General features: G+C 42.2%; 2 protein-coding genes across 2 annotated transcripts in view; one reads left to right on the top strand and one right to left on the bottom strand.

The window, feature by feature from the left end:
- LOC118563049 (serine/arginine repetitive matrix protein 1-like) overlaps positions 1 to 7,227 on the bottom strand; it is a 7,425-nt gene extending 198 nt beyond the window's left edge. The window contains exons 1-4 of the mRNA XM_036136644.1: positions 7,023 to 7,227; positions 5,259 to 5,339; positions 4,618 to 4,788; positions 650 to 2,069 (exon numbers count right to left, since the gene is read on the bottom strand). Of these exons, the coding sequence (XP_035992537.1) occupies positions 650 to 2,069; positions 4,618 to 4,788; positions 5,259 to 5,339; positions 7,023 to 7,118 (1,768 nt within the window). The 5' untranslated portion in view covers positions 7,119 to 7,227. The remainder of the gene's footprint in view (positions 1 to 649; positions 2,070 to 4,617; positions 4,789 to 5,258; positions 5,340 to 7,022) is intronic.
- Positions 7,228 to 38,129: 30,902 nt separating this feature from the next.
- Positions 38,130 to 68,217, top strand: ldb1b (LIM-domain binding 1b). Its single transcript, XM_036137264.1, has 11 exons — positions 38,130 to 38,217; positions 49,947 to 50,049; positions 51,817 to 51,861; positions 52,094 to 52,169; positions 52,277 to 52,379; positions 56,232 to 56,404; positions 56,481 to 56,603; positions 57,466 to 57,549; positions 61,654 to 61,777; positions 61,856 to 62,004; positions 66,010 to 68,217. The coding sequence occupies exons 1-11, from the start codon at positions 38,184 to 38,186 to the stop codon at positions 66,238 to 66,240; spliced, it is 1,245 nt and encodes a 414-aa protein (XP_035993157.1). The 5' UTR covers positions 38,130 to 38,183; the 3' UTR covers positions 66,241 to 68,217.
- Positions 68,218 to 72,089: the final 3,872 nt, after the last annotated feature.

Raw genomic sequence — 72,089 nt, 5'->3', positions numbered from 1 at the left:
TAATCATCATCGCATTAAATTATGTTTAAGGTCTGATGTGCAGCAATAAGCTTCAGAGAAGTTGTGGGTGGGTGAGTTGAACTGTTCCCTCTTTATTAATGTGGCACATTAATGTGGTTATTGCACATTAATGTGCAATAACCAAGGTGCAATAATCTATTTAATACACTGTCCTACAACCCGTGCAATAATCCTGATGTAGTGACTTCTGCTGCTATCAACACCTGAACATAAGTCAGTACACATGTATGTATGTATGTACAAATGTATACAATGTATATGCACATATATACACGTGTAGGTACGTATGTATGTCGGCGCATAGATATATGTATATATTTAAGTATATAGATATGTTTATATATATATATATATATATATATATATAGACTGTAAAAAGAATGTAAATAAGACATCATATGCCCATTCCTATTTCTCTTTGTATTTTTTTGTATCTTTTTTGATCCATTGTATATATGAAGATTCACTGTATATAACTGAATGCACCTGTCCTACTCTGCACATTCTTGTATGAACCGATGTGACGAGTGAATTTCTCCATTGTGAGATCAATAAAGCCTATCTTATCTTATCTTATCAGCAGTCTGTAAAATAAAACCTCAAGTGATGCATCTTCTATGAAGTCTACCTGATCCAGAAGCAGCACGGTCCTCCCGGCAGCGGGACTGAGGAGGTTCTGGTTCCTCAGGACGTCGTGTGGAGTCTGGAGACTCCTCCTTTGGCATCATGTGAGCCTCTGTGGGAGACGGAGGCTGGCTGAGGGGCGGTGTTAGGGAGCGGCTCTCTACACGCCTCCCTGGATCCGGACCAGAGGACTGCTCTGCCGCCTCTGTTCGGCCCAGCCCACATCCCCGAGGAGATTCAGAGGAGACGTGTGGAGCCAGCTCAGCCTGCTTGGCCTTTATATCCCTAACGTCCTTTTCTAGAGGGGAGGCTCGAGGCTTTGGTTCTGAGGATCTCACAGGAGGTGCAGCGGAGGATTTATTCAGGATGTCCTGTGGGTGTCTGCTGCTGTGCAGGCCGACAGGCTCTGAGGGGGGTGAGAGCGTCTGAGGAGCCGGCAGGGGGACGAGGACCGGGTTCGGAGGATCGCTACTCAGACGCTGCGGCCTCTTCGCTGGACTTTTCCCGCTCTCCGGGTTACCGGCGCCGCGTTTGGAGGCGGCGTCAGGCAGCGGAGCGGCGGGGGAGGTTCTGGGTTCAGGTGCTGGACCACGCCGGACCACAGGTGCTGCGTTTGGTCCGCAGAGGATCAGGATGGGGGGCAGCTCTTTGGGCAGCTCGGACAGGCGCGGCCACCTGGTGCTGTAGTTCCCCTGTCTCTCCACCGGGGGTCCTCTGGTAAACCGAATTTGCCTGTACTCCTGCAGGCTCAGCGACTTTGGTTTTTTCTCCCCTTTCTTCTCCTGGGCGACGCCCTCCCTTCTTTCTGAGGGCGGAGCTGAAGGTGGAGGTGCTGAACCCGATGGATCATCCTGGGTTGGAACGCTTTCGCTTGAGTTTAGGTTTCCCCCCTTAAAGTCGTCCTCCTCTGATTCGTCGAACGAAGCCACGTGAACCGGACCAAAGCTCACCCTCTTCTTCTCTCTGGAAGGTTTTCCATTCAGCAGCACGCTCTTCAGCGGCGAGCCGCTCCCTCTTCCTCCACCCTCCTCCTCCTCCTCCTCCTGTGTCCCTTTCACAGGCGCCTCGTCCTCAGACACGACGTTTATCTCTTCGTCGCTCTCCTCGGAGGGCCGTTCATACCGCCACACCTCCTCCTGGGCGAACGGGGACTTGTTCCCCCGCGGCTCGTCCTCCTTCCCCACGCGCAGCTTCAGGCAATAGGGATGCATGAGTTTCACCAAGCTGACGAGGGACGTGGAGGTGAAAACCTGCACATCGGCCTTCGGCCTCGTGGTTTTGGAACACGACGACGTCTGGTTGTGTTTCTTAAACGTGTGGGGGGGACCGCGCCTCGCTGCTTTCTGTTTCCCATCTGGACGGGTCGTCGCGGTTTCGTTCGGCGGCTTGGGCCTCGGTCGAAGTCTGTGAGCAGGCGAAGGTTCCTGAAGAGGAGAGCGACAGGAGTTATGGGTCGAAAATGATTCCTAGGGCTGGTAGAAAAAAAAAAAAAACTACGCATGGAGGAACCTGTCTGCATCATGAGGAGGGACTGGGGGTCGCACTTTGACGTCTAAAGGTGCTTTCGAAGAACATCTTTGCTGCACAAATAAAGCCAAGCGCTCATGAAGGGACGGGTCCATTTTTGAGCTTTTACTGATTCAGTCATTTTTCCACCATTGCATGACTGCAGGAACTTTGACTTTTAGGTGATTTCTGCTCACGCGCACAGGTGCCAAACTACACACAGGCTCACATAAATGGAGGAACCGTCACTGATGTTTGGGTAAGCGTCCCTTAGGAAGCTACGGAGAAACGAAGGGCCTTTTTAAAGCCATCACCATGGTCACAAGAAGGGCTGGGTATCATCAAGGATGAGCCGATGCGATACGATTCTCGGTATAGCTCAGCTTGATTTGACTTCAATAACTAAATTTATTTATTTTTAATTAATGCTCAGAGTCATTCAATCACCAAAACCAGCCAAATATTATATTTATGTTCAATTTATTGAACACTATAGCGTAGAGCTTCCTGTGGCTCTACGCTGTTCCAGGAGTAAAGGCTGCTTGTCAAGACTTGATGCAATCAACTGGTTTCCTTATATAGGACATTTTTGACCAATCTGTATAATCTGATTGATTTTGACTTTGGAAAGTGCCTCGAGATGACATGTTTCATGAATTGGCGCTATATAAATAAAATTGAATTGAATTAATATATTAATAGGAAAATAAAGTGCATTTGGTTCAATGCATTTAACGTATAACAGAACCCAAAAATGTGCCCAAACGTCTGATTTTAGGGACGAAGGCGCTTCTAAAATCCTGTCGGCCATTCAGCAAATTCGTCTCACTTGCACTTCCTTTCTGTGAAAAAGTAATGGCGCACTGTAATAACGCCCCCTAGGGGTTGGGAGGTATATCGATATTAAAAGCCAGAATATTGATAATAAATAATTTTTAAAAACATTGATATTAATCTTTGTACACTATCAGCTACTAGGAAATTATGCGCTGAAATATTTTACATGTTATTCATATTAAATATATATATATATATATATATATATATATATATATATATATATATATATATATATATATATATATATATATATATATATATATATATATAAATAAAATGCAAAATGTTTCAGCACATGACTTTCTCAGTACTTGATAGTTTTAGAACATAGCATAAAAGTATACGGCATTTGACATTTTAAAAGTTCTAAGCCCCCCCCCCCCCCCCCGAACATGAGAAAATCCTTGTTATTCGATGCTGTAGCGCACATATTCCCTAGTTACAGGAGGAAAATAGGGAGTACCAATATGGCGGCTGGTGGCTTTAAAGCGACTCGTTCTAACAGCGGGCGATTAGCACTCCAGTGTATTATATAGCTCAGTGGGTAGAACCTGCTATTTTACCCTGGCCATTTCCTGAGCGCATCTCCGCCGTGGGCTCCAGGTCAGTGCTGCTTGTGTACATTACCCTGACAATAAGAAGCTGCTTCCACCTGCTGCAGGAGCGTCGGCTGAAGTCTCCGTCTTAATAAAAGCTAAAGCTTATCATGTTGTCATGATAAGTGACTTTATCAGAACTTTGACAGGAGACTGCTTCGTCTGGTTTAAAACCTCGGTTCTACATCAAAAAATGTGTGATTCCACAGCGGTGACCCTGTGAAGCTGATCTATAAGCATCAGAGCCAGAGGACGGTAGTAACAGTCACAGGGGGAATAAAAATCAAAGCCTCATTCGTTCAAAATCTGCCAACGAGCCAGAGCGTCTGTGGTTGTTTTCCTTTGTTCCTTTAGAACGTTGGCAATGAGAAATATTTCACCTTACATGGCTCGAAATGCTAACATTTAACTTTGAGGAGAGGATGTAATGCTCCTTTCAGCTCTGGAGGCTGAATGATTTCATATCTACTACGTTTAAATGTGTGCTTCTGTGCTTTTTTGTCTCTCTTGTTGTGTCTCTGCTCTGTCTTCTCTAACCCCCAGGTGGTCGAGGCAGATGACCGTTCATACTGAGCCTGGTTCTACTGGAGGTTTTTCCTTCCTGCTAATTGGTGTTTTTTCTTCCCACTGTCGCTTCATGCTTGCTCAGTATGAGGGATTGCTGCAAAGCCATGGACAATGCAGATGACTCTCCCTGTAGCTCTACGCTTCTCCAGGAGTGAATGCTGCTTGTCAGGACTTTGAAGCAATCAACTGGTTCCCTCATATAGGAATTATTTTGACCAATCTGTATAATATGATTGAATTTGACTTTGTAAAGTGCCTTGAGATGGCATGTTTCATGAATTGGCGCTATATAAATAAAATTTTATTGAATTGAATTGAATTTAAACGGGAAATATTAATAGACTTCAATAATTCACAGCGGTTATTTGTTGTGCCAGCATTTCAAGAAACTTTAAGATGAATCATCAAAAAGGTCAAAAGGAATAAGACATTAATGCTAAAAATTGTTCGGTTCCCTCCCCACCTGAAGGCGCGGCTCGTCTTTGTGCTCGGCGTGGCGCAGCAGGTCAGTGTTCGGCAGGACGTCGAACGGGGAGAAGATCTCATCAGCGTCTCCATCCTGCCCCACTCTGTCCAGCATCTCGGTCAGGGCGCGCAGCAGGCTCTCACTTCCCTCCTCTGCAGCATTAGTGCTCTGCAAAAGACAGGCAGCAGCCACATTTATCCGTCTAACCTTGTCAGCACGACGGGAGCGCTGATTTGTGACTTCGTGGACCTTCATTAAAAGGTCCACGAAATTAAGGGGAAAGGCCTTCTGGGTCACATTATCATCACCTGACCCTTTAGAGAGGTTCCGTACGGAAAAGTGGCCCAAAATCCGCCCTAAGATGTGAGCAAAGCTGCTGAACCGACTAAAACAAACCCTGTGCTTTGCTACTGATAAAGCTCCACCAAATTCTACTTCATAATTATGCAGTCAAACACTTTCTTCTCTCAGTGACAGAAATATAAACCTTTATGCAACTTGCTTTCATCTGGATTTAGAGGATAATATCCTGTCTCAAAAAAATATGTCCTTTTTTTTTAACTGTGAAAAAATAGCGGTGGGACAAATTAATTATGGCGCCATGGTGACAATTTTTTATTATAAGCTTGAACTCAGACCTCTGACGACACCGTGGCGTCTTCAAAGATGGCCAAGATGGAGCGCTCCACGCTTTCCCCGTGACTTCTGCTCAGGACCAACTGCAGGCACACAAAAGAAAAAAAACAGACCCAAAGGTAAACAATCGACAAACAGCACACTCTTTTCACAAAATGAATCCCAGGAGGGCAAAAAAAAAAAACTAAACTCATATTTAAGCCTTAACAGTAAAAACTCTACCCAGGACGGTTTTAATAAGAGGCAGGAAAACAGCAAACTCCTGATGTGGCTCACTTTGCAGCTATGAGAACACATGTACTTCTGATTTATTAGTAGGAAACCAGCTGAAGAGTTTTAAGCAGCGCCTTAGAGATGCAGCGAAATGTCAGAAAATAAGATACAAATAACCATGCTTATTCTGATTTCTTTTGTTAACAATTCTAAACTTATGGTAGAAAATGACAGAAACTGATGCCAATAGGGGACAACATTATACTTTTATATAAACTCAAATTACAGTTCTTTATTGAAATGCAGTGCTCTAACTGTTTCCTTGCTTGTCTCTGCTTTTATAAGCTGCCTTTCTGTGGTTAGAATGTCAGTTTAATTGACTTGTAGTCATTTTACTAACCAAAAGATCCCACTTGCAACAGCAAGGTCCACTTTCACAATGTAAAAAACACTGACACAGAACTTGTCTTTAGGCAAACAAATTCTGCTTGCATTTCTTTTATATATTAAATTCACCAATTAAATTAACAGATCAACCAACATTATTTCTTATCAAATCTGGACTTAGTGTAGGGTTGATCAAGCATCAGTTTTGGAAAAAAAAAAAACAGTCAAGCAACAATTAAAAACATGAACTACTGGACTATTTGGTTGATCCATCCAAGGAGGAGTGAATTTCCTTGAATGGGAAACCTTTTTACCAGTGTGCCTGAATAACTATAGACTTGACTGTAAAGTGCCTGGAGACGACGTGTGTTGGGTCTATCTAAATAAACTGTTTGAATTAAAATGTATGTGTTTTTTTACTCATCCTGCGGTAAATTGTTAAACCATCAACTTGTGTAATAGAGTTTAATACTAAAGGCATCATCGTGGCAGAAAAGTCCCAATCAGGAAGGAGAGGGGGAGCTAAACTCGTTAAAAATCATGAAGGAAGGAGCTCCATGCCTGCAGTGGTACAGTCATTAATCACAAACTAGTCAGGATGATGGGCATTTCATTACTATCCAAAGAAACTGTTTAAACTTGTAAATAATAACAGGAAAACTGTATTTTCCTTTGGGGCTCATTATGGTAGGAAAATCAGCACATCCACCCTGAAAGTGTAGCCACCATCAAGACCCCAGTACGCCGGATATACATGAGGCACAATGTTGAACGCTTCAAAGTCTAATCTTGCTTCAAATACTTTAATAATAATTACAGATGGCCGGAAGCAGCCTCATTGGAACATCCTGTCCTTTGGCTGTACAAGCGTTTAATGTGCGTATGAAAATAAATCAACTTGGTCACAAACATAAAGGATGTCTTGGGGCAAAAATGAATGCCAGTACAGCTGATTAACCCCCCCTAGTAAGGCGTCGCCTTGGCCACAAAGTCAGGTTAGTGGATCGTCTTCCTGATCTCTGCCTCGGTAGTACTACGGCCACGTGTCGCCATGCGCGCATGTGGCCTCGCGGACCGGCGGAGGAAACGCGCCTAAACACGGCGACCAAAAACGCCCCTGCGCGCTCCATCTGATGGCGGTCTATCTCAGGTGAGGGCACCGGTACCTCATTGAGGGGGCCGCGGGCCGGACATCCGCTGTTGCCGGTAGTTAAATCGCTCCATTCGCCCCTCTCCGGCGCCGCCATGTTGCTCCGCCACATGGGTCCCGCTGGCAGCAGCAGGCCGGACGGAGACACGTGGTCAGCCGGCGGGAAGGCGCGAGCTGCCGCGGCTGATCTCGGATCAGATCCCAACCAGCACCGCGTTCACGGCGAAGAGCGAGGCGGCAGATGGGAGACTGACTCTGGGTCAGCTGCCTGGCTTCTTCCGCACTGCTCTACGGTGTCGGTTAGATCTGCTAAAGTAGAAACACGTTTTTCTCTCTTGTGACCATTAATAGACCACAGATCCAGATTTTTACTCAGGACATCTGACCATTTATTAGATAATAAAAAAACAACACACATGACAGTCACGGATAAAGCAATTAACGTGTATCTTATAATTTTTTTAAACATTGTATGACTTTCCTGATTTTTTTTCTTTCGTTTTATTTGTAGCTCAAAAGCGCCCCCTTGCGTGAAGAGTACATTATGGAAAATGTCCCTCTCATATAGTAGATGTACTATCAATTTAATCTAAATACATGGTGTATAATTTATGGCTTGTCCTGTTTTAGCATTTTTTTCCTCAATCTCATGTAACTGAGACCTTATTCAGATTCTCATTATTTATTGTCTAAAGATGTGCAAGCATCCCAATGACTTAGACTTAGACAACTTTATTTGTCATTTTGTATGCACAGAGTGCGTACAGAACGAAATTTCGTTGCATACAGCTTGTAGATTGCAGTAAAAATTAAATTACAATTTAAATGTAGACAATGCAGGAGAAGTCACAGTGTACAGGTGAGTATTTTCTAAAAAAAAAAACATTTGTATGTGCAGAACTGATTGTGCAAAGGCATTTGTGCAAGAATACAGATTGTAATTTACAATAGATTTAAAATACAGTATAAGGTGCAGCACTGAATTTAAAAGTAAAGCAATTGAAATGTAAACAATGCAGGAGAAAGTCACAGTGTACAGGTGAGTATTTAAAAAGCAGCCTCCACACCACACAGGGAGACAGCTGGTCAGAATGCTCTCTATGGTGCTTCTGTAGAGGGTCGTGAGGATGGGCTGGGGCAGGTGGGCTCTGCCCCCCGCCCATGTATGAGACATACCATAATGACTCAGTCAGTCACTGTAATGGTTTTAATCAAAAATAAACTCACTGTTATTGCTGGGAATGATGCAGTCAGCACAGGACTTAACTCCATGCAACAATGCCCCAGATTCATTGGCATATATGGTGGATGTGGTCTCTGCACTTATCGTCTCCATGTATATTTGCCAGCCAGTTCACTGTGGCGGCCTCATCCTGTCATATGCTCTGGTGGAGCAGCAGGTGTGGCAGAGAAGACATCGTATCTAACAGGGAGCTAGTCACACACACACAGAAGACCAGCATACACGTCCTCTCCCTAAATTAGTAACTGTAAATAATAAGACTTGTCAATAAAAAGCATTGATAAGAGTGAAGATGAGAGAATGACCACATGATGAAGGGCAACAAGTCTGCATATGATCCTGAACAGCTAGAACTGCAGCTGGCAGGGAAAACCAGAGCCAAACAGACTTGAATCTTTGGAAGTGACAGCGGACTTCATTACCAGCACTTTGGGCACCGCTACAGGGAGAAGAAAACCGAGTAAACAGCAGAGTTACATTCCCTGCGACAGCTCCAAGTCCTCTCATCTGTTCGCTGCTCAACCCTCAGTGATGCGCAGAAAAGGAAAAGACCACAAGCAGACAGTGAAGTACTGCAAAGCGGAGCTTTGCTGCTGGCCTGTCAACTGTTTACCTCGTTCACTCTCTTTGCCACGATAAAACACTGGAAATAGCCCAGTTAAACATGTCACCTTCTTTAAATACACAGCTTATACTGTAACAATCCCAGGCTGCATAAAGCACTGTTGATTCCATATGTGTAACATTTTCTGTTCAAAAGTACAGACTGTAATTATCTCCGTTTTGCAGCAGAGCATGTCGGATTAAAGATCGATTTCCCTGAATATTTAAACTGACATGACCATTTTTTGTTGAGCTGTTTAGACAAAGCTGGTGGTCTAAATGTTCCACAAAGCGAGCTGGAAGATGATGTTCCTATTTATTGGTGGATCAGACCTCTGAGCCTGCCATGGAGAGTTTATTCCCAGAAAGGAGGCTCTGACCAATTGGTGAACTTTGGATTGAGGGGGACAAGAGTGCCAGGAAGCATTGGATTGGGTCTTTTCACTTGCAGAATTCGTTGAGCAGTCCACAACCTTACAGCTGTTTCTGACTGAATTGTTAGACCCCAGATGCAAGGCGTTGAAATGAGCTTCGTCAGAAAGGAGACTGGGTTCTGCCTCATAGAAAGGTTGAGGAGTGCTGTTATTCCGGGCTCAGAGTAGACCCGGCACTTCTCCACAGCTATCCTGAGGTAGTTTGAGCATGTGACCAGGATGCCTCCTGGGTAGCGCCCTCTGAAAGGTCTCTGGGATCATAAATACCTTCTGGCTTCAAAATCCCCTCGGGATCATCTAGAGAACGATAGTCCCCAATTCTGGTCCTTGAGGGCCAGTATCCTGCAGCTTTTAGATGTGTCCCTGAGCCAACACAGCCGATTCAAATGGCTGAATTACCCCCTCCATATGATATCCATCCATTTTCCAACATGCTCATCCCTGCTGGGGTCGCGGGGGGTGCTGGTGCCGATCTCCACCATTCAATGGGCGAGAGGCGGGGTACACCCTGGACAGGTCACCAGTCTACCGCAGGGCTCCATATGATATATATTCAAATAAAAGTTGTAGGACACCGGCCCTCGAGGACCGGAACTGAGGACCACTGACCCAGAATAATCTACAGATGGTTGAGAGGGATGTTTGGGGTCTCACGCTGGACATGTCACCTCTATAACCCAAGCAAAGATGAGCGGAAGACGATGAATGAATTGAATGAATAACACAATGAAACCTGCCCAGTCAATCCTAAAAAATTTAAAGGGATAAAGTACATTACAATTCATATTTCATAGTTAGAAAAATATTACATCCCCATCCAGAAATCTTTTCAAGTAAAAAGTACATACAAAAAACAAACAAACAAAAAAAAAAACCAGAAAATTTAGTTCCAAAGCTTCTCTGGAGGGAAAGCTTAAATACCAACCCCACATATGTGGTGCATAAGTTATGTAATATGTATTTTATACAACTGCTATATCATACAGCCCACAGAGACACTTTCTTTCCTCAGGCATGTCTCTCCGAAAAACACTAAACAGTCAGCGGGCCGAGATCAATACCATAATTTAACCCTGTCTTCTTCTTTTGTAAAAACACTATATATACACATTAAGGTTAAACATATTCTTCACCAAATGTCATATATTTATGTTTAAAGTGATTGTAAATTCAGAGCAAAGTGGAACCAAAGTTAAATTCCTTGTTTGTGCGCACAAATTAGGCCAATAAAGCTGACTCTGATTCAAATGAATCAGTCACAGTAGACAGCTGCTTGCTGTGAGCCTGGCTCTGCTGGAGGGGAGTTTTCCTTTCCACTGTCGCCTCATGCCTGCTCAGTGTCAGCTGCTGTAATGCTGATGACTTGGTGAAATCAGATGTCCTCGGCTTTGCAACGCGCTCGCTCAGGAGAAGGGATTGCTGCGAATTCGTGTAAATAAACTGGCCTGGATCTCTTTAGATAGAAAACTTTCTAACAAAGTGCATCGTTTTTATAACCAGGGTTAATTTGGAATATGTGGGATCGACTCTGAATCTGTTTACATGATTGGATTAAACAGAATGTATTTTTTGCATACAAACGCAATCTGTTTGTTTTGGATGGTTTGTTGTGAATCAGCGCCATAAACAAACTGAACTGTACTGAATTGAAACTCGCAGAACTTGTAAAACCTCCTGTTGGTCGCTCTGACCACTAGATGGCGGCAATACACAACACGGATTCTGATGCCATGTTTGCTGTTTACCACACAAAGTTGCAAATGATTGTGAAACCTTGATTGACACACATCCCTACATACTCATCACTGCCCCAGGTAATAAAGACCCGGCGTACACCGAACTCATGCCCACACTCTTTGTGTCAGCTTGTGATCTTTCTCTTCGTCCTCCTGCTGGAAGCTGTAATTTTGTCCCACCTGTTCTCTTGTGCGTACTCTGAGCAGTTGACCTTTTTGTTAAAAAGGCACGGCGGAGTCAATGGCTGCACTAGACTAGCGGGGACAGAAATGTAGTCACAAGCTTTTAAAAGGTTAGAAGGTCGTCCTTTTATTTGATCCGCAGATCTTCCAGGTGTTTTCCAGCTTCCCCAGCCTATTTTAGACACAGCGGCTTGCAAAAGTATTCATACACCTTGAACTTTCCCACATTTTGTCAGTGTACAACCAAAAACATCAATCTGTTTTTATTGGAATCTTATGTGAAACGCCAACACAAAGTGGTATCCAGTGGAAAGAAGATTTTGCATGATTTTTAAAAAAAAATAAAAATAAAAAAACTGAAAAGTGTGGCCTCCGAGGTTGTTTAAGAGAGTATTGGGGTGCAAACAGCATCATGAAGTCCAAAGAACACATCAGACAGTTCAGGGGTAAAGTTGTGGAAACGTTTAAAGCAGCCTTGGGCTATAAAAAGATGTCCCAAGCTTTGAACATGCAACAGTGCACTGTTCAACCAGTCGTCCAGAAATGGAAAGAGTACGACACAACTGTAAACCTACCAAGACAAGATCATCCACCTAGACTTACAGGCCCAACAAGGAGAGCACCGATCAGGGATGCAGCCGAGAGGCCCATGGTGACTCTGGATGAACTGCAGAGATCCATAGTTCAGGCAGGGGAATATGTCCACAGGACAACTATTAGTTGTGTTACTGCACAAATGTGGTCTTTCAATTCAATATAATTGTATTTATATAGCGCCAATTCATGAAACATGCCATCTCAAGGCACTTTCCAAAGTCAAATTCAATCAGATTATACAGATTGGTCCAAAAAAATTTCCTATCTAAGGGAACCCAGTTGGTTTCATCAAGTCTTGACAAGCAGCCTTCACTCCTCCTGAAGAAGCGTAGAGCCACAGGGAGAGTCGTCTGCAACGTCCATGGCTTTGCAGCAATCCCTCATAGTTAGGAGCTTTATCGAAGAGTGGCGAGAAGAAAGCCATTGTTAAAAGCCAACCAGAAGATGTCCTGTTTGCAGTTTGCCAGCAGCCATGTTGGGGACACAGCAAACATGTGAAAGAAGGTGCTTTGGTCAAACCAGACCAGACCAGATTTAAACGTTTTGGCCAAAATGCAAAACGTTACGAGTGGCGGAGAACACTACACATCACTCTGGACGCACCATCACCCACTGTCAGACATGGTGGTGGCAGCGTCATGCTCTGGGGCTGCTTCTCTTCAGCAGGGACAGGGAAGATGGTCAGAGTTGATGGGAAGATGGTCGGAGCTAAATACAAGGCCATCTTGGAAGAAAACCTGGGAGTCTGCAAAAGACTTAAGTCCAGGGGGGGCGAAGGTTCACCTTCCAGCAGGACAACAATCCTAAACATAAAGCCAGGTTTACAATAGAATGGTCTTAAACGAAACATATCCACGTGTTAGAATGGCCTAGTCAAAGTCCAGCTCTAAACCCAATCGAGAATCTGTGGCAAGATCTGAAAACGGCTGTTCACAAGCTGATCTGACCGAGCTTGGGCTGTTTTGCGAAGAAGAACGGGCAAAAAGTTTCAGTCACTAGATGGGCAAAGCTGGTTGAGACATACACCGAAGAACTTGCAGCTGGAACGGCAGCAAACCATGGTTCCACAAAGTATTGGCTCGGGGGGGCTGTCAGTCTTTTGTTTGTAAAAAGAAAAAAAAATGAAATCACGTCTAATTTTCTTCCTACCTTACACTTGTATTACAACTTTGTGTTGATCTTAAATAAAATCTATTTATGTTTGTGGTTGTGATGTGACAAAATGTGGAAAAAAAAAAAAGTCGAAGGGGTGTGAATAATACCTTTTCCAGCTCCCACATCCGTCTTCATCCCTGCTGCACACAAACCACCTCCTGCCTTTTGGAGCACATTTACTGTCTGAAACGGGGCCAAAACATCCTCCGGTCTCCAGCGGGTGAGGTGCCGTGCGTTCAGGAGTGAGCATGCATGAGCATCTGTGTGTATGTGTAGGGGAGGAGGGGGGGTGGATCAGTGTAAGTAGGTTATCTCAGTGCAGCTCCTAGCACTCAACCACCATGTCAGTACATGGCCCCCCCACCATGCACAAATACATTTAACCGACTCTGCCGCCCCTGTCCCATTTTTCCATCCCTTTTTTTTTTTTTCCACAGGAAATGTAAAAATTCACCCACTCAGTGCCATTAAGCTCCAGAAAGCAGAGTGCCATCTTGGTGCGTTTGTGGGGGAGGAAGAAGCTTTAAAACAAAGCGAAACCATTCCTCTCCTGGCTCCTGCGCGGCTCATCCCTTTTCTCACTCTTGACCCCCAGAAGGACTCTTACGGCGCTCTTTTGGCACGTCTGAATTTTTTAAGAACCCCTGAGCTCGGAGGAGTGAGGTTTATGTTTTCCTCTCTCAGTCTCACTCACACTTGGCTGCATTTGCGAGTTTTTTTTTTTCTTTTCCTCCTCTTTTTTGCCTTCTAGTCATCTTGGCTGCTCAGTCATGCAAGGTTTTGTGTGTGCACTTTTGTGACCTTTCTAATATTGTGGGAGCGCTGTGTTTAAAAATAAAAATATATATATAAAAGAGGCAAAAGCACTCTGATCTTTTACTCCACACCAGGGGAAATAAACTCGGGACTCACAGGGCTGACTCCAGGTCTGCTTAGTGAGTTGCTTTTATCGGTGTCTGATTTTTCTTTACTCCAAGCGAGTGGTCTTCTTCCATGGCTAAGAGGAGGGAATATCCTCCCAGAGGGCTCAGAGGACATGTCAGTGGGAAGTGACAGCGTGAGAGAGATGGAAGAGGAGGAGCACAGGGACATCTTGTCACGTTACAACCACAAACGGCGTCTTGTTTCGTGTGGGATTTAACGTGATCCACCAGCACAAAGTAAAGCGTCGCAGTGAAGTTGAAGGAAAAGGATTGCGTGCTTTTAAAACATCTCGAGAAACACAGATATCTGAATTTACTCTGGTGCACATAGATCCTAGAGAGCGAGGAGGAGGGTTGCTGGCACCAGTTTTCAAAAAAAAAACAACAAAAAAAAAACAAGGGAGGTGTGCAGAGTTGTGGCAACTAGAAGGGAGTAAAGTTGATGAGTCACACCGCGAAGTTATGGGAAAGAGTGGTGACAGCTCAGAAGTGAGTATCTGTGACCAGCGGTGTGGTTTCGTGCCAAGGAAAAGTACTACAGAGGCAGGATGGTGAAGAACAGAGAGGGTCAGAGGGAGCTGCATTGTGTTTTTCTAGATCTAGACAAAGCATATGGCAGAGAGAGGAGCTGTGGAGGTGTATGACGGAGCCTGGAGTAGCAGGAGAAGGATGTTAGAGTGGTGGAGGACAGGAAGGCTGTTAGACAGTGGTGAGGTGTGCTGTAGGCGTGATGGAGGAGTTCAGGGAGGAAGTGTATGGAAAAGAGGTGAAGACGCGTGTCCGTGCAGGTTGGAACGGGTGAAGAAAAGTGTTAGATGTGTTTTGTGATAAAAGAGTATCAGCATGATGTCTGGTTCAGAGACAGCGGCACTGAGGGTGAGACAGGAGGCGGAGCTGGAGGTAGCAGAGATGGAGATGTTGAGGTTCTCTGTGGGAGCGAAGAGGATGGATAAGATCGGGAACGAGTTCATCAGAGGTTCTAGAAGAAGACCAAAGAGGAGATTTATGGAGGATATGAAGGTATCTGGTGTGAGAGAAGAAGATGTAGAAGATAGAGTTGGATGGAGACAGAGGACTCACTGAGGCGACCCCTGAAAGGGAGAAGCTGGAAGAGGGAGACCTAAATAAAATCCAGTTTATCCACCAGTTCAGCTGCAGAGGCATGCACAGAGTAATTCAAGGTTTAAGCAAAATTTTCCAAATAAAAATCACAAAAATTAGAAGAAGTAAAAAAAAAAAAAAAAAAAAAAAAAATTATATGTTGTCACATTACAAAGAGAAATGTTAGTGTTTTTATTTGGCTTTTGGTGTAACAGACCAAATCAAAGTGGCACACAATTGTGAAGTAGGAGAAAAAAAATTCCTGCATTTATTTTCTGGACCTTTGCTTTTGAGTTAAGCTTTATTTTGGTACTTCATATGTATTTATATTCTGTTCCCTCTGCGTTTTTTCAGCCATTGTTCAGTCATTCAGCTCTCGGCCCTTTCATGGTCCTCTCAGGGTTTACTATTTTGGATCCTCTGGACTTTACTGTAAGGTTTGGAATTTCCTTCTTTTTAAGTTAAATCATTTATTTTGATCCGCCTGGCTTGTAGATCCTCCTTGCATTTGGGCCCTGCTCTGCACAATACACTGTTTTTATTATAAAAAAAAAAAAAAAATCTGAATGGTGGGTCATGCATTTATATTCAGCTTCCTGAATCAATACTTTGAACCACGTCTCACAGCAATCACCGCACAAGGTCAGGTATGTCGCTGTACACACATTGAGACGGAAATCTTTGTCCCCCTTTCTTTGAAAAACAGCTCAAACTCGGTCAGATTGATGTGAAGATATATTTAAATTTCTGGTCACTTATCATTAGGATTTAGACCTGGACTTTGACTGGGCCGTTCTAACACATATATGCATTGATCTGAACCACTCCATAGTCACTGTAATATTAGGAATTAGTAGAAAACATGTTTGTTTTTGTTTTTACCCGAAAGAAATTCGAAATTCGAAATATTTCACTTAATAAATATTGGGCAAAATACCCAAAGCTAGTTTAACTAAAAAAATGTATAATTCCTCCTCTGTAGTGGGAGCTGGTGGTAAAGTCCAATTATCCCTCCAGGTATTCAGCTGGCTACTATTTTTGTCTGGTCAAACACCAAGAGAGCATGAAAGCAAGGAACCAATACGAGAAACAAGTAATAATCACAAACCAACGGTGGGAAATTAATTGAATAGAGTACGTAACGTAAACTTGTTAAGTCATTTTGTTTGCCTTTATTTTTGTCTAAATCAACTAATTGCTGTATTATTTTGCTTTCTGAAAAACCTGAAAAAAATGACATGGGCCATTACTTTAGGAAGGTGAGGATAAGTAAACTAAATCTATCTAAATCAGACAAAAAAAAACCTCTATTACAAAACAAAATTTAATTATCATTGTGTTTGCATGTTTACAGAATAAGCATTTAAGTACAAACTATAATAAATGAAAGTGCATGAGGGATGCCAACTTTAATGCAGTGTGGCCATGTTTGGGGTCGTCGTCCTTCTGGAAGGTGAACCACTTCCCCGATTTACAGAACAAAGGGTTTGTTCACAACAAAGGGTTTGCTAACACTCCCAGCTTGGAGTGTTAGCAGGTCTTCCCCCGTGCATGAGTGGGTTCTCTCAGGGTACTCCCACTTCCTCCCACAGCTTTTCTGTTGGGTTGATTGTTCTCTGTAAATTGGCCTTAGGTATGAATGTGTGTGCATGGTTATTTGTCCTGTGTGTCTGTGTAACCCTGCGATGGACTGGCGACCTGCCCAGGGTGATCCCCGCCTCCCACCCGCTGAAGAAACTCCAACCCCGACCCCAAAGAGAAGGAGGTATAGACAATGGATAGATGTTTTATATTTTACTATTAGCTTTATTAGAGTATGGCATGTGGAAAAGGTACTCTCTAAATATTTAATGAAAAGACTTTATTGGCGTTGCAAAAACCAAATCTTGACTATGAATGGTGACCGGCTTTATGCATGTTACCACTAGTATTGTCCTGATTTATCTTCAGGGATGAGCTCCAAGTTTGTGATGTTGGAAGGCCTCCTTAGGGTCAACCTGATCTTTAGCTCCCTCCACAGGTTCTCCGTCAGATTTAAACAAGGACAGTGGCTGCTCCAAAATGCTAATATTTCTTCCAAATCTGAAGAGGGAACATGTTCAATTCACTTCAATTTTATTTATATAGCGCCAAATCATGAAACATGTCATCTCACGGCACTTTACAAAGTCAAATTCAATCAGATTATACAGATTGGTCAAAATTGTCCTATATAAGGAAACCAGTTGATTGCATCAAAGTCCCGACAAGCAGCATTCACTCCTGAAGAAGCGTAGAGCTACAGGGAGAGTCGTCTGTATTGTACATGGCTTTGCTGCAATCCCTTATACTGAGCAAGCATGAAGCGACAGTGGGAAGAAAAACCTCCAGCAGAACCGGGCTCAGTATGAACGGTCATCTGCCTCGACCTGTTACAGGTCTGCTCTGTTACAGAAGACAGAGCAGAGACACAACAAGAGAGACAAAAAAGCACAGAAGCACACATTGATACAATAATCTGTTCTACATTAGATGGTAATAGCGGGTAAGCCGTCTTCTCTGGATGATGTCACAGTTAACAGAACGCCAGACCAGGTGTACCTACTATGAAGATAAGAGAGAGAGAACAGAAAGTTAAAGCAGAAATGACGACACATAATGCATAATTGAAGAACAGTAGAACTCAATAGAGTGAGAAAATTAGATCCTGATATCCTCCAGTAGCCTAAGCCTATAGCAGTAAAACTATAGAGATAGCTCAGGGTAACATGAGTCACACTAGTTATAAGTTTTGTCAAAAAGGAAAGTTTTAAGATTAGTCTTAAAAGTAGACAGGGTGTCTGCCTCATGTTGGAAAAATTAACGATGTTGTGAACTGAACTGTGACCAAGTCTTTTTTGTGGCTTTCAAGGCACTTTAACCACCTCATAATCCATGTTTTTGATTGGTAGACAATTTGAATGTTCCTCAATATGAGATTTCTTTCAGCCACCAAGGTTCCAGATATCTTCAGCGAAGTGTATCAGGGAAACAAGTTTGCAAACTCACCTTGTTTGAACTCACCATAGAGTTTCAGTCTGCCACCTGCTGTTATTTGCGGGTTTGATCTGTTCTAAGACGCTTGCTGCGCACCAACCAAGTGATCGCAGCTTGGAAAAGAGGACTCGTGAGTGGACGAAACACAGTTTAGCCGGACAATTACTGTGTGGGAAGAAGGTTACTCAAGGTGGTGCTGTGGTCGAATTCAGGGTGCAGCCCTAACAACATTACCTCTGAAAGAAGACTGTAACATAAATGAAGTGTTTTTCACACTGATTATTTAGAAAAGAAAGCACTGGATTAGTTTAGTCATTAGCAAAAGGGCAGCTCTGTCCTGGGATGCCCCCCTTTGACCCAGTGCAGGGGATGCCCGACAGAAGGACTCTGGCGAAAATAGCAATCACTGTTGGACAGTGTCTCCAATCTCGTGCCTGAAGTGCATGAAGCTGCTGAAGAGATGGAGAGCTCTTTCAGAGACAGACTGCTGCATCCCAAACGCACAAAGGAGCGTTATCACAGATCACAGATACGGTCAATTGGCCCATAAATCTAACAAGCATAGGCAGGAATCGCGGGGGGAATCCATCCCTTGTGTACGGCCCGCTCATCCGTGCAGCGTCGAACGGCATATTTATGAAATGCTGAGTTAGTTTGTGCGCCAGACACAAACCTCACAAAAGTGTGTCTCATCAGTCACCAGAATATTTTAACTCAAGTCCTGGAGATCATGAAGTTGTTTTTGGGCAAATGTGAGAAAAGGGAGATGACCAAACATGGCGTCTCCCACTGATGTCATTTTGCGCTCAAGGACAATGACTGAAACAAGTGAGGCCTTCAGTTCATTGTCTACTTTTTTACTACAGTTCATGTGATGTTATAGTTTTTCTTTTCTTTATTTGTGACCTCCTGGATGAGTTGTCAATGTGTCCTTGGAATAACTTTGGTAGACCTGCCACTCCTGGGAAAGTTCACCACAGTTCCTTATTTTCTCCACTTTGGGATAGTGGATGCCAATGTGAGTCACTGGCGCTCCAAAGTCTTAGAAATTGCTCTGTTACCCTCTGCAGACCAATAGGTGTCAATCTGTTGGTAAACGTCTTTCGATCGGGGCTTTACGAGAGCTTGTAGCCTGCCTCACGTTATCAGACAGTGGTTTGTTGACTCTACAAATCAAGCAGTAATCATACTTGCTATGGCCAGTGAAACACAGCCTAAAGAACGTGATTAATCACAGCTAATTTGTCATTTAACAAGAGCCGGTGGGTGGTGGAGGCTTTATTTTTCTACATAGAGCGAGCTTGGTTAAAATAGAAAATATCTTTTCCCCAACTACAACGGCTTTCCCCCCTTTTTGTACTTCCATCCATCCATTTTCCGTCACGCTTGTCCCTTGTGGGGTCTCGAGGGGTTGCTGGTGCTTATCTCCAGCATTCAATGGGCGAGAGGCAGCGTACACCCTGGACCTCCCAGCTTTTTTTTTTTTTTTTACTTATCTCTCATTAAAATTAGTTTCATTACCTGAAACATTAAAATGAGACCAAAAAAAACAACAACAAAACAAGTAAAAACAGAAGACATTTGTAAGGGTCAGTGTATATAATCAACTCAGTCCTATCCAATAAAATGCTACAAATTCAGCTTATAAGAAAAACTGCACTGCAAAAACATGACTACAAATAAGTAAAGTTTTCTTGAAATGAGTGTATTTGTCCTTGATTTGAGCAGCAAGTTTAAATGATCTGCCAGTGGAATACGATGTTTGCTCTTAAAATAGGAGCAACTCATCACCATCATCCTATTTCAAGTGTATTTTATCTAATTATCTTATTTTAGGTGTAGAAATACTCATTCCATTGGCATATCATCTTATTTACCTGTTCAAATCAAGGACAAATACACTAATTTCAAGAACATTTTACTTATTTTTAATTCAGTTTTTGCAGTGTGGCAAAAGGTTGCCTAAGTCAATTTGAACAGGGGGCTGACTTTACAGCAATTCCTTGTTACGGCTGGTGGAATAAACTGTCCTTGGTTTAACTTTTGCAGCTTTATAGTCTGGTAAAGTAGAAAGAAATATTAAAAAGTCCAGCTGAGGCCGGCGTGATACTTGATTGCTGCTCCTGTGTTTACGCCCTGCCCTTTGTGCAGTTATCTCTGCTTGCGGCTTCTTTGATTCAGTCATTTTGTCTGTGTTTACAGCCTTTGATTTTTCTGCTAACAGACTGTTAAGGTGTGCCTGTCTGCGTGCGTGTGTGTAAATCAATAATTATGGTAAGGTGCTAGACAGCTTGCAGTGTGTGCACACATTAATCCGAAAGTATGAAGTTGTTTCCACGAAGCTGCTAATGTGGCCACATGCATGTGTGAACCACAGCTTTCATTTATAACAAAAATGGGAGTGCGAGTTGAAGCTCATCACGCTCGTGCTATCCTTTTTCTGCCACATTGCCATGGTGACAGTTCCCTCCCGGGGTAATGGGGACGAGTGCGCGCCAGAGCTATTTATTCTCTCTTTCTCCCTCTCTCCTTCCACCGTTCTTTCCATCCACCCGTGGCCTTCTCTCCCTTCGTTTTCTTCCACCTCTCTCCATCTTCCTTTGCCCTCTTCCTCCCGCAGCTTCACCGTCTTTCCATCTCCCTCCTTCCTTCCTCCGCTCCGTCTTCCCCTCTCTGATTGGCTTAACGCTCTCCTCCTCAAAATGAGATAGTGCTTAATGAGACAGAGGGTGAGGATGGAGAAGGAGGGGGTGACAAAGAGCAAGTGGTTTTTTTTTTTTCATGAGAAAACGGGGGAAGGAGAAATTTGTGGAGGAGGAGATTAATGCAGATTTGTGTTCCTTGTTTCAAGGTAAAAAAAAAAAAGAAGAAAACACGATGCTCACCTTGTTCTTGGGTATTTTTGATTCAGATATTTTGCTTTTTCTGTTTTATAGTAAGACGTTTGCTTCTGAACATCTGCATACGAAGTGAAGAGTAACTTTTTCTTTACTTTCACGCTTCTTAAAGACTTTCAGAGCAACCATCGACACTCGCTGTTTTGGCTCAAACTATGGGAAGGTCCTGAATCAGCCGAAAAACGGCAACACGTCGAACCTTTTCCCCTTTTTCCGATGCCACAGCCACAAACTCCAACGTATTTTGGGAGGAGTTTATGTGATAATTGAGACACAAAGTAGTGACCAGTTGTGAAGTGAAATGAATGAGAGCTATCTTTTTAGGTAGGAAAAAAAACCCTGAAAAGTGTTGCGTGTGTTTCAATTCAACCCCCGTTACTCTAAAACCCCTAAATAAAATCGAACTGATTTCAGAAGTCACCTAATTACGAAACAGGGTCCACCTGTATGTAATCTAGTCTCATTATAAATCCAGCTGTTCCCAGGAAGCCTCGGAGGATTGTTAGAGAAGATTACAGAACAAACAGCATCATGTAGACCAGGGGTTCCCAAACCTTTCAGCCTGTGACCCCCAAAATAACCAGGAACTGGCCCCATTTTTTTTTTTTTTTTTTTTTTTTTATTATTGGAAACTATGTAAAATGTAAATGTAAAATGACCAGAAAAAAAGTATGATTTTTTTACAAAAAAGTGCATCCTACCCACTCCATTAAAATGAGGAATGTGGAGAATCCTTTAAAGATATACTTTGATATATCGGTTTCACAAATAAGAAAGTGCTAAATATTTTTAGCACATCAGCATCAAATCACCTCGTGACCCCCGAAGACCAAAGGCCAACCCCCCCCCCCACCCCCCAATTCCCTGATGTAGACTAAAGAACTCAGCAGACAGGTCTGGGAGAAATTTTAAAGTATATGAAATATCTTGGAATATCAAACAGAGCTTTGTTCAATCCATCATCCAAAAACAGAAAAAAGTGTGAAACTTAGTAACGCGTATAAATTTAGACCAAAATCTCACTTTTTCATATATACACGTGCCACATGTGGCACCCTGAACACACCCTCTCCACCATGAAACACAGCAGTGGCAGCATCATGCTGTGGGGACGGTTTCCATCGGCAGGGAAGCTGCTCAGAGCTCCTCTCCTACACCACTTCACAAATATGGGCCAGTTTGTGTCGGTCTGTCCCATAAAACCAGAATGACACACCTGAAGGATGCCGATGTTAGGCGACAGCATGTAAGAAAGTGGGTATGGGGCTTTTAAAGTGGGGAACCTTTTAACTTTCTCTCAAAGTGGCCAACCAATCAATTTCTCCGAAACATTAGGAACAATTAAAAATGTCCCGCTGTGGCACCAGATCCCCTCCACAAGTCTCACCTCTGTCTTTATGTGCTACGCGTCTGAGCAGGGAGGGACGAATGAGATGGTGATGGAGGGAAGATTAGAGGAGGGGGGGGGGGAGGATGGAGACAGTGGGAGGGAAAGGTGGAGCGGAAGAAAGAGTAATAATACGGGAGGACGAGGAGGGAGGCAGAGGGGGAGGAGGTGGGAGGAAGGAGATAAATGGCTGAGGAGACGGGCGAGATGAGTGGAGTCAGAGCGCAACACTGTGTGACACACTGCAGACGGGAAGACTAACGGAGCGAGAGCAGCGGAGGGGTGAGCAGGAGAGAGGAGGCACGTCAGATGCCACCCCCTCCCTCCCTCCCTCCCTCTGCTTCCTCCCCTGCCTCCCCCGCTGTGTAGCAGACCTTTGCTGGATGGTAACAAGCCACTCAGACGGCTGCAGCACTCTCTCTCTCTCTCTCTCTCTCTCTCTCTCTCTCTATTTCTCTCTCTCTCTCACACATAAAGCCAGATTTCCTGAGGATTATGTCATGCGTGCACGTCCATGAGTGTGTGCGTGCTGAAAAAAACAACCCAACATTCTCCACATATTTTAAAGGTACAACAACAGCAACATTAATAATAATAATAATATTTAAAAAAAAGGTTGTTCTCTCTGAAATCTGCCTTTGGGTCACTTTGACAGTCCACTCTCTTTCTTTCTTTCTTTCTTTCTCTGACACACTCTCTCTCTCTTTCTCTCTCTCTCTCAATCTCTCCTTCCCTCTCCTCCCACCTGAGCTGTAATTTGCAGGGCTGATGAGGGTGAGGGCAGGAGCAGAACTCACTCCCAGACACACCAACACACACTCTCTCTCTCTCTCTCTCTCTCTCTCTCTCTCTCTCTCTCTCTCTCTCTCTCACACACACACACACTCACACTTACAGACAAGCTGCACCGTTTACAGCTACAACTGTGGGAGAATCTGATCCTTTTGTGTGTGTCTGTTTGCTCTTTCCTAACCTCAGCCTTTTCCCTCTTCTTTTTTTTTGCTCTCTCTCTCTCTCTCTCTCTCTCTCTCTCTCTCTCTCTCTACCCCACCTCCCCTCCCACTACCCTCTCTGCTCCCTGTTGGTGTGTCAGTGTGTGTGTGTGTGTCTGTGTGAAACGTGGGGATAACAGACGCTCATGTGAGCAGCCTCAGTGGCTGGCTGGCTGGCGAGAAAGAGGACAGGACGGGGATAACAGGAGCCACCGCCATCATTCTGATCGGATTCACACCAGACATGTGAGAAGATGTCCGTGGGCGGCTGCGCGTGTCCCGGTGAGTACAGGCTACACCGCCGCGCGCGCGCGCCGCTGCCGCCTGTCGCCGACTTTTTCCTCTGCTTCTTGTTGTTGTTGTTGTTGTTGCTGTTGTGTGTTTTGGTTGGCAAGTGCGACCGCTGCCGTGGCAGGAGGGAAATGAAAAATAAGAAAGAGAGGCAGGGGGGCAGGAGGAGGAGGGGGGGATAAAAAAGAAAGGTGCCCCCTGGGGCCTCTTGGAGTCCTGTTTGCAAAGACTCATGGGAGGTTGACCTCTGTGATGGCTGAGAGGTTGAAGAGCCAAGGCAAAAAAAAAAAAAAAAAAAAAATTTGACAATAATAAATAAATAAAAGGAGCAACATGTTGTCTGGCTTCAGTGTGTGAGAGTGAAATGAGATGGAGACCTTTGTTGGCGCTGCCCACATCTGAGCGCGAAGTTTCTGTTGCCATGGAGCCACAAATGCAACTTCTTTTCTCTTTATCATTTTATTATTACTATTATTATTTATTTTATTTGCTTCTGCAGGTGAGGTTGCCACTCCTCCCTTGGTTTGTGGAGAGAGATAACAATCAAAGTGTGACATTTGCAGGGCAAAGCTCAGTGGCACGGATCAGAGGCGTGCATGATTGATTGTTGCACCTTCCCCCCCCCAACCCCCCGCCGAGGAGCTATTAATGAATGTTTGATGTGTCACAGCGCACGCGGGAGTTTGTCATTTAGGGTCCGCGAAGAAGCTGATGAGCAGGAAGCGGTCAGAAAGGCAGATTGAATTAGAGGAAGTGTCAAACACATGAAGCTCTGCTACCTGTGTTTGTGTCTAATGAGCTTTAGGGTCTGTAACGATGCAGGATTTTAAAACGCTTCCAGAACTGTTGACACCTCTTTTGGTTTCTCCTCATTTGGTCCCTTGACAATCATAATTTTCCACGTGTTTTATCTGTGCTTTGTGTTATAGACCCATAGAAAGTGGGGCCAAATTGTAAAGAGAAAGGAAAAATGATATTTATAATGTTTTACAAATGAAAATCTTTAAGTCGGGATGTGGAACCACATACTATTGCATTTATGATCTGCAAGTGTTTTGTAGTGCGTCTCCACCACCTTTGCACGTCTAAAGACTGAGATTTTTGTTCAGCCTTCTTTGCAAAAGTGCTCAATCTCAGTCAGTTTGGATGCAAAGCATCTGTCAATATTCAAACCGTGCCATTGCAGCTCCTGGTGCATGTTTCAGGCCGTTGTCCTGCGAACCAGTCTCAAGACTTTTTTAAAGGTTTTCTTCAGGTCGGACCAGCTTCCCTGTCCCTGTCATGAAGAAAAACCTTCCCACAGCATGGTGCGGCCACCACCTCGCTTCATTCATATTTCAGCAAAACATTTTCCATCCCTCATAACATTTTGCACGAGGGTCAGAAGGTTCACTTTTGGCCTAACCTGACCCTGGCCTTTTCTCCACTACATATCTTTCAACAATTGCTTTCTTCTTGACACTCACCACAAAGTCCAGAGTTATGGAGTGAACAGATAATAGTTGCAGATAGCTGTCAACACGTTCTTCCAACTGAGCTGTGGATCGCTGCAGCTCAGAGTTCCCTGCTTGTTTAAGTCTTGGTCTTGTTGCCCGACTAGTCAATTTAGCTGTGCCTGTATCTTTTGGTTGGTTCGCAGTTGTGCCACGCTCTTCCCCAGCATTGAGATCTATGAAATGTTCAAAGCTAGGGACATTGTTTTATAACCCAATTCTGCTTTAAGCTCCTCCTCAACTTTCTTCCTGATTTACAAACGTTGTTTACAAATGTTGTTTACGCTGGGTTTCATTTAGGGTAACCAGAGCGACTTCATAATCACGCACTCCTTTGTGTTGACCCATCTCAGAAACTCCCAGTGAAACACATTCAGTTTGTGTTTTGTCATGTGACAAAATGTGAAAACGTTTCATTTTGATATATACAGTTTAATAGCACTGTTTATAGGTAGCCCTCCTCTACTTTAAATTGCATAAAGGATAACTTTGTGCACAAGATATTACGATTACCCATAGCAGTATTTGCTGTTAGGCATCCACATCGCTCTGGTCTCTGTCTAGTTGCCCCTTTATTCCAAAGAATAAATTGTCTTAATTCTTTGGACATATTTTTAGATGCAATGGCATCTTTGAACAATTTCAGTCTGGCTTTAGATCAGGATATGGTAAAGAGATCGTTTAATTAAAAATACATAATTCTATAGCTATGATTGTTGATCAAAAGTCTCCAGTGGTGCTGGTGTTGTTGGCCCTCACGGCTTTTGACACCGTGGATTACTTTGTTCTCTTGTTCCAATTCATAGGTTTATCTCTTCTAGTGCTCCTCTTTCATGTGGGATCCCACAAGGCTCCGTTCTTGGCCCTCTTCTATTTTCAGTTTATAAGCTGCAGCTTGGAGCTATTATAACTCTGCACAAGTTCTCCTTTCACTTTCTAGAGATCTACTGATCTCTGTAGCCAGGTTGGAATAATGATCTCAATTCTCTACTGCATGACTGCTGTCAAATGGTTGGTAGGCCAGAATGTTTTGTTTTTAAATCAACAAAAGATTGAATGTATTTTATTTGGTGGCAAGGCCACTGCAGGTGTCAGTGCTTTGACTTTCAGTTTAAAGAACAATGTTCAAAGTTTAAGGGTGATATCTAATAGGGATTTATTCACTCTATGGTCAAGATGAGATTTTTCAGCTGCATCTTTTGTCCAAAGGTGAGCCTTTTTTTTTAAATCATTCTGATCTGGAGACGGCCCTTGATGCCTTTATTAGCTCCAGACTCATCTATTGTAATGCTCTCGATGTCGGTGTCTCCCAGTCGAGGCTAAATGTCCTTCAGCTTGTCCAGAAAGCAGCCTCCTGTCTTCCCAACTTACACACATCACCCTTGCTTCATATTCTTTGTGCTGACTTCCTGCTCGTGTCAGCATTGATTTTTTAACTTTTGTTAGTTTTTAAATCACAGCTTTGCACCTTCTTATCTATCTGAACTTTTAAGTGTTGTGTGCGTGGCAGGTCCTTGAGGTCATCCAATCAGCTTTTATTAGATCAGGGCAAGGCTTTAAATGCTGGGGTGGTTGGAGGTTTTTCAGTCGTGGCCCCCAGGCTCTGGAACCAGTTTCCTTTGGATCTTCACACCATCACATAATCGGGCCATTTTAAAAGCAAATTAAAAACTCGTTTTTATTTTTTCAGAAAGGCTTTTAATGTTTCTTAGCACACTCTTTTTTAACTGAATTATTTTGTCTTCTGCGCTCTTTTTAAGTGTTTTTACGACTTTATTGCTATGCGCTTTACTTTCCTTATTTGGATGTTTTTAAAGCGCTTTATAAATCAACAAATACATCAAAAAAAATAAAATTATAAAAGGACAAATCTGTATTCTGAGCAGTGCTGCCACGGGGAGCTGAGAGGACCCTAAATCCATCATATCTCACCACACTGATGACTTCTGAAGAGCCAAAGTTGTGTTTGGGTGACAGCAAACAGATGATCCTTCTCATCGTATTAACTTTATTCAGTCTGAGGAGAACAGAAACAAGAAGAATTGAGGTCTAGAAATAAACCCCGGCGCTTCTGAGCCGGAGGCAGTCTATTATTAAGTGTTACAACGATTTATGTAGCACCCCTGATAGGAGGTGCAGGATGTTGAAATATAATCCCGACGCTGAAAATCTATTCATAATCATGACAGATGTGCCTTCGTGTCTTCTGTAATATTTAGCAGCGGGAGAGGAGAAAGTAAAGCATGGTGGAAGTTGTGTGGAGGTGGCCTCCCCCTCTTCTCTTCTCCTCTCCATCCAGGACCACAGCAGCCGCAGCGGTCAAACCTCAAACAGCCGGGCTTGTGGATGAGGGACTGTATCCAACCGCTCATCTGGGATCAAGTTTCCCAACTTTAGAAAGAAGTAATCCCTAACCGGTTCCATGTTCCTGAGGTTTCGGAAACTCTTTAGCTGGCAGATTATTTCAAAACGGAAAGTTAAGAGGGGAGCAGACGGGGAAGCGGTGCCAGATTCTCCTTTTTTTTCGTGCCGCTGGTAGACCGATGTTGAGGCCCGGGCGATGCGGCAAAGTGTTGACACTGCGATCAAAACAGACAAGGATGCATTCTCCAGATATATATACACACACACACACACACAGGGGGAAACATATCTTGCATCAGTGTGGCTGCACGCACGCAGCAGCCTTCGCGCAGACGTGCCTTTTCAATCTCTGTGCAGCGCCCTGTGCTAAGAAGGCAAACGCTGCCACCTCAGCCGTTAAACGAGCCTGTGCAGCAGAGGCGGGAGCGTTTGTTTAGAACCAAGCCTCCTCCTCGGCTATCTTGCGGTCGGATTGCATACTTAATCAACGTGGTCATGGAAATTTCCAAAAAGGACATGACTGCGCTCCCCTCTCGCTCTCAGGTTGTTCGCGCTGGTGTTCCCCTTTTTCTTTTGTTGCCTCAGACTTTTATCCTTTGCTTTTTCTCCCTTCGAGGTTCGTGTTTCGGTTTCAGACAGAAAGGAGCTGTTTTTCAGACACTTACAAATAAATGAGAGAACTTTAATTGGGGAATGACAAACTGGGAATGAAAAAAAAAAAAAATGGTGTTTGGAGTTTTAAAACCTCACCTGCTCTCAGTCGCTCGCACACACCGAGGTAACTGAAAACCAATGTAAACACGACCTCCGAATACAGGACAATCATCTCCATTCATTCATGTTAACTCCAGATGAACCCCAGGCTTGACCCAACACAGGCGGTGGTTTAATTTGCACATTTACAGCCACGTCAGTGCTCCCTCTCTGCCTTTTTATAACAGCGAAAACAAATCACGGTGGTACAGTGCCTTCCAAAAAACCACCTTTTTTAAACATGCAGTCACTCTACAGATGCAAACTTGAAAAAGTATTTCATTGGGATGCATGACTTAGAACAACACAAGTAGGAAGTTTGGAGTAGAAAGAAAGCCCATCCATCAATGTTTTTTTTTTTTTTTTTGTTACCAATAAAACCCTTAAAACATTGGGAGGCGATTGATTCAACACTTTGCAGAGCTTATGCTGCATTACTAGCTGCAAGTGGGTTTGTCTCTACATGATTTGCTTCTCTAGAGGCTGAAGTTTTTGCCCATTTTTCTTTGCTGAGCTTAAGCTCAGTCTGATTGGAGAGCATCTGTGAACATCAATTTTCAAGTCTTGCCACAGACTCAGAAAAGTTTATATCTGGACTTTGGTACATTCTAACGTATAAATACACTTCTAAACCATTCTATTGTAGCGCTGACTGCATGTTTAGAGTTGTCCTGCAGGAAGGTGAACCTGCACCTCAGTCTCAATTCCTTTGCAGCATCTAACAAAGGACGGGCCTACAATTGGCCCATTCCATATTTCCGTTAACTAATCAAGGCAAGGCAAGGCAAATTTATTTATATAGCTGCAGCACAATTCAGTACAGAAACAACGCAAAGTGCTTTACATGATTAAAATATAGGAAAATAAAACAGAATAAAAGCAAGAAGGAGTAAGATGTAGAAACAAAAAAGAACATTTAAAACAGTTTAACTAGAACAGTCAAAGGCAATCCTAAACAAATGTGTTTTTAATCTCGATTTAAAGGAACTCAGGCTTTCAGCACTTTTACAGTTTTCTGGAAGTTTGTTCCAGATAAGAGGATAAGGAGCATAGGAACTAAATGCTGCTTCTCCTTGTTTAGTTCTGGTTCTAGGTATGCAGAGTAGGCTGGAGCCAGAAGAGCTGAGTGGTCTGGAGGGTTGATACACTGATAACAAGTCTGTGATGTATTTAGGTGCTAAGCCATTCAGGGATTTATAGACTAACAGAAGTATTTTAAAGTCTATTCTGTGAGATACACGGAGCCAGTGTAATCAGCTTCCCTGTCCCTGAAGAAAAACCTTCCCACAGCATAATGCCGCCACTGTCATAGTTCGTCTTGTATGAAAGTGTTTAGTTCTGTCTCCTCTGATCAGAGAAGCTTCTTCCACAAAGTTGGTGTGTAACCTAGATTTGGACAAACTGCCAACAGAACCTATTTCAACAATTACGTTCTTCTTCCATAAAGACCAGTGTCCGCATTCAAAGAACCCCAGAACTAAAAGTACCTCTTAGTGACGTCATTTTAGGAAAAAATATCTTGGAGTTTCTAAATTCTAAGGTTTTTCTAAGAATTTTACCTCGGTAAGCTAAAGGTTATTCACAAAGCCTCTTGGGCCTTTATAGACACTAAAGTGAAAAAAATGTTAGGGGTAGTGAGGAGGCCTTTTAGCCAGCCTACGAGTGTCTTAAGCAGGGAAGATGGTGGAAACCAATTGGCCAAACAGTGGAGGAAATGAGCACATAAACTTCTTTGACAGTGATACAATTATTAATATGTAGATATGATCAGCTTTATCATCCCAATAGGGGAAAATTAATTAATTTCAGCTGCCTGATGGGCTAAAGGTGCGGCAACATACTAGTAACATACTTTTTTTTGAGGATAAATAAATAGGAAAAATATTGAATAATCATGAATAAAAAGTGGAGACATGTACAAAAGCTACACAGGGATTTTATATTATTTACAGACTGTAAAGATTTGTCAATAATAAACATTTTAGAAGAATTGGAAAAAGCCGCAGAAAAACGTATATACATAAATACACACTCTAGACAAGAGAAAAGAGGCGAGAAAGTATTTTCTTTAGGATGTCATCTAGAAATTCGCTTGTCTGATGCCATTTCCTCTCTGGCTTTTTGATTGCTGCATGGAGCATTTCTCACTTTCCAGGCTGGTGAGTAAAAGCACCAAGACGTGCAGCGGAAAAAGATGCATTGATCTGCAGCAATGTGCTTCAAAGTCCGCCTGTTTGCGGCGTGATCCACGGACCAATTGACCTTTCGACACTCCTCTGTTCTCCTCCCCAGAGCAGTGCGGACAGAGGCGCTGCTCCTCCATCCATTTCAGTTTCCTTAATCTTTTTATTGTCCGCTTTATGTCGGTCGTTTTGCCAAATGCAGCCGCTGTATACAAGCAGACAATCGCAGCAAATTGCTGACAAGTTAGTCTATCTATCAAATAGATGGAGTAGTAAAATGAGCAGTATGGCGAGTAAACATAAACGAATCAAAACGGTGATGAGGACGTAAATAAGGTGCGTTTCATCTGTATGACACGCATTTTCTAATCTAGTTAACATCTGTTCACTTCTTTCCTGTGTGTTTTTTATTATTTACTGATCACAGGTCTTAGAGGACAGTGTCCACCACACTTGCTCACTAAGAGAAAAACGTCGTCTCGCTACTGAGAGTCGCTCTCAGCAGCGATCTGAATCACGCTTGAGCAAAAACTCCTTGGTGGGATTTTTTTAGGCTAAGACTGGAGCTCTCAGAGAGGACTCGGAGAATCTCTGTGAATACGGGAACTGATTTCTGGTGTGCACCATAAGCCCCGTCAATAAATTATCCCACCTGAGCCGTGGGCCTCTGCAGCTCCTCCAGAGTTTCCATGGGCCTCTTGGCTGCTTCTCTGATTTCTGCTCTCATTTTGAAGGTTGTAGGTTTAGCTGGGAGACCGAGTCTTGGTAGGTCTGCAGTTGTGCAACCCTCTTTCCGTTTTCCGGCGATGGATATATTGAGCAGTGCTTCTGGGAGATGTTCAAAGCGTTGGGATATCGGTCTATCGCCTAACCTTGCTTCACACTTCTCCACACCCTCATCCCTGACCTGTCTGCTGTGCTCCTCGGTCTTCACAATGCTGTTTGTCCTCTATGTTTGCTCTGTAATTTGTTTTTTTTTTCTTCCGAACGCTAACGGTAGCACTGGATTTTATCTGGGGCTGTCAGAATAAAGGGGCTGATAAATGCACACCTCCACATTACTCCAGACTTTTTGAATTGAGAAAGCTTCCTGGAGAGGAAGCGAAACGTCTTCAACTACGGAAAACAGGTCCAGTTGCTTTGTTGTTTTTTTTTTTACCTTTTTTTGGAATGACCATGACCTGGATGACTGAGAATCTTCACCAGCATAAATGCACACCTCACGTTCCATACTTCTACTTGTACAAAAAAAGCAGGCAAAATCATATATTCCTTTCCTGCCATTTGGCACTTATACTCTACTTTGTGTTGCCTTTTACAGCAAGCAATCCCAATAAAATCCATTGAAATTTTAACATGTGGTTTTAACATGACAAAATGTAAAAAAAAAAAAACCCACAAAAACAAACAGGTATGGACATTTTTTCAACGCCACGTAGGAGAGAGGCTGTTGTGGAGGAGCATGACGGGGAACACTGCATACAAAATGATAAAACCCGTCTTCAGTCGCTCTTGTTCCCCCTCTTGTTTACATTCCTGAGCAGTGTTCGACTCGGCAGGATCCTCCCCCTTCTTGTGTGGGCTCAGATGGGTTTGTGTGTGTGTGTGTGTGTGTGTGTGTGTGTGTGTGTGTGTAGACGCAGCATGTGCCCCGACATGTGGGTGACATAAACAGTGGAGAGAGTGTGTGTGGGAATAACTCCACTCAATGATGTTATTGTACAGTCTTCCCCATGTCGCTGCAGATGTTTTGTACGCCGAGGTCAATCTAAGTCTTCGTTGACCTTCTAGGACCCCCCCCCCAGACCTTTGCAGCACAGCCAGCCTCCTCCTCTGCTCCTCTGCAGTGTGCATTAACCTCCATCTTTTCTTCCCCTTCGCTCCCTCTTTTCTTTCTCCTTTGACTTCCCTGATTGCTAGCGTATGTTGGCTGGATGGCTGACTGGCTGGATGAGGGGAGGAGAGAGGATGGGGGGGTGGAGGGGTGGAGGGGTAGTGAAGGGAGGAGGGAAGAGACTGTGCCCTCTCATGCAGAGAGTCACATGGTGTCCCTGATTGGAGGAAAATGAGTAAAGACTGCAGCTCTGGCTGAAATGGCAACAGACAAAAAAGCACAAAGGCTGAGCTGTTTAAAAACGGGTTGCACAACAAGAGAGCCTGAAGAGGAGGAGGAGGAGGAGGGTGTGACAGAGGGGAGGAGAGAGGGAGAGAGCAGACACCGAGGAAAAGATGTGGATTAAAAGAGGAAGAGGAGGGAGGGAGGGAGGGAGGGGGGAGGAAAGGTGACGGAGAGGGAGAGAAAGGCAGCAGGCGGAAGACACAAGTGGGAGATGAGCGCTGTAGGGGTGCGGGAGGAGTGGGTGAGACGGGGGAGCGAGGAAGAGATCAGACTGTGTTTCTATGTTTTCTGCAAGGCTGAGCGCTGACGTGATTGGCTGAATGGGGGGGGGGGGGTGGTGGTGGTGTTGGATGGGTGGATGGATGGAGGGGGGCAGGGAGAGAGAGAGCAGACCTGACTCTGAGATCAGAGACAGACAAAATGGCTCCCAGAGAACAGAGAAGGCAGCATCAGGGCACTGTCATCTCCGCTCACACAGCTGTCAGCTGACGCCGGCTCACATCTGTCACACAGACACCGGCTGCTGGGAGGAGAGGCTGAGATGATGAGGATCACCACCGGGTTCCTGCAGCGGATCCGTGCACGTTTTTACCGTTTAATTCGTTTAACACCGAGCTAAAATACTCTTAACGCTCAAACCCTCTCACGGCTTGACCACTGACCCTTTAACCTCCCTCCCCTCGGCGGGGCGGCCAGCTGTGACTTGATGCTGGACCTGCCCCGCTGCAGAGCGTCCGTGCTGGCCTGCCGGAGAAAAAACCCCGGACAGGGGGATTGACCCGGGGAGCGGGGGAACATCACACACTGTGGGGCAGGATGCAAACAAAAAGCACGCCGACTCACCGCGGCCACAAGAAGGCGCTGCTGTCAAAGGACGGCAGGAGGCTGGAGGCCGGCGGAGTTTTCCTCCTGCTGAGGATGTGGGAGATGGGCCTGTTATATGAGCTGTTCTTATATAAAAAAGAGCTACATTATGCTTAAATTGTGCAGAATTCCACATTCCCAGAGTAAAAATATCCTACGTATTCATTTTGACACCAAGTTTTTATCACACTTTAATAAACATTTTAGTTACAGTCGAATAAAGTCCCGTAAATTTAAAAGATAAAGTCGTGGCGAAATATATTTTAAGCACCTGAAAGATAAGAAAGCCTTTTTTTTTTTTGTAGAGTTGTCCAAGGGCGGAGGGGAATTAAACTTTATTTTACAAACTATGAGACAAAAATTTACTTTTGTTGTTGAAACAAAAGTAATTTTGTTTCAACAACAATTTTGTTGAAACAACTTCATCTGATATTTGTTTTTTGTTTTTTTATAGAAAGTTTAAAAATCATAAATAGGAGCCAAACGCCGTACGAGACATTCTTCACTGAATTAAAAGCTGTGAAAGCAAGTTGTGCAACAATCTAAAACTTCGGTTTAGCATTTAGAATTTTAAAAACTAAATTTATCAGAGGGAAAAATAAATTTAAATGCAGGTCATTCAACATTACCATTAGGTCTGTTTGACTTGGAGCAATAAACGCGTTTATGTAACATTAACACTTTTTCAGCTGGTAAAATTATCCAGATGAACATATAATTTAATTTATCTTGCGTCGCTGAAGAATCTCCTTGGCTATTTATCAAACTCATCCAACTTTTATGCCCATTTCGATTATTTGGCAAATACATTAATCATATTTGTCATAGTTTTAGTCATTCAGAGTAATTTTTATTTCATTATAATCAGGTAAAAAGGTTAATGGTGACTTTTATTTCTTCGGGATCAGTAATACTGTTACAGTTAAGCCCCAAGGGATTCACCCCGCTACCAGATTTGTAGCTAAAGTTATTTTTATTCAAGTAAGAGGTTAGTCTCGCATCTCCCAGGAGATAGAAAATCAAAGATGTATAATTTTAAAAACTGTTTTGTTATTTTATTTGATCTACATAACAACAATAGCAAGTTGACAATAATTCATCCCCTTCTTAATATTCGATGGGAAGCCTTTACTGGCGTGAGTGGAAAACACCAGACCGTCTTACAGACTGAAGAAGAAGTCTTGTAAATAAGGCATCAACATCAGTATTACGGTCAAATGTTGCAATGATATCAGCTGCAGGCTGTACGGCGGGGCTAATTATGTCCCGCCTTGCACATATGCAGGGTCCTGGGTTCAAATCCCAACCTCTACATTCTGCATGGAGTTTGCATGTTCTCCACGTCGTGCATGCGTGAGTTCTCTCTGGGTCCTCCAACTTTCTCCTGCAATCCAAAACGATGCATGTAAGGTTGATGGCTCTCTCTAAATAGCTCCTTCTGGCAAACCGGTAATGCTGCTTGAGCAGATTTAAACTGTAACTTCTTAAAAACGTTAGTGTACCTTAGGTACCGTTTCCCGGTCCGTGTCGATAAATGTATCCTCAGTGCGTCAGACTTAAACAGCGTTTACGCCACACGTAAAAAACATTTTCTATCTAAAGCTCAGGGTTTTAAAATTAACTTTAAGCGACTAACTCACATTAATCAACACAGGCCTCCTCAGAGTCGTGAAGAGTTTTAAAAATTTTTTTCTTTTATCATTTTCCAAACTTGGATAAACTCCTAAATAAACACTCAACTCACCAGGGGGGAAAATAGATCTTAGTTCTTTGATTTCATTTGCAAAATTCAATGTCAGAAAATTTAAGGGTTTTGGACGTGGATTTATAATTAGCTGACATTCCTTTTACCATCCCTTCAAAAACGAATTGGGGAAACGGAAATCATCCAATTTTTTTGTCTCTAAACCCTCTTAGATCGGGGTTTAAAACTGCAAACCTGCGATCTTAAACTTTATTACGCTTAGATGTGGAGCAGAGCATCTTTTTTTGTTTTTAGAAATGACAACAAAAGAAAAGGTACCTCTGATCCCAAAATGGACTTTCAAGGATCAATGTTTTTTTGTAAAATAATCTAATCCAGGTTTTAAATGTCGAGATTTTCAACAGTTTTGAGGTAGAACTGAGGACTGGCAACTGTATTTGCTGTATTTGTTCCTGATTTCTGGAACATACAAACAATAAACCCTATTAAATATTTAAAAAAATGTAAAATTAAAAAATGCAGTGGGAAAAAAATCTAGACATTTTAGTTTGGAAAAACTAACATAACAAATAACGGATGAGTAAAGTGTAGTATCTAGTGTCATTCTGAGCTTAATATTGAAATAAAGCCTTTGTTTTTAAAAATAAGTGCTTTTGAAGTTGCTGAAATGTAACATTGTGGTTTACTAGAACTGAATACCATTTGTTTTTTAAATCATGATACATTTGGCCCCTTTGTCAAAAAAATTCTTTCCTGTTTTTTTCCATCAGTTTTTTTATTTATTTTTTTGATGAATATAATTACACAACTCACTTTGGGTCCTTACGGAGCAAAGAGAGTGGATTTATTGGTTCAATGCATTAACGCTAATGCAACAGAGTAGCCGAAGACATTAACCGGAGCAATACCACAGAAGAAACAGCACAGCAAAAATATTTGTGCATCATCACATATCTTTGCCATTTATTCCTAGTTAGTAGGGGGCTAATACACTGGTTAAGTAAGAAACATATGGGCAAAATAAGCACGCCAGATATCACCTTTCACTCATTTTTACTGCTTTCACCATGAAGGCTAAAAATGATCCAGATTTAGCCACTGCAATCTGTCATCCCACAGCGACGGCACCCTTAACCTTCAAAATGCCAGCGTTTTTATCACCCTGAGCGTCAACACTCAGTAAGTGTCGTCTGAAAGCCCACATCTCGGTGTCTCCTGTATGAATGATCTTATATTGCTAATTCACAAAAGCTTTTAAAAAAATAATATATAGCGACTTGAAACTGTGAAAAGCGATTGATGGGTTAAACTAAACTTTCCACGTGATCCATCAGAATGATTTTATGTTTATTTATCTTGAATGTGAAACAGCGTCAGCCTGGAGATACAGTCGTTTTTTTTCTAAGAGGATAGTTTGTTTACAGAGATGCAGTTTTCAGCTTGAAGGATATGATTGAAATATTAATACTTTTCATTTTTATCATTGGCTACCAAGCGAGATGTGGCTTCTCTCTGATTGGTTGGTCAGGTTCTTGTGATAACTCCTCCCCCAGACGCACGCCGGCGCCCAAAGAAGAACCATGGCCCGATTAGATTACTTTTTTTTCCCCGTGTTTTTGGATCATACGCTTAATAACTTTTGCCTAATTTTTCAGGGAAGCACATACAAAGTTTTGTTATCTGAGGTGCTCTCTGTTATTCATCGTCTTTCTTTGAGAGCTTTTTTCTTTGTGCGTAACTCTGTTTCAAACTGAAAGCTAAAGATCATCAACAAGCTGAACCAGAACCGTCGCTAGAGCTAAGGCAGTGATCCAATAACCTGATTCTGAACCGCGATGTACGCGAACACTATCTTTGGTGTTCTGCTGCTGGAGGCTTATGGATCAAAAGGAGGTTCAGGACTTTGAATTACTCCCTTTTTCTGTTTCCTCTCCCAAATGCTTCTGTTTTTTTTTATTATTATTATAGGAAATTAAACCGCTTTCTTTAAACTCTTGAAACAGCAGTAACCCCAGGATAAAAGATTTAATAATCTTAGATAATATATTGGACATTTAATTTCCTGTTTATAAAATTCTGTATTTTAGCTCTAGCGACGGTCTGCTAATCAGTGTCAATATCGTTGTTTTATGTTTTTTTTTTATACTCAAATCCCCATCACTTGGTGCGATTAATAGGAAAATAATAATCCTTTATTATATTAAATGTAAATATTAATCTGAGAAATATTAAGAATCTCTTTGCTTCTTTAAATGTGTAGCAGGAATAGATTAAAGAGAGTCAAAAAAATAGATTAGACCAATTACAATACCGCAATGATAATTTTACTTACTTTGGAGTTTCTAATATTACTGTAATATTCTGTGCTATAACCTAAACGAAAGCAGAAATCTGCACGCCCCAATTCAGTCTTTTATCTCACCGTCTGATCACCCTAAAAAACGTCCTTCTCATTCAATCAGGGATGAATTATACATGACTCTGTCTCTGTTTCTCCATCCCATTCAGTAAAAGTGAAGAATTTGAGCTGCCAAAATGTTTAAACCCTGGCACAGAACAACCAGTAAAAGAAGTCCAGAGAAGATATAGCCGCTGGATAATGTTGGCCGGGGGACGTGTTTAAAAGGGGCGGCAACACTCGAGGAAAGAAACGTCCTGTTGGAGCGGGAGCGACTCTGTTTCCGTCTCTGTTTTACGTGGGAAGGAAACGGGGGGGGAGAGAAAAAACAGCAGCGAGCAGAAGCCGGCTCTGATCAGATTAATCAGGACTTCTCCTGCAGTCAGCCCAACCGACTGTCCTCGGATCACAGCTGAGGGGAGGGTGACGAGGACGGTTGTTATCAGAACTTGGGCAGAGTGCATGCGGTGCTCAGTTTCCTGTTGACGAGTAAGTGGAAGTGGCACGCTGCACACATTTGCACGTGTGCACGCCGAGACACGCGCGCACACAAACACAAGCAGCCGGGGCGACACACGCACACTAACTCTGTGGGCCCCCGCCACCCCCGCCCCCCCCCCGTTGTGCCCCTGAGCCTGACAGTCTGGACATGGGAGATATCAGAGAGCGGGAGAGGCATGAAAACACAGTGTCTGAGTCAGATCTGGGTATAGCTGTGAAAGTGCATTTGTAGGTGACAACATGGCGATGTCTGAGCAGCTTGAGTTTGATGGAGGTAAGGTTTTTTTTGGTTCGCTTTTATTCACTTTTACTCTCTTGGTCTGTCCCGTTCCCTGCTTGCGAAACCAAACGGCTTCGGAAACGACATTCGATTTTTCTTTTAACTTCGGTTTGCCCGATTGACCGAAGTTGTGTCGAGACAAACAAAAAAAAAAAAGAAAAAAAAAAGTTCAACCCATTCCAGCAAGGGTTATTAGATTACTCCTGGTTATTCAGCGCCGACTTGCGCCAGCTTTAATCACTTCACGGACATGGATTTATGGCTTTAGGTGTGACTGTGCAGCTGGAAGTGTAGCTGGTGAAATGAAGGTTAGGCATCATCAGCGTGTGTGTGTGTGTGTGTGTGTGTGTGTGCCTCGCTGCTCGGGGGGTGCTGGCTGAAGATAAGGCCAGCCCTGTGCCTGAGAGAGAAAGAGCCGGTGTGTTTAAGCCCTTCAAGCCTTATCCCGACACACCTCCCACCCCCACCTCCTCTCCATCACTCCGCTGCACACACGTCCACCAGCATCCACACACAGTGCGGATTAACCCCGTCATGTACCATTTCAATGGGAGAGCTTTGGACACACACACACACACACACGCAGAGACACACAGACAGGATTAACTCTTGTGTGTCCATTTCCACGGGTGTTTCTTCGCCGCTCTCTCCGGTTGTGTCGGCGCAGACCGCTCAGGTTTCCATGGTGACAGGGCCCAGTGAATGTAAGATAGGCAAATCCACATAAGTCACTTGCAACAGACACTCTGAGCTACTATTGACTACAGCTCCCCTGGTGCCATGGCGCACAAAGATGCGGGCCAAGGGGGGGGGGGGACTGACAGGAGGCTTGCGAGCTGTGAAGTGCTCATGAAACAGGCTTAGCGTGGTCAGAGCAACGTGCATAAAGGCAGCTTGAGCATCTTCCCTCTGCCGGTCGGGCGAGAGACGGCGGGCTTTCAAGCAGATTATCCTCACTAAATGAGAGACGCCGCGATTCGTTGTACATTAGTTTTGCGTATACGCGAGAGTCTGCAAAGGTATCCGCGTTAAAGCTCCTGTGCTGTGCTTGGGTCAGACTTGACCTGTTTTTAACTTTAGGTGTATAAAAAGTAGGGCTGGACGATATAGAAAAAAAAAGCTTATCGATACAAAAAAAAATGCACATTGATCGATATCGATAATTATTGAAAATATTTAAAACCATATTTTATGTGCAGCTCTGCCGGGACATTTTATGATATTGCCCAATGATTTGATTTTAATAAAGAACACAAACAGAATTCCATTTAAATCTTTATTTAACCAACCTTTTTAACCACATCAGAATTTTTTTTAAAGAAAAATAACTTAAGAGACCTGAGTTATGTTATTAAATACTGACAAAGAATAAACTAAAGTGACCAGTAAAATGACCAAAATAAATATACCAAATAAATAAATAAAATAGCCTATTTAGGTTTATTTCTGTCAGACTGGCGAACTAGTTAAACCCCGTTTTGGGACCATTTCCTCTGCTGCGACATATTCACATGTGCTCTGTGTTGTGGTTTGAGAGGGCGGCGCTTTGTGACGGCGTGCCTGGGTCCACGATTACGATTGGTCGAGAGGAAGTAGTGACTGTAGCATCAACCAATATGATAGGCTGAAAGGAAGGAAGTAAAACTGTTTGTATATCAAACTTTTAGCGCCACACGTCTATCGATCGATATATATTGTTATCGACTTATCCTCCAGCCCTAATAAAAAGTACCATTTTCTTTTTGGTTATCTTTGAATAGGATTTCATCATGATATCCCCAAAAAAACAGCTATTTTACCACCAAAAAATTAAACGTACTTAATTCTTTGAGGGGTGCGTCAGAGTGATGCAGTCGGTAGGGCTGTTACCTTGCAGCAAGGAGGTCCTGGGTTGAAATCCCGGCACAGCGTCTTTCCGCATGGAGTTTGCAGGTTCTCCATGTGCATGCATGGGTTCTCTCTGGGTTCTCCAGCTTCCTCCCACAGTCCAGAAACATGACGGTTAATTAGTCTCTCTAAATGACCATTAGGTGTGCGTACCACTGAGCTATATTATACACTGGAGTGCTAATCGCCCGCTGTTAGAACGAGTCGCTTTGAAGCCACCAGCCGCCATATTGGTACTCCCTATTTCCCCCCAGTAACTAGGGAATATGTGCGCTAAAGCATCGAATAACAAGGATTTTCTCATGTTCAGGGGGGGCTTAAAACGTTTAAAATTCCATATTCTTTTATGTTATGTACTAAAACTATCAAGTACTGAGAAAGTCATGTGCTGAAATATTTTGTATGTTATTTATATATATATATATATATATATATATATATATATATATATATATATATATATATATATATATATATATATATATATAAATAACAATTATAAATACATAAATAACAATATACAATATATTTACATATATGTATACATATATATACATTTACACATATTTATATATACATATATATATTTAATATGAATAACATGTAAAATATTTCAGCACATAATTTCCTAGTAGTTAATAGTGTTAGTACATCCACTGACTGTAGAATTACCTGTGAAACGTTTTCACACAGCCAGAAAACTGCTTGTTGTTGCAACCAAATCCTGTGGTATTCTGTGAGAGTAGGGAGTAGCAAGATGGCGGCCAGTGACTTCAGTTTTTCAGCAAAATCAGCACTCCAGTGAATAAGTAGAGATCAGTGGTGCGCACGGTTGTTCATCTTGTGTATCTCTGTTGCCTGTGGTGGCCTGACAACCCGTCCAGGGTGTACCCCACCTCTCGGCCAATGGCCACTGGAAATAGGCACCAGCCCCCCCATGACCCCATGACCCTGCATGGTTAAGCGGGTATAGATAAAGGTTGGAGGGATCACTCTTTGAGGTGTTTAAATAAAGACATCCATGCTTATCCTGGTCAGAGAATACTGGCTGCTGCCTGTATCACAAAAAAAAAAGATGTTAACACACACAGAACAACATTGTATTGTTTTTAAATGTTTAATTCATGGTTCGGTTTTCAATTTTCTTCCGCTCCTCTAAAATAAAAACAAAAATGTTAAAGCATTTAGCAATCGTTGCCGTTTCCTTATATAAATGTATAGGGGTCAGTTTTGACCCAAACCTCCACTTTATTTAATGCTCTTAGATGGAGTAAATATACACACACATCAATTGTCTTCATGACAAAAAAATATAATGATTGAATCTAACTCATGTTTAGTCAAAGCAAGTGGTATGTTATCAGATAAAATGTCGATGGAGCCAAAAAAGACTTTATTTGTCATTTTGTATGCACAGAGTGCATACAGAACGTAATTTCGTTGCATACAGCTTGTGAATTGCAGTAAAATTAAATTACAGTATAAGGTGCAGCAGTGATGTAAAAGTAAACAATTTAAATGTAGACAATGCAGGAGAAGTCACAGTGTACAGGAGAGTATTTTTAAAACCATTTGTATGTGCAGAATTGATTGTGCAAAGGGCATTTGTACAAAAATACAGCTTGTAAATTACAGTAGATTTAAAATACAGTATAAAGTGCAGCAGTGATTTAAAAGTAAAACAATTGAAATGGAAAAAGTCACATTTAAATCAATGTTTACATAACTTCTGTTCAAACTTTTTACCAAGCATGTCACAGTGTTCAAGTTGAAATACAAACAAATTGTCTATTAAAAGGCAGAATTAATGTTGTTGTGATTTTTTTTTAAATCCTGATTAGCAAAAAACATGCAATATTTTAATCAAACTTACAAAGGAGTTGGATTTTTAATAAAAAGGGATCTCGCTGTAATATAGAAAAGGGTCTTGCTCTTTGGCTTTATTAAAAGAAAGGCATAGAGTCTTCAAAGATTTAGGGTCAATCATTTTTTTGCTTCTTAGACTAAAAAAGGGAAAGCTTTGAAAGTGCTTAGTTATGACGGTGCACGCAAATTTGGAGGACAGGATTTTGGGCTGATTTACATCACAGGTCATATTTTACCCACTAATATAGAATTGTTGTCTTTGTTCAGCAGACATATGGAGACTTTCATCCCAACATCATGTGTTTTGGTAAAAATGTTGGACAGAGCTAGAAAACTGTTTATAGAGTGGCAAGAGGGGAGCAGCAGATTCTATGGGGCGGTCCCATATGGCAGGTCTGTGTACTTTCATAACCACAGTCAACTGCAGCAATGGCATTTCAAATTTATTTGGAAAGCCATTAAATGACAAAACACTGAGTCTACTTATTATAAGTATTGTGAATAACAGTGAACATAGAAGACATCTTTGGCTGCTTTTACTGATTTATTATTTTCTCAAGAAAGCATATATGTCATAGTTGTTAAAAAAGCAGAGCTGAAAAAATAAAATTCTGGACAGTAAACCTATAGAAATTAATTAAACTTGCCATTGACGATGGGGTAAACTAAACTTTCATTTAAACGTGTATATGGTTGATACACAGGTGTACAAAAATGTTATTCATGGCCTCAGCTGAGAAAATAAAAGTATAACACCCTGTATATAATAAAATAATATCGACAATGTAAAAAATGCTGGAGCGTAACAACTTTTTATTTATTTATTCTTATACCCATTTTTTTTTTTTATTAAAAAGACTTAAGCACCCATAACCCATTTCTGCCGTGGTAAACCAGCGGTTTTCCTAAATTTGTCGTCTTCCAAAAGCGATCATTCAGCAGTATTTCTAACCATGCTTACTCAGTCGGACAACACAAGCGGTAAAAGCAGGACCACAGAGCTGCCCTCCATGGAGACTTCATTAATGAATAAAACATTCGGGATTTGCTTCTCTTCTCCGCGTACTTGTGAGTGGTCGAAATCAGAACCACGTTCAGGTGGCAGCAGCAGCTTCTTTCAGTGTTCAGCTGCAGAGGAAAGTCCTTCAGGGGGTAAAAGCAATGGCATCCTTTCTGACAGGAACTTAAATTGTATGTTTTTAAAGTTGTGTATATATAAAGTCTTTCTTGCAAAATCTTTCTGACAATACTTGTAAACATTGGGTTTGACAGAGCATTAACATCGTTGACTCTCGCTGAAGTTTGGTTTTTAGTCCAGTCTTTGTGCTAGGCATTTTCTTCATTACTAGACTCTCTCCTACTGTTTATATATATATATATAGATATATAGATAGATAGATAGATATAGATATATAGATATATATATATATATATATATATATATATATATATAATATATATATATATATTATATATTATATATATATATATAATTAGATTAGATATATATCGATATAGATATATATATCTCGATATATATTATATCACTATATATATATATATATATATATATATATATATATATATATAGATAGATGATATAGATATATAGGCACCTTTTTATATAAAAATCTAGTTTCTTACTTTTGTTTGGATCCGCACATAATTTCAAACATACAACAGTTGACAAACATTAATTGCAGTTTAATTGCACAGACACTTTGATTATCATACAGCTGTTGTCCAAAAGCCCTGTTTATGTTCATGTTATGCTGTTAAGAAGCTTTACAAAAGTAAATGAGTCAATGATCAATTCAGTGGGAGCCCCTTACACCGGTATCTAATAGTTCTGTCTACAGCAGGAAGAATAAAGGTACAGCACAGTTCTGCCACCTGATCTGGAAATCAATGCATCCATTATTTGTCAGCGCCTCATCTGAAAGAGCCTCAGGAGTCTCACAACAAATACACGTGAAACCTTTAGCAAGCATGCCATAAGAGCTGAATGATCCAAATGTGACAGGTCTGATTCACATTACTGTTGATGTGTCTACAGAACAACAGCGAGCAGTCAGTCTGTCAAACACGGCGAAGGCTGTGTCGTGGTGCGAGGACTGCATTTCACCCAGTGTTTGTTGGAACTCCTCCTTTATAAAAGCCTCTTTTGACAGCGATCCAAAACTCACTTTCACATTGATGGCACAAAAAAATAACAACAGTAAAACACAATTATTCATGGAGAACGACGCTGAGTTATAAGTCAGAAAGATTAAGTTGAAAACCCACTTAAGTTGGAAGGTTCTCACCAACTCCAACCTTAAAACCCTACATGGATGCTGCAGACGCACGAGACAGCTGTGGTAATAAACTGTTTATTCGCACCACTGACAGTCAGCATCTCATTACATCAGCTGCTATTCATACAGCTGGACAAGCGTTTCCAGTAGAGGTGTATCTGAGAGGGTCAAGGCTAATACAACAAGCAGCAAACCCCCTACTTTTTGTCTGACATGCAACAAGAACGTGGTAATTCCTAGAGCTGACTCCCAACTTCCAAGGCATGTTGAACTGAGCACATGGCTTCATGGAAGCTGGAGCTGAACATTTTTTTCAAATAGCGTAGGATCACGCTGACAGGAAAAACAGCAAAAGTCAAACAAGACACAAGGAATTATTCAGAGTCCACTTTAGATAAAAAAAACAAACAACAAATACCCTTCACTGCTGTTCTTATTTTAAACAGTGGGTGTTACTGCAGATTGAATTCAGCACGTATCCATCAAGAGAAGGAGAACCAACAGCGAGAGTGCATTCCTAGAATCTAATGCTTTGACGATATAAGTGTTACTTTTGGCTGTTTTTGACGAATAAAACTTTTTTTTTTGCAATAGTTATTCCCATCCATCTATTACATATACCTGCTTAACCGTGCTGGGTCATCGGGGGCTGGTGTCTATCCACGGCGGCCATTGGCCAAGAGGCAGGGAACACCCTGGACAGCTTGTCAGTATGGTTGTTACCCATCTCTTTATAATTGTCCTAGGTCTTTTTTTTTTCATATTAGTAATTTTACCTCTTTAATACTCCCCCAAAAAGTCTGTTTCACATGTGACACGGTTTTATGAAATAATGAAGACCACAATGTTTAGATTTAACAAATTGATCCTTATATTCATAACACATATACACGCACAAATTTATATACACACACATATACATATATATATATATAATCCCACAGCTATTTATTTGGCTTATATATAATACTTGAAAATTTATATATGCACATCTATGTCTAAATACAATAGTCTGTACTGTATGCAAGCTAAAAACCTTGGAAAATAAATGGTCTTGCACAGCTTTTTCCTAGTGTTGCCACTCTGCAGCTTTAGTGTATCCAGTTTTGTAACATGGTGCAGCCTTAGTTTATAGTAAAAACAGCAGAATACATTTCCATGCAGCACAGGAATGAGGCATCTTCTCTGATCCACGTTCACTACAACAGAACTTAACTTTTTTCTGCCACATACAATATGGCGGTGACGTTGACGTGCGAACCTGCGCCCAACGACGCGTCTACGTATATGATGTCTATGAGTATGGTTATTATCCATCTCTTTAAATGCTTGTAAATACGAAGATGATTTAAAAATCTTGCAAAAATGGGATTGTGCACAACTGGCAGAAATCCCAACCCCCCCCTCTCCTGACCGTGTGCATGTTAACACTTCTGTCCTGCGTTCAGGAGGACCAGAAGGGATGTGTACAAACCAGGTATCAGGGTAGTGAGCTCCGTCATCCAGCGGCACACTCAGACCAAGGAAGACTGAAAAACCCACTTTAGGGATTATACATCCCTTCTGACCAGGGGAAGCCTTAGGATTCCCCAGAATGAGCTGGGGAGTGGTGCTGAGGAGAGGGATGCCTGGGCTTCCTTCCTGGCTCGTTAGCGTTAACCCCTGTGACCTGATGGCGTTGAGCAGAAGACAATGGCTGAATGAATGGAGGCTCATTCAATATGCTGTTTATTTCATTTTTATCTCCCTTTTTTCCCCCCACTGATCTCTCCATCTGCTTCCCACTTTTCTGTCAATGGATACATAAATTAAAGTTGGCCCAAGACGTTTGTTCGGTGTTGCATCTCTAAGGCTCAAGAGACATACAAATGCAGAAAATTGCTGCTTTTACTCGTTTTTTTTCTTTTAATATATCTCAACTTTGGCCATATGGGTGGGATCTTGCTGGCTCTGATCTGAATATCTGATTATGATTTAAGGCGATATAAGCCGATTTAGAAGCCTGTGGGATTCTCCTTTTGGCTTTGCATCTGGCGAACGTGTGCGCCTCTGCGGAAGGGCGAAACTGCTGGCCTGTGCGCCTCGGAGACCGTTTGGTGTGCAAACTTTAAGACGCAATCATCCCAAAAACCTTCGGGTCTCAGGCCCTTTTTGCGAAAGTTTAGGAGATCCTGGTCCTGCTGCTGCATCAGCGGCGTGTGCATCCCGCCGATCGAGCCCAGTGAGCAGGGCCGGGGCTCTTTTGGCCGTCCCAGTTCGGCTGTTAGCAGCAAGCTGATGTGCACTAATTAGGCAAACATGAAAACCACTTTGCAGTCAACATGGTCCGCGTTTCCACGCAAATTTCCAGTCAGCTGCATTAGGCCAATTCTCATCTGTGTCAGTTAGGGAGGAAGAGATGGGATGCAGGGAGGAGGAAGAGGGGGGGGTAAAAAAAAAAAATGCTTACCAGACAACCTTTATGTGCAGTTGTGCATTAGAGAGGGGAGGCTGTGGTGGAGGCGGAGGAGGAGAAGACGAAGAAGAAGTAGAAGAAGAAGAAAAAAGGGGGAGAGGGCGGCTGGCTGCTGTGCTGGGCAGGGAAGAGAGGAGCAAATGCATTGCAGACGGAAAGGAGGAGGAGGGCCTACAGCTATTGTTCATGTCCTCCCGTGAACAAAGGGCTCATCGGGGTCCGTATGTAAACCCACAGCAGGCTCCAGTCCACTGACAAGGCCTCATGCGGGACAACACATAAAACTACCGACTCCCGCAATTCCGGCCTTATTCCGCTTTACTCTCTCGGTTTGAGGAGATTTCTTTCTTTTTTTTTTTTTTTTTGTATTATTGATCCTGCTGGGAAAAGGACGTGTTGTTGTGTGGGTACGTCGCGTCCTGCGGGCCTATCCGTTTTTACGCACGGAGCGTACAACACGGTCTATCATCACCGGATCTGTAAACATCAATTTTCTGATTGGACTTCTTTGCAGGTAAAAAAAAAAAAAGGTCGCTTTTCTGCCCAAACACTAGTTCTATTTTATTTTTTCTCCCACCCCACAGCGAAACGCAGCTCCCGGAGCCATTCGGTGTGTTTGACGAGCGCCGGCGGTGTTGATTTATCGACATTTAATGCGAGATTTTGCCGTTGAGAAGGGATACAACGTCAAGGCGTTAGCTAGCAGGCTAGCTGCTAGCGGCTAGTACGAGTCTGCCCTCGAAAGGCCTGCGAGGCAGTGTTTTAGTGGCTAAAGGTGTCAGGGTTGTTTCCCTTCCGTGACTTGGTGTTGAACTAACCTATCGCTGGCCGGGGAATATTAAAGGTTTGACGTTTTGTTGCACATTTGGCCCGTTTTCCAGCAGGTAGAAGTTGTAGCCTAGCTTAGCCGGTGGCTAGGTGCTAACATTATGCGATGGCTGCCGTGCTAATTGCCTTTGTAGCCGATTCTTGTAACTTGCTCCAGCGGCGTAAAGTTAAAAAAAGTAGCACCGCGGATATGTAAAGTGTAAGACCAAAACTGACGGGGAGAAATTTTAAAGTTATTTGACCATTGGTTGTTTGCTTGGTTTATCCCAAATAAAGCTGATGGACGCCACAGTGGCCGTCTGGGACGACCCCAATCTAAGGAAAATGTTATAAAAAGTGAGGACTACTGTCCCTCATATCGACGTTTTTCAGTAAAACGATGCTGTCTGGGGGATCATTATAAAAGGAAATCTGAATTGTTTTTAGACTTTCATACCTGATTGGGATAGGATTTGAGTTGAAGTTGGACACCACCACAGTCCCATATAAAAAGCACATGAGCGCGTACAGTATGTAAATACACTTTATATAATATGTTGTTTGCTTGTGAAAGGCAGAGGAGCACCATTCCCAGTGGAGGAAGTGGAGTCCAGCTGATGCGATTGTGACTGACTGTCATTAACCGCTAACAGGAGAGGAGAGGAGCTAATGGAGCTTTCAACAACTAATGGACACATAACCATTGATTATTTATTTATTTATTTATCTGATGGTGCATCCAGCCTATAGCGTACTGTTACAATCCAAACAGCTTGTTCTTCCTTAAAGAGCAGACAGAGCTTCAGACGAATGGCCGTTTTGCAGCTTTTTCTTCCTATAGGGGGAAGACGGGCGACCTGTTTTTAAAAAGGCTGTATTTGTTTACCTTTAAGTCCCTAAGTTTCCCCACAGGCTCTCTGTACGTGCGGGCCGCTCCTCGTATTTTAGATCACTGGGTGTTTTTATCTTTTGATTAATACTAACATGATTGAAAAGTGTAAGGAATACCAAAATGCCCTTTCAATTCAGTTTAATTAAACTTTTATTTATACAGCGCCAATTCATGAAACACGTCATCTCAAGGCACTTTACAAAGTCAAATTCAATCATATTATACAGATTGTTCAAAAATTTCCTATATAACTAACTCCTGAAAGATGTACCGCTGACTTATAACCTGGGAAGAGTGTTTTATTTGTTTTAAAATTTGTTGCATCTGCTTGAATCTAACCGTAGTAGTTTAAGTTTACGCCCATTTCCACTACAGATTTATCACTTGGTCATCCAGAGATCAGATCCTGACACAGCTGCAGTTTTTTTTTTTTACCCATTTCGCCAAACACTTCAAATCTAACAAAGCGTCAATTTTTCCACAAAAAAATACGTCAACTAGTAGCATGTACTGTGATACGCTTTTGTTTTTCTTAGTTTGATTAAAATGAGCCGAAAGAGGATAGGGATACGTGCTTAGAGGAGTTATATCAGAGTGTCTGATGTTTTCTGTAGGGATCAAAACTGCTGCCTTCTTTTAAAAAAAAAAAAAAAACATGCTGCACATCTTTGTTCTTTGAGTGGTTTAATCCTCCACAGTAAAAAAACCCCGAAAATCAGTGGTTAAAATCCTAATCATCAAGTAAAGACCTCAAAGGAAAACCTGAAACTATGCAAATTCTTTCCAGGTTTTATCTTATATCTTTATAATTTATAACCATCTGTATTTTAGATGTGCATTTAAACTGGAGTTACTGTAGCAGCATCATTTTAATCTGGATTAAAGAGTGTTGTCACAGTACTTGGTGGGTTCACTGTATTTCTTGACGGGTACTTCTGGCCAATTAATCGGTGGATCTCTGTTCAATATGCAGCATCGACACGGGGGGGGGCATTAAGGAGGCGGGGCTTCGCCATGGTGACGGTGGGGTCGTGACCTGAGCGCCGCCTTGCCTGGATGGTCTTTATGGCGGAGCCGGGCGGTTATTGTAAAACGGGAACGGTTTGGGTCGGGGGCGAGAGACATCAGTCTGTTTTTATGGGTGTGCGCGTCGAGGACATCTGGTCCGTTGGTATTTTTTATGTTTTAGTAGTTTATTTTATGGAGATTCGATGTGTTGCGGCGAGGCTGGGGATCAGTTTACGTGTGAGGAGGAGCGGCCTTCTTCATCCTCACGTCTTTGTGTCACATACCTGCTGAATTGAGCTGCTTAACTAAATGCTCTTTTTTTTTTTTTTTTTACGTCCTCATCTCTGTGAGCCTATTAATCAACATGTACTGAAGACATTGCACCTAGGAAGCTTTTATTTTGAAGCGTAGGACAGTCCTTATGTCTGTTGATATTTATCGTATTCTCCGGTATTGCCTTTTAATATACCGCAAACACGGCATTTACAGACGTTTCTGTTTCTATTTCCAGGCTGTTCCTCCAAGTCATTCAAGCTGTACTCCCCCAAGGAGCCCCCCAACGGTAGCACTTTCCCCCCCTTCCACCCCGGCACCATGCTGGACAGAGACGTGGGGTGAGTTTTATGCCCTTTCATGTTTTCGGTGGCATGTTTTCAGCGTCTACTGCTGGTGTTCGTTAGCCTGGCCAGCCAGACTGACCTAGCTAGCGAACACGGCATGTCAGTCTGGGAGGACGACGGTAGAGCCCGATTTTTTTTTTTTTTTTTTTTTTTTTTTTAAAGGGCGGGGGCTGACAGGGTAGAACCAATCAGAGACCTGGGGATGTGACGCAAACGCCAATCAAGACGCTCTATTTGAGAACTTAGAGCAGCCAGTTGTTGAGTTTTTAGAGATATGTCCTTATCGTTCAGGACGTAATAAAGGGCGTCATTAAAACGTCGCTGCGTTTCCGGCCGCCGTCTTGACTGTTATGGTTGCATAAAAGTGCTGCTGCATTATGGGTAAAGCACGACGCATCGTAAACTACCTCCTCCCACAAACTGTGTACTGAACACAGACGGTCTGGCTGGCCAGGCTACTGTAGGTCTTTGTAGCTTTGGGAACCGTGTTGCGTTTACAAAGAGAGTACGACGGGGATGTAACCCTGTGTCTGATACGTAAAACGGTTAGGGTGAGAAAGTTAGAGAGCTGTCTCACTCTGCATCACTAAATGTACAAATCAGACAAGAATCTCCAGGTTATGGGACAGAGGACTCTGTAAATGAAGTTAACCTAAATAGAATGAGACAGTTTCTCATTGACTAGACAGATTATAGCTCACTGGCTGTTTTTACGCACCTCAAAACGTAATAGTGTCATATTCATGTTTTATCTAAAATCCTACAAGGACTGCCAACATGTCATAATTCAGCCTGATCCAGCAACTGGACGTTTCACAATGACTAAACTTCATTTTTAAACTGATGCTGTCTTCTTCACCCGGCAACAACTTCCACACTGAAGAGTGTTGGTCAGCATGACCTTCCGGCACTTGGGTTTTGGGGTCTTTTAGTGCCTGGTGCGCTGACCAGGGCGGGTCAGGTGTATCATCTTATTCAGGGCTCTTTGGTGCACCTCTGGTCATGTAGCCGGTGCTCTGATTGGTCAATACCTCGAGGCCTGCAGCAAAGTTTGAAGTCAGGCAGAAAAACTAATAGGTGTTCAGAAAGGGGCCTAAAATTATTGGACTGGGGAATTATCTATTGTTCTTGATAATTTAAAAAAGAAAAGGGATAGGCTAGTTATGAAGTATCCTGTTAAAAAAAAAACAACAAGTACATTAATTCCTGTTTTGATTCAACAAATGTTTTTTTGTATTTTTTACATTTGTTGTTTATGATCAGATGTCCCTAATGATTTACAGCATTTTTACCATGCCATTTTTACAGAATAACCTTCTAAAGTTTTATATCTTCGACACTTGTAAATAACGTTATTGTAGATGCTATAAAACCCTGAAAGAAACCAGTCTAGAAAATGCTATTTGAAGGATAAATGGTTTTGCAGAAACGTAATTGTTCGTTTTTTTCCCCCCAACATTTGGTGAAAAAGCGACTTTTTGAGCTCTACAGTGAAACGGTAAAGTTGGAGGACATGTTCTGTAGAAATGGATTCTCTGCTTCATAAATATATATATATTTTTTGTGTGTGCCACGTTTCTTGAATTAAACACAGGGCGAAAATGTTGAGGGGTTGTAATTTACGCCCTCGTTGCGTCGCGTGTGCCGCGTTTGGCTCGTTGTCATTCGTTGTGAAGAGGAATCGGTCTTTAGAAGAAAGAAAGGCGGCACATTAGCGCTAAAGTGGAGCGTAATAATCTTCTTGTCTCGTGTGTTTTCCAGTCCTACTCCGATGTACCCGCCCTCATACATGGAGCCAGGAATAGGGTAAGGCAGCACTCTTTCCTATTCCCTTCAATTAGTGTGAACGCAGCGTGTTGATGCCATCCTCTCTCCTTTAAACACAGACTGACTCAGTGAAACAGTTGGAATGTTTTTTTTTATATATATATCTTGAACCTTAATGCTCCAATTTTTCTTTCTTCCTTGAAGATGTACAGATGTTTTTATTACCACCACAGCTTTCTCTCATTCCTCCTGTTCTTCTCTTGTGATTCAGGAGGCACACGCCATACGGTAACCAAACAGACTACAGAATATTTGAGCTCAACAAGCGGCTACAGAACTGGACGGAGGTTTGTACACCACCCCTCTCACCGCGGACGCACAAGCGCAGGCCCGGCAAAAAAACACGCGCTAACCGTGTGCTGTTGGTCGTTTTTTATTCTCGTTGTCCCTTCAGGAGTGCGACAACCTGTGGTGGGATGCCTTCACCACGGAGTTCTTTGAAGACGACGCCATGTTGACCATCACTTTCTGTCTGGAAGACGGACCCAAACGTTACAGTAAGAACCGAGCGTCGCTCAATTCACAGCCCACCGTTGAGCCTTTAAGATCATTTAGCTGCAACCTTTAGCTATTCATGACCGTCTGTGCAATTCTACAAAAAATAAATAAATCTATAGATGTGATACATGCCACCCTGCGAGGCTGCGGTGCTGTTAAATGTTTACTGTAACCTCCGTCCTGCCACAGCGGGGAATGTAAAATGCCGGATTGTGTGACTAATAACCAGCAGAGTCACGTCACAAACATCTGACGGAGATATAGACTCGCCAGTGAGTGCAACCGCTGGTGTTGACACACTTGTTATTAGAGGAGGAGGTCTGGGGGGTGGGGGGGGGGAACAAGACGGCTTCGGAAACGCTAGTAGTTGGGTAATAGGAAGACGATAATAAGAAGCTTTCCACAACAGCCTCCACACTCTGTTTCTTTGTGAAACCATTCTGTTCTGGCACTATCTGCGATATCCTTCCATGACATTTGACCTTTATCCAGTACCAGACTTGGGGCCACTGATCTATATTATACACTGGAGTGCTAATAGCCCGCTGTTAGAACGAGTCGCTGTTTACCGCCATATTGGTACTCCCTATTTTCCCCCAGTAACTAGGGAATATGTGCGCTACAGCATCGAATAACGAGGATTTTCTCATGTTCAGAGGGGGCTTAAGATCTTTAAAATGTCTAATGCCATATATGTTTATGTTATGTTCTAAAACTATCATGTACTGAGAGTCATTTGCTGAAATATTTAGCGTTTTATATATATACATCTTTCATGTAAAATTAGCCTATAGGCTAGAAACCTTTCATGCAACACATCTACACATTTTGTTATGGCTCTGCCTATTACAATTATGAATGTAATAATGTGCGCTGCATTGTCTCTGACAAATAAACTAATAAAAAAATATTTCAGCACCTAATTTCCTAGTAGTTGATAGTGTTAGTACATCCACTGACTGTAGAATTACCTGTGAAACGTTTTCACTCAGCCAGAAAACTGCTTGTTGTTGCAACCAAATCCTGTGGGATTCTGTGAGAGTAGGGAGTAGCAAGATGGCGGCCAGTGACTTCAGTTTTTCGGGCAAATCAGCACTCCAGTGTATAATATAGCTCAGTTCATGGGGCCCGTAGGAGATTGGACCTGCAACCCTCTCTAAATGAAATTATGAAAGCACCCATCTCACTGCCTTTTGTGTGGTTGTTGCGGTCCGTGTGTTTTGTAAGTGAGGGAACTGTTTAGTTTCAGCCAGCTGACCAGCAGTGTGCACTTAAAGGCCCGTTGGAGACGATGCGATGGAAAAACGTTTTAAAACCTCGATAGAGCCGGACAGGCCCAAGTCAGACCGACGCTGAATCGGCTGCTGCCCGGTCCTGTTGGACTGACCCACCTAGGAGTCACCGATCACAAACATCAGGTTTTTTTAATCGCTCTTGTACGGCGGCCACGAATGGCACAGCATGAACCCGGCTTTAGAGGCCAAAGCAGCCCGCTGGTTCTTTGGAGCAGCTACCGCGGCGGTGCCACATTCCTGTCCTCGTGGCTCGGCCTCCTGCGTGCTTTAGATGCTTTTCTGGCTTGACGCGCCTGATGGAAACGCGCGGATAATTGGCAGGACTCTGCGGAACTTCACGGCACGCTGAGGAGGCGGGGCGAGCGTTTCAAACAGCGGCGTTGGAGCAAAGATTTATCTGTTCACATGTCGGAGCAGCGGGCCTGTGGGCGCCGTCTTTTCCTGTCGCTCTGGCGAACAAAACGCACCGCCTGCAATGTTTTCTGGCCCGATTTATCTGTTCTGCTCTGTGTTTGGCTAGAAACGAGGAGGCTTCCAACGACAAAAGGAAACCAAACCCCTAGACTTAGGCGTTCCCCCACAGTGGTTAGTAGTGATTATAATAAGCCCGTAAGAAATGGGGCTCCACTTTAAAAAATGCTTCTTTTCCCCACTAAACAAACACGAGTTGCTGGATTCCTTGAATACAATCACCCATAATTCCTTATCTTGGGCAACTGTTTCAGTGTTAAGCGTAGTTTTCTTGCAATTGGTAGGTTGTGGGTTCAATTCCAACTTGCTTCCTGGCAAGGCACTTAACCCCAAGTTGCCTATTGATCTGTGTGTTGTTGTATGCGTGTGTGTGTGTGTGTGTGTGCAAAATGGGTTAAAAATAAAATCTCAGATTTTATTACACCAAATCCAAGTCGTTATTTTTTTCCCCTCCTTTTCGTTTCACAAAAAGAAATTAAAGAAAGTATTTTTAAAGACATGCTTTTATCTCAAGCACTTCGTCTGGGCGTTGACCTGATTTCAAAGTGCAACTAAAAACAAGCTGTCAAACATGCTTGCAGAACAAGATGGCGGCCCTGACGTTGTACACAATGCAAATATAACTAAATGTTTGCTGCTAGGAACAGGCTTCACTGTACGTGTGTAACTTCAAACTAACTTAAAAAAAAACACAAACTAAAGTGTCACGTCTGATGGTTGAAAAAAAGTTTCCTCTTTACAATATTTTGACATTATATTTTCCTAAACTTATATGCAGCTTTGTATCGTATTCTCTAAATGGAAGCCCAATAAGCGCATTGGCTAAATTAAAATCCAGATTTTTCCAAAAATTAAGTCTTGTTTACAAATTTACAATTTATTCAAATTGTAGATTTGATTGAATTTTTTAAGCCGACTTGCCGCCCGGCCCCATGTGTGCGTGTTAGTGAGTGCGACTGTATGAACGTGACTCTAATGTGGAGTGTAGATAAATAAATTTATATTAAACCCAGATCTCCTCCCTTTTTTAAACTTTATTTCACAAGAAATGAAGCAACTACGGACTGACCTTAAAACCCCGATTCAGGATCAACCACATCTGCATTAAGCAATGAAAACCCATAACTCACTGCTCTGTAATTGATTTTCATTTTCTATGCAGTCTTCTGATTTTCCCACTTTTTTTTTTTTTTTTCCAAATCAAACGCAGAGTTTTCTCACATTGCTGTAAAATACGGGTGTCCAGACCTTTTGCTACTCAAGTCTACACCATTTTTATACAAATCACTGAAATAACATCATTAAATTGTAACTGTTTATATTAACAACAAACTAATTGTACAAAATCTTCATGAAACAAACCGAAGTGGACAGATTTTTTTATTTTTTTTATTTTGTGTAAATGTTGTTTTCTCTCCCGGTGGCCGGCGGGTCACTCGTTCCTCGAAAGCATCTGTTTGTTTTATTTGGCCAAGTTTAATCACCGGCTGCAGCAGCTGTGGAATAAGTCGCTTAACTTGAGAGCTTTTTGTTTTATCAAACCTTATTTGATTTAAGATTTTAATTAGTTGGCATATTTTTTTTGTCTTTTTTTCTTTCCTTTTTTTTCCCCTTTTTTTTCTTTTTTTTCTTTTTCTTTTTTTTTCCTCTTTCCTTTTTTTCCCCTTTTTTTCTCTTTTTTCCTTTTTTTTCTCTTTTTTCTCTTTTTTTCTTGAAAAAAAAAATATTTTTTTTCTTCAAGATCTTGCATTTGTGAAAATATCCCATAAACGTTTGTATTATTATTTTCTTTCTTCCCCTGTGCTTGTGGGTCAAATCATGATGGAGAGCTGCAGAAAAATAGTGTAGACCAGAGTTTTTAAATCAATGCTTTCATGTGGAGGTTTATTTGTAACATCTTATTTGAGGAGAAGCTTTCTTAGCTGCTTGTTCTCCATCAGCTGGATGTAGGATTGTGTTAAGCGGTGGCATAAGACCATTATTTAGATGAGCATCTACAAACATTAGTTTTTATTGCTGCTTTCCAGCCGACAAGATGAGCCGAGAACGTGACTCTCATCTCCTGGTTTTCTTCCTTCTCTCCAGCGATCGGCCGGACGTTAATTCCCAGGTACTTCCGGAGTATATTTGAGGGCGGGGCCACGGAGCTCTACTACGTGCTGAAACACCCCAAGGAGTCCTTCCACAATAACTTTGTCTCCCTCGACTGTGATCAGTGCACTATGGTCACTCAGAACGGGAAGCCCATGTTCACACAGGTATGTCGCCGACGCCGTAAGCCGTTTCCTCCTCGGCGGTCTGCAGGCTGAACTAACCCCCCCGAGCCTCCCGCAGGTGTGCGTAGAGGGCCGCCTGTACCTGGAGTTCATGTTCGACGACATGATGCGGATAAAGACGTGGCACTTCAGCATCAGGCAGCACCGTGAGCTCATCCCCCGCAGTATACTGGCCATGCACGTGAGTGAGGGGACCGGGCCGCATGGGGACACGCACACACGGGGGGGGGGGGGCACGCTTTAAACAGGGTTCCCACGGGTCCTTGAAATCCTTGAAAGTTTGTGAATCTGAAAAAATAAATTCAAGGTCCTTGAAAGTTCTTGAAAACAGCCAAAAAAACACCTTGTCCTTGAAAGTCCTTGAATTTTTTTGTTGGGTTTAAAGTTCACACGGATGACGACTCGTGTCATTATTTTACTACCACACGATCTTTTAAAATTATGTTGATTCTGCAGACTTTTAATTTGCAAAAGTACATTCGCTCTTCTTCGTTAGTTGGTAGGCTACGGTTTAGGCCTACGTGCGTCCAATAGGGTACATTCACGCAGTGTTGCCAACTCAGCGACTTTGTCGCTATATTTAGCGACTTTTCAGAGTCAAAGTCAAAAACTAGCTTAATCAAAGATGAAACAAATTGATATAATTCTGAACATCTCAATGCTGCACTGTTTTCCATAAATTCCATGAAACGGTAGGCTAACATACATCTTATATGTAATGTAGTATGGCATAGCTATGTACTGTGGATATCAATGTAGGCTATGAATATGATCAATATCAATGTAGGCTATAAATTAAATCCACTTTCTTGCATTGCTTCTGACCCAACAACTTCTATGCCGTTTAGTCTTTTATTGAATTTGCATTGTATTAAAATATGATAACCTATTCAGCGGTCACAGTAGGTAAATGCCGCCACGTGTGGCCCTTGAATTTGAGGAAATTGGTCCTGGAAAGTCATTGAAAGGTCCTTGAATTTGATGTTCACCAAGGTGTGGGAACCCTGTTTAAAAAAAAACCTTTCTGTCTCCTCTAAATTCAGGCCCAGGACCCACAGATGCTCGACCAGCTGTCCAAAAACATAACAAGATGTGGCCTGTCAAACTCCACCCTCAACTACCTCCGGGTAAGTGGAGCCTGTGTTATTATTCAGATGTTGTTTAAATGTCTGCTCCTGATTAAGGGGGATTTGGTTAAAAGAAGTCCACTTTAAAGTGGAGCCCACTTTAAAAAGAAAAAGAAAAGCAACAACTTTTTATTTGATTTTATTTTAAGCTGTTTAATGAAAATGTAGAGAAAGAGACAGGATTTCAAAGCATCGTTACTGTCAGCGTGACAGAGGCGCGTATAATGATGCCGACGCGTAAATGAAAATGCCAGCAAGCCGATAAAAACCGTCTGCTTTCTGGACGCACGCTGTGAAACGGGAGATCTTTAAGGAGTTAGAGCAACTTTGTGCAAAGTTACGAGATGTCAGGGTGTCTGTGTTTGTTTCTATTCTATCCCCCAAATATACCACTGAGCCCGTTTTGTTTTCACCACAGAGCACAGGATGTCCACTCTTTTAGTGTTGGCTGTTGTTCTCTGCTGCTTGAGAATCTGTCGGTGGCTTCGTTTCGAGCTGCTTGCTTCGTTTCTCAGTTTGAAACGGAGGAACGTTTATGAAACCGTCCTGTTTCTGTTGAGACGGGCCGATCAGAGGACGATGCGGAACCCTGTAAGGCGTTTCAGATTTCCGAGAAGTCACTTTTACGTCTTCGCCAGCCTGTTATTGTGTTGACTAGTTTCAGCAAACATGCGCTCACGTTTTATTTGCGCGGCTCGCCAAGTGAAGTAGAAAGACTCGTGAGGCCGCCTTGATGCTTACCTTGCAGCTTTTTTTTGCTTGGTGGTCGCTGGGAAAGTTACGTCCGTGTCTATAAGTTCGGGTCGGGAGTGTTTGGGTTCCACTGTCAGCGGGCCGAGGCTGCAGCAGCAGTTCTAGCTAAAACAGCCGTTCAGCTGCTCTGTTGTTTGAAATACTCTTACTGTGCGTCCCCCTAGTGTTACATTAGGAAAGGAACATGAAAAATATTCATAGGATTATTATGGATTTCTGTCCTTGAACAGAAAACAAAAGTTTTCATTTATGTGGCTTAAGTTCACCATTCTTTAACCAAGATTAGTCAGTATGCGACAAAACGCAGTAAAACTTACTTTAAAGAGTTTGTACAGCTAAGTCTGAGAACATGATGATGGTGATGGTTATTAATGTATTATTAAAGCAACTCTTACGTGGACCACGGGAGCTTTACATACAGGATGATGGTTGAAATAAAAGAACTAGAAAACTAAAGACAAGTCCAGTGACACTGAAACGGAGAGCCGGTCGGTTTCAGAAGGCTCGAGCTTCTGGGACTGAGAGTAGAGGGTGAAGACGATCAGAAGGACCCTGAGGAGCGAGGAAACTTAGAGATTTGTTGATGCGGAAAAGGACTTTAGTAATTTAAAGCCTGCAAAGTTGAATAAGGGATGTGCTTCTTTAGGTTGATGTAGGAAAAAACTCTGCCGTGGGCTTATAGACATGTGGAACCTAGAGCTCCTGAGACTAGTCTACAAATCAGTGACTTTGACTCTAATAATCCAGTGTTTTTATTTTTCTGAACCTTTCAATGAAACAGCTGTTCCTCCAGTGGTTGTGTGTGGGCGTGTCGCACCTACCCCTGCTTTATAGTCGCCCTACAGCTGGTAACAAGTTATAGCAGTGTTATAAATGTTTGTAGGTAGGTTTTGATACAGAGGCACGACGCTGATGATGACAGACAGAAAAATCGAACGTGTTTGTAAGTTTTTTTTTTTTTTAGGCTGCTGGGTTGTTATTATAGGTGTGTGTCTGGCACATTTTCCTCTAGTTAAGCGATGTTTGAGGAAACGTTTCTGCTAGAATCTGGGCGCCTTGTCTAATTTAACACTCTGCCTGTCTGCTAATGCCCTGACTTCATGCTGCTTTCTGCCTCAGTGCTGCTTCTACATTTTCTCCTTTCTCAACCCGTTTCCTGTCAGCTCGCTGTTGAATAAAGGCCACAAAATAAAATATATAGATTGTGTCAGTATCTCGATGAATAACATTTAAATCAAAACAAAATCACAACTAAAGCAAACAGGCAATAAGTATAAATTATATATATATATTTTTTTTTAAAGAGTTTAACTAAAACTGGAGTTCCTGTTTATGACTTTCTGAATAAAACCTTTTTATTTTTCAATCCACAATGTTGTTTAATGTTTTGATCGCTCTGGAGTTGAAACTTTATGAACTATTTGGTTTTAAACATGTGCGTTAAGTCTTTTATTTAGGTGTAAAATGTCACATACAGGATATACCTAATTTAGCTGGTAAAAGTCAAGTAAAATAGAAAGGCTAATTTACTAACAAGGACAATTTAAGGGGCACAATATCACAAAAAACACTAACGAGAAAAAGAATAATAATACGAGTTGTATTAGTCGTTGTATTAATCGTAATAGCAAGATCAATCAGGGCTGGGCGATAAATTGATTTAATCGATTAATTCGACTTTACAATTTATTTTGATTCAATTTTTGGAAAATAGGGATTTTATTTTCCCTATGCACACATTAGGCTTTCATTTAGAGAATAACATGCAATGCTGAATGTGTTTAGGAAAGTATACTGTCAAAATATTGTTTAGAGGAAACTTTTTTTTACCATACGACGAGACACTTTAATTTGTGTATTTTTTTTTACATTTATTTATTTATTTATTTTTTAAAGTTAGTTAGAAGTTCTTAGCAGCAAACATTTAGTTATGTTTCCATTGTTTACAACGGCACGGCTGCCATCTTGTTTTACAAGCATGTTTCACAGCTTGTATTTAGTTGCACTTTGAATTCAGGTCAACTCCCAGACAAAATGCTTGACATAAAAGCAGCTTTTTAAAATAATTGTACATATTTTTTGTGAAATAAAAAGCAGGAAGAAAAAAATTGATAAATCTTTGGTATAATAAAATTTTTGATTTTTATTAAGCCATATTGCCCGGCCCTAGGATCAATAGTTGTGATAATAATATCAGTAGCAAAAAAGTAGCAATTATAATGTCTGTAGCAATAATAATAATAATAATAATATGTGTAATAGTGATACGGGAACTATTTAAAAACCCTAGTAATCCATAAATCTGATCACTTGTTGTTTCAGAGTGTAATAGCAGAAGAACCGCTGGCTGAAGGAGCCGCCCGGCTGCCACAGCTCCTCATAAAGAGGAGGGGAGGTTAATCAGGACAGCTCTTAATTTATCCACCGTCCTCTTCTTGCACTCTGACTCTAAACTGACTAATTAATGACTTTGAAAAATTATGAGATATGAGTAGCTAAGTCTATTTAAAGCATTTCCACAGTTTCTAATTCAAAATGTGCATTTAATGATTAATTTTATTGCCAGAATCAAATAGAGCTGCTGCCCGTTTTTACGACGTAGTCGCAAAGATCTACTTCCAGAAAAGTTTACAACCTTTTCGAAGCCAAACCTCGGTTTTACTTCTTTTGATATGAGGTCGATGTGCAAACATTGAGGCCTTGGTGTCTCGGAGGCGCTTGGTCTGTGTGCTGTTGACGTAGCAGTGGAATAAAAAATAAAAGTTGGATGAGCGACCGGGGCAAACAAAGGCTAGCAGTGGTTACATATGGGTTGAGGAGATAAGCTGCACCATGTTACTAAGTCGGTGAGAGGGCGTCAATAAATTGAATATTATTCAGAATAAGAAAACAAGGGATAAAAGAACTGCAACGATGTGAAGATCCGCGTCGATGTTATCGGAGGCTGTGGCGGTTCTCTGAATTCTGACTGGACCTCTTTGATGAGGATCAGAGAGGTCATACTTGGACATCTTGTCACGGAGATGGGTGTAAAAACCTAAGATTTTACAAATAAATGAAGGTTTGGACACCAGTTAGTAGTCGATGAGGTTCTGCTGGTTTAAACCTGTTTTTATGTATAATCAGGGCAGTATTTTGCTTTTGCCAACCAGCATGTTGTACAGATAAAGTCATGTTGTTTTTACCAAGTCTTGCTAATATGGGGCTCGTCCATGTCCGTGCTCTAAACGCGTCTCCGCTAAAACGTCGAAGCTCCCTGTTGAACGCCGTGTTTCTCATCAACTTGCCTGTTCAGATGTTTTCCAGCACCTGGAGTCAACCTGTTTTGTTTTTTGCTGTTTTCTCCTGCAGCTGTGTGTTATTCTGGAGCCCATGCAGGAGCTGATGTCCAGACACAAGACATACAGTCTCAGCCCCAGAGACTGCCTCAAGACCTGCCTCTTCCAGAAGTGGCAGAGGATGGTGGCCCCCCCTGGTAAGTGCCGTGGACCGTTTAGCTTCAGAGATGCTTGACGTTTGTGTTTAACGGGCGGCGTCTCTCCTCACCTGACAGCGGAACCCTCGAGACAGGCGCCTAACAAGCGGCGGAAGCGCAAGATGTCCGGCGGCAGCACCATCAGCGGAGGAGGAGGCGCCAACAACAACAACAACAACAAAAAGAAGAGCCCCGGCAGCGGCTTCCCTCTGTCCAGCCAAGTTCCGGTGAGTTCACCGTTGCCACCTAGTGTCAGTGCTTGGGTACTACAGGTTGATTTAAAAAAAAAAAGAAGAGAAAAAAAAAGACGTGCACACTGACTTTGAAGACGTAAATAAAAATAACACCGTGATCAAACATTTCCAAATGTTTTTCACCTTAAAAAGTGGCATTTATCCTGTGCAATATGCCGGAAAAAGACTTAGACTTAGACAACTTTATTTGTCATTTTGTATGCACAGAGTGTGTACAGAACAAAATTTCGTTTGCATGCAGCTTGAAAATTTCAGTGAATTGCAGTAGATTTCAGAATAAAGTAAATTACAGGATAAAATTACAGGATAAAGTGCAACAGTGATTTCACAGTACAGCAAATGAAATGTAAACAATGCAAAACAAACGTCTGTTAGAAGAAATGCAAAAAAGGTACAATAAACTGGTCAGAATGGTGCACACCCTTACAAATACTTTCAGTTATGATTTAATTTCAGCATTTAGTCTTCACTTGATATAATTTGTCAACAAATTTGTCAATTTTTTGTATGGGATAGGCGTTAATAAGCCGTGTGCTTCAGCTTATTCCTTTTTCAGATACTGATTGCAAAATTCTCTCTGTGCTGATTTTTGTTTTATTTTTTCAAAGGTGTACTTATGTATCTGAAATAAACCATTCATTCATTCATTCAACACTGCTTCCAACCCTCAGCTGATTTCACAGATTTTCTATTAATTTTAATTCTGGACTCACCTGGATCTTTACCAGCCGTGATCTGAAGTCATTTATTTCCCCAGCGCTATACTGAAAAATAAAATTCCTCCAAAGGTCTTGGGTCGAAGCTCATTGAATTTCATCCACCAGAGCATGATGCTGCCGCCACCATTTTTCACTATGGATGTTGCATTTGTCTGTGCTATACATATTTTTGTTTTTGACCAAACGCTGCACATTAAATTCATCAGACCATAACCCATTTTCTTAGTGCGCATACATGGAGATTACAGCAAGTTGTTGCTGCATGTAAAACAAGCAAGAACTCTGTGGCGGTTCCTGCAGCTCCTTCAGTGTTACTGTCTGCCTTCCCAGACAGTTTCATCATGTTTTTATCAGGGCTGGAAAAAGAATATATTTTTTTGTCTCTGTTGTTCCAGATTTTCTCCAATCCCCTCTAACATTGTGTGTAAATGTAGACTTTTTCAAGAAAACACTACTGTAACTGAACTTTATTTGAAGTTACTGGATTTAACATAGTTGAAAGCAGGTGTTGAATCAAAGATGATTGAATGCTGAAATTTGTCTTAAAACTCTGGTTCTTAAACACTGGGTTGTGTCGAATTTCTGTCCTATTATATTTCTCGTCAGCAATTCAAACATACCTAAGCATTACGAGAAAATAGGTAAGGATTTGTCTTGCACTCACGAGAAGCAAGACGGGCATTTCTCAAAAGATAATAAAACAATGTAGAGAAAAGGGTATCGGTTTTGGAAATAAATAAATAAAGCTGTTTTCATTTACATTTCATAAAAAAAATGCATGTCAAAAATATATGCCCCCTTTCAATAATCAATGGAAGCATCTTTGACGGCATCACAGCAATCAAACCCTTCTTATAATTGCTGTCCAGCCTTTTCACGTTTCCCCTGGTATTTAGATTATTTATTGCTGCCGATGAGCTCCACCGGTTTAATGCTGGAAGGCTTTCATGCTATCTCTAATCTTTAGCGCCCTCCGCAGGTTCTCTATCGTAATCCACTCTGGACTCGAGCTGGGCCTCTCCAGGACACTAATGTGGCTTAAAGTCACAAGAACCATGTTGGTGAAAATGAAAGATTTTTTTTATCCTTTGTGGTCATTTGCTCTGACTAGTGCTCCAAGTTTTTTTTTTTTTTAAGCACATCTGCCCAAGCATGGACTCCTGCAGATGTGTTTGGAGGGTTGCAAAGCACGAATGGTTAGCTTGTTAAGAACCGACTAGGTCTGCACATTATTGGGGGAAGAAGCACAATATCATCGTGGAATACTGCAATGAGGATATCGATTTGCACTTAAGCCACATTTCCTCCTCACATTTCCCTATTTTTGCCCCCTCATCACAATGTTCTCCTCCTGTTCTGTGAGATCTGACATCTCAGATGGTAAAATCCATATGTGGGGAGGGGTGGGGTGTATCAAGGAGCAGGAAAGCCCATTTATCTCTGAATGTATTATTGGGATGCGGCGCGTAAGCGTCTGCCACTTGAAATACAACAGCGTACCAGATGTCGTCTCCAGGCGACCGTCAGATTGAACGTATCGATACAGTTGCATCACCGTTTGATCACGTGTGCCGCAGGAGAGGGAAAAAAAAGAAAAGAAAACCAAACAACTTTTTAAAAAATATACACTTTGAAGCTAAAGAACATCATTTCTTAAGAGTATCAGCACAGGCTGTGTAACAACATTTTGTTTTATATTCATACAGTGGCACCTACATATTTACAACCCCAACAGCAAACTAGGTTTATTAGTTAAAAAAAAAATAAGTAGTGGCTGTTTTGAAGTAAACAAATCAAGCTAGAGCAATTTAAACACTGATGTCTATCGCTGTCTCAGAAATAGTCAACCCTTCTTGAAAAAAGCATCTTTAGCAGTTGATGGAGCAGCTTTTTCTCCTCAGAAATCTGGCAGCAACTGTCTTCTAGCTACCCGTTTCTCCCACCAGGTGGCGTAGTCACCGTGTCTTTACCTTTTTAAACTAGTGACCTGTTTCAGCTGCTTCTCAGGACACATTCAGTGCCTTTGCTATGTTGTATCATTTTCCTTGTTTCTGCCAGGAACTGATCTCTTCTCTGGACTCGGCCGTTTTGCTAACATGCTAATATGCTAACGTCAACAGTCCAGACGTTACAGGTGTCTATCAAGCTCACCTGGTGCACCAAATGAAGCCCTGAGTTGGTTTCCTCAGGTTTTCCTGAGGTCACACCTGATTTGCATGTGTCTGCCCTTGTGATGAATTTAAACAATTCTTTAAACAATTCTTGGGTAATTTTTTGTTGCAAACACCTTTTTTACAATTTTGAATTTGGCCAATGAACCGAATTTGCAGTGGGGGTTGAATACATTTCGCTGAAAATGTGCACCTGTACGTAGAGTTTTTAAGTCTGATTCTGTGAAAATACTAACCTGACAACAGCCAGCTGCATGTCTCGCTCCGACTAGCTCCACTCACATACATCTGGGACATCGCCCATTGAAAGTGATTTCCCCAACCAAATTTATGGTCTGGCCAATCAGGACGCAGGGCTGGAGTTTCCTGGATGTGACGTAGTGGAGAAGCGACCGTGAGATTCCAACAACAATGGCGGCTCGCATCGAGGAAGCAAGCGTTAACATTTATGCTGCTATTTCTTCCGTGTTGTCCAATCTACCTAATATTGTTTCATTAAAAGCACATCAGAGAACGGCTCTGAAGGCTTTTGTTGGTGGAAACGATGTTTTCGCCCTTCTCACGACCGGATTTGGCAAGTGGTTAGCCGCTAACGAGCGGTTAGCTGCTAACCGTTAGCGGTTAGCGCAAACCATGTTAGGAGGCTTTTAGTCCTCAACGCGGTCGGCCCGGGATCGACTCCGACCCGCGGCGCTTTGCCGCCTGTCTTCCCCCCTCTTCCTGTCAGCTCACTGTCAATAAAACGCGTGCCACTAGAGCCGCAAACACATAAAAAAAACGTGTTTTTTTTCGCTCTCATCAGCGTCACGGGTTAGCTTCGGTGTGAGTGGTTGAAATAGCACGTCGATAAAGATGACAGACAAGTGGCTTATCCAATTATATGCAAGAATTTTTGATAAGGCCCAGCCTTCAAAAAAGATAATTCCTATGGAGGTGTCCCAGATGTATGTGAGTGAAGCTAGGCGGAGCGAGACATGCATCTGGCTGTTGTCAGGTTATGAAAATACTGCAAAGTTGCCTAATCCAAGAGACGTTTACTAGATCTCCCGGCTAACAAAGTCTTGTGTGCTGTGATGTTGTGAGCGTAGGACGTGATGGTGGTGGGAGAGCCCACCCTGATGGGCGGCGAGTTCGGCGACGAGGACGAGCGTCTGATCACGCGGCTGGAGAACACGCAGTTCGACGCGGCCAACGGCATCGACGACGAGGACAGCTTCAACAACTCTCCGGCGCTGGGCTCCAACTCGCCCTGGAACAACAAGGCCCCGTCCAGCCAGGAGAGCAAGAGCGACAACCCCACCTCGCAGGCCTCCCAGTAGAGGCCGGGGGTCCCCCCCCCCCCATAACCTCTATACAGACCCCCTCTGTCAGCCCCCCCTCCCCCACCCCCACCCTACCTCTATAGCCATGACTGCAGCCAAATTGGTCCATAGTCTGATTTGCAAACCAAACACAGCTGTAGCGCTCCGACTCACCCACAGGTAGCCTGAAGGAGCTCGGTCTGCCCCTCCCGACTGAACCAGACACGTTTAGGCACCGCGTCCCGGCACCGTCGCTCTCCTCCTCCTCCTCCTCCAACCTTTTCACACAAAACGTCCCGTCTGCCGTTGCTCATTGTTGCGGACGGAGATCGGGTCGCCAAGACTGAGAAGTAGCAGGAATTTATTCCACACCAGAACCAAGTTACACTAACCCATCGGGAACCGGCCGGGGCGGGCGGGGCCGGTGGCAGCAGGGGCTTCGCCGCGGTGGCGAGTCGCTTAGGGACCTCTACGTCCACCCGTCATCTGAACACGGCTCTCGATTGTGATCCGCTCTGCTGATGCACAAGCCACGCTAATGTTAAGACTGTGTGTGTGTCTGTGTGTGAGCGAACGTGTGTGTGTGAGGAGAAAACCTGAAACGTGACGTTTATCTGTGGCTTTGCTGAGGCAGACGGATCCCAACGGAGCGTCGGGTTTTTTAAAAGCTAACACACTAGCATGAAGGCTATTTTGAGGCACTAGGGCAATAACCCACACATGTATAGTCACACCCATGCATACACACATGACGTAGATCATGACTGAAGGATTTTGAATGCCCCCAGTGCCCCAGCCATCTCTGATTGGACTACAGTGATTGCAGTCTTTCAAATGGAAAGCATTTACAACACACACACACATACACATACACACACACAGCTACACATTTTAAGAGTTTTTATACAGTATATATATTTCCCTAGAATGTTTTTTTTTTTAATTTGTATTAAACGCCTTCATTTCAATTACTTTTTATTTTATTTTCTACCAATACTGAAAAGCTACAGACCAAGGAGCAACACAGGACTTTTATCCCCCTTCCCCCCTTCATAAATATATAGTTTTTTTTTTTTTAAATCTTTTGTTTATAAAAGAGAAATAATTTAGTGTGGATGTTTTTATTTTGTCTTCTTTTTTTTTTGTTTTGTTTTGTTTTTGGGGATTTTTTGTGTATTTGTGCTTGTATATTTAAGGTAGTAGCAAAGTTCTGTCTGACTGTAATAAAATGTATTCTTACTTAGATTTACCTAAAGCCATCCCGATCTAATGTAAAGAAACAAAAATAGGAAAAAGGAGAAAAAACTCATGAACCTGTTCCCTCTCCCCTCCCCTCCCCTCTGCTGTCTTTCCTCCTTCCTCTTTTTTTAAAATAAAGCTCGTGTAAATTAAATTACAGACCCCTGGGGATACAATGGCACCATGGAAAGATGATTTTACTTTAGTTTTTTTTTCTATTTATTTTTAAAATTCACGCTTGTATTTTGATTAATCATAGCATCCATGACAAATTTCTTTTTCTGTATTTCATCTTGATGTCGAAGTGAATGTGCTCAATGGCTTTTAGTTTCCCTGTAACCTTGTTTCATCACTGGCTAAGAAACAATCTTTTTTTTTCTGTTTTGTTCCTTTTTTTTTTTTTTAAATGGGTTTTTATGTTAAAATTCTCTTTATTTGTACAGTCATGTTTATAACCATCAGTGTCACCGACCAATTTAACATTAAGTACAGTCTGCGTATTTTGGTAGCAGTGCTGAGTCTGTAAAGTCAAATAGAGAACAGCTCTGTTATTGGTTTGTACATTTGTTTTTTTTGTTTTTTTTGTTGGAGTTGATTCCAGCTGCATTTATGATTGAGTTTGAATGGTGACTTGTACCTTCTCCAACCCCTGTAGAGAAATCTTTGTTTGATATATATATTTTTTTGATTTGGTTAGTTTCTGCCCTTAATAATTAATGTATGGTACCAATAAAAAGATACATTTTCACTTTAAAATGGGTGTGGTTTGGGGATTTTGTAACTAATGCTGTTAGTCTGAAGGATGATAATAACCTGACTCTCACCAGATGGATGTGGAGACGTAGCCGCGAGAGTCGGGTTAGGATAATAAAGCACCTTTCATTAGAACTCAATTAAAAAAGATATTTTGTCCTGAAGCTTTTTAAAAGTGCTTAATTACAAATTTTTAGATATAAAATTGGGATTTTATTAAAATATTTTATAAATTTGTATAAAAAAACAATTTACATTAAATATTAAAAGGGCAATAGCATAACCTTGCACATTTTACAATAATTATGTATCCGCCAATGCCACTGACTCCCATAAATTTACCTGAAGTATTTTTTATATGCGCTTTTTTTAGGTTGGTCATCGTCCCTTTTAGCTACTAATACTTAAATCTGTCTCCTTGTATAAATATGACATGGTGGAACAGCCCATTTCTCATTCTTAAAAATGGGAAACAGAAGAGAACATGATAATCATGTAAGGAAAGTAAGTGTTGGTTTTTAGAAGTCCAGACGTAGCTAAAAGAACTGTTTCTTACCTGATATGCCCAAATCAGCAGTATAAGCAATTACGTTTAGCGCAACTGGAACCAGACTGGATCAGGAACCAAGCTTTATCTTAACAATGGATGGTGAAAGAGGTTTTTTTTTATGTTAGAAAACTGTAGCAGAAAGTGACATCGTGGGATCACCAGGCTTTTATAGTAGTTTATTTAGAGGCCTTTATATGCTTCCATAGGAAAGAATAACATTGTAGAGCAATGGTCCATGAATAACATGTTCCTCCCACCCCTTTCCAGTGAATATCTCTGGTGCCACAACTACTTACTAGCTTTAGGTACCAACTAGATTATTCCCATTAGACTAGGTTAGTTTGGTATTTTTTTACTTTAAGTAAAATCTGTTTTTTTTTTTTTTTTTTAGTTTAGCTATCATTGATATTAAAATAAGTTTATTACTAAGCATTTAAGTGTGACAAAAAGCTAATACTTTTTCCACAGTGTTGTGCGTTTAAAATTAGTCTTGATTATGTGAATGACGGCGAAATGTGTTGAATTTTCAGATTATGAATGGATATAAACCGTGATGCAAGTGCAAGTTAGGTGTACAGGGGATACAATGGACAATCCTCTCCTGTTTAATATACAATAACAGCACAACCCTCTATTTTCATTTTATTTTTAACTAACCTTTTGTACCAATGTTGGCTGTCAAACCAGTTACCCGACAGGATTTAAGGCTGAGACTCTCAGTCAGCACCCTGCTGGCAATATTTCCAACAGTGTCTGTCAGTCATGGCCTCCTTCAGTCTTCAAACTAATACTAAAGCAAGCTAAGAAAAAAAATAAGCAGCAGGTTGTAGAACATAGGGATAATCATAACAGATAATTTTCTCATCCTTTTTTAGACTTTTTTTAGGACTATGTATGTGTGACAAGTGGAGCAAAAAGCTCCCTTTTTAATAAGACAGACTGCCTATGTTCCCGTGCTTACCTATGGTCATGAGACATGGATCCTGACAGAACGAACAGGAACCCAGACTCACACTTCCTTTGTAGGGAGGCTGAATTCAGCCTTAGAGAAGGAGCGAGGAGATCTGTCCTCCAGGGAGTTTGGTGTAAGGCTAGTTGGCATGATTCTGGCACCTGATCATGGCCTCCTGGGCTACGATCATTTTAGGTATGGGCCATTCAGGCAGTTGCTCTGGATGGTTTGAGAAAGATAAAAAGTAAAACGTGTCCTGAGAGAGTTTTCCATGGCTTGCATGCCTGTGCAGTCGATGGAGAGTTGGCATCTCCACTTGCTACTAAGATTAGGGAGACTGGGTTATGCGGCCGGTGCAGGACTACACTGCATTTTATGCCTTTCCAGAACTTGAGATATTTGCATTTTGATTGGTTGGAGGAGAAAACAAGGCTACTCCTGGGCTCCTCCTCTTTGAAGGGGTTCCGACTACGGCTCACTGGGAAGATACTCCAGGGGTGACACAGAACCGGCTGGAAGGACTACAAATACCTTGAGGCCTGGAAACAGTGTGTGTGTGTGTGTGTGTGTGGGGTGGGGGGGGGGGGCAATATCTCTGTGTTTGCCTCCCGGATCTGTTATCTCCACAACCCAGTCTCGGATAAGCGAAACACATTGGATGGAAGATGTTGTGGCCCTGAGGAAAATCCCAGGTATGAGGACCGGCAGAAACAATCCAACTCACATGTTTGGTGCTGACTGGGAATATTAACAAGAGGAATTAGAACAAACAAACAAAACCAATTTGGGCTATTTAAAATGACTAATCAAACACCACCACGACTTTAAAAAAATTAACAAAAAGTAGATAATTCTGAGACGTTCACTAAAAAGGGGAAACCGAAAACCAAAAAGTCCATCATAGAAGAACAAAACAACACAAAAAAGGAAATTTAATCAACCCTTCCTAACAAACAGCAGCACCGACACGTTGAGGCTTCCTTTGATCTGCTCTGTTCTTGTTCACCTGAAATGAGATAAGATCACCAGCCAGGGGCGGTTCTAGACAGGGGCCAGCAGGGGCCAGTGCCCCTGTAGAAATGGTCCTGGCCCCTATACTAAAGACATAAAATTAAGTACACTTCTTCCGATTATATGCACTGGCGAAGAAACCAAAACTGATCGGTCACTTTGACCAACCTTATTTTTTACCCAAACAGTTTTACTCTAACAAGGATTTAACGATTTTACATTTAGCTTCAGCCATATCGAGCTGGAATCACAGTTGTCATCTGCTAGATCAGGAGTATGAAAGCTGCAGTTCCAGAGCCACAAGTGGCTCACTTAATATTAATAAAACAATTAAATATTGCCCAGTTTTATTCCAAAAAAAAAAATAAAAAACAAAGCAACTGGACTTGTTTTCCGTAGTTGAAGACGTTTCGCTTCCTCTCCAGGAAGCTTTCTCAATTCAAAAAGTCTGGAGTAATGTGGAGTAACAAGCTTTATACCATTGCCAAACAAAGGCCTTGTAATGGCTTAGATGACATGCAGATTCAACAGAAACAGCCCCTTAATAATGGGCGGTCGTTAAAGTCATTAAGCCAGCAGATTGAACCAAAACTGGTCCACTCCTCTGTAACGGGGAGTCGTTAGGGTTGTTATTGGCTTGGCTTAAAAGAGTGATGTTTTGATCACTCGTATGAGGATGAGAATTGAGGTGATGATTGGCTGGAATTAATCCTATAGCATGCTTTTGTTCTGTGCCCCTCTGAAAAAAACACTGGCCCCACCTTGGCCCCCCTTGGTAAATTTGGTCTAGAACCGCCGCTGTCACCAGCAGAGAAATGCTGGAACTCTATGATGTGACGATGGTAACAGCTGTCTGTGCTGCTTCTCTAGAGAACCTCAACTTAACACCTCCATCAGAATAGTTCTTCATCATTTCATCTTAGTGTTTATCACCTTCCTCCCAGAAAACCGCATAGCCAGACATTCAGGGGATGCCGGTGACACAGCGCTTATCGATTGCCCTGCGAACAATGATAAGGTTTCACGGGAAGAGGAAGTCGACAGTTTTTGCAGAGTGGCGCACAGAGAGAATAAACTCTTGGCCAGCGTCGATGAAACCGGGGGAGGCGATCATTGATTCAGGAACAACGAGAGACAAAGTGACAAACACCCTCTAATTGAGCTGATGAAGACTAAATTAACACCTTCAGGTTGTGGGAATCATTATCAGAGGGGGAGTTTGTCATGTTGATTACAGCTTCGCACCGAGATGGAAAATCTGCACGACAACACAGACACAACAGGTGCACCTTCGCCATAGATAGAGCATAAAGAAAACAAGAGTTAATTATTGGATTACTTCTGTGCATGCACACGACATAA

Source organism: Fundulus heteroclitus, chromosome 5, assembly GCF_011125445.2.
Source record: "Fundulus heteroclitus isolate FHET01 chromosome 5, MU-UCD_Fhet_4.1, whole genome shotgun sequence".
NCBI lineage: Eukaryota > Metazoa > Chordata > Actinopteri > Cyprinodontiformes > Fundulidae > Fundulus > Fundulus heteroclitus.
Note: the sequence above shows the minus strand (reverse complement) of the source record. Positions and strands in the feature narration are given on the sequence as shown.

Excerpts from the sequence above, each read along its gene's own strand:
- ldb1b (XM_036137264.1), top strand. The coding sequence starts at position 38,184 with ATGGCGATGTCTGAGCAGCTTGAGTTTGATGGAG. Across the intron at positions 50,050-51,816 it reads ATGCTGGACAGAGACGTGGG|TCCTACTCCGATGTACCCGC; the intron begins GTGAGTTTTATG and ends TGTGTTTTCCAG. Across the intron at positions 51,862-52,093 it reads TACATGGAGCCAGGAATAGG|GAGGCACACGCCATACGGTA; the intron begins GTAAGGCAGCAC and ends CTTGTGATTCAG.